Source organism: Apteryx mantelli, chromosome 7 (assembly GCF_036417845.1).
Source record: "Apteryx mantelli isolate bAptMan1 chromosome 7, bAptMan1.hap1, whole genome shotgun sequence".
Taxonomy (NCBI): Eukaryota; Metazoa; Chordata; class Aves; order Apterygiformes; family Apterygidae; genus Apteryx; species Apteryx mantelli.
In genome coordinates, this window is record NC_089984.1 from 725,829 (window position 1) to 797,917 (window position 72,089).

Below are 72,089 nucleotides of genomic sequence, written 5' to 3' on the forward strand. Positions count from 1 at the left end.
ACGTTCGAATCTCCCACGTCACGTTCGAATCTCCCACGTCACACCCACGTCACGTTCGAATCTCCCACGTCACGTTCGAATCTCCCACGTCACACCCACGTCACGTTCGAATCACCTACGTCACGACCACTTCAGGTTCGAATCTCCCACGTCACGCCCACGTCACGTTCGAATCACCCACGTCACGTTCGAAACACCCACGTCACACCCACGTCACGTTCGAATCTCCCACGTCACGTTCGAATCTCCCACGTCACACCCACGTCAAATTCGAATTTCCCACGTCACGCCCACGTCACGTTCGAATCTCCCACGTCACGCCCACGTCACGTTCGAAGTTCCCACGGCACACCCACGTCACGTTCGAATCTCCCACGTCACGTTCGAATCTCCCACGTCACGCCCACGTCACGTTCGAATTTCCCACGTCACGTTCGAATCACCCACGACACACCCACGTCACGTTCGAATCACCCACGTCACACCCACTTCACACCCATGTCACGTTCGAATCACCCACGTCACACCCCCGTCACGTTCGAATCTCCCACGCCGCGCCCACGTCACGTTCGAATCACCCACGTCGCGTTCGAAACACCCACGTCACACCCACGTCACGTTCGAATATCCCACGTCACGTTCGAATCACCCACGTCACACCCACCTCGCCTTCGAAGCACATATCGAACAACCATGCTCCTGCCTTGCAACAGCCTCACACTGCTAGTGCCAAGGTGTGAGGACAGCTGGTGTAGGCTTGCGGAGGGGAGGCAAGGGAGCCGGGCACTCGTGGTGGGGGCTGTCCTAAGCATGCGGAGGCAACCTCTGCCTTCCCAGTGCTCTTGCCTCTGAGCCCTGCTTGGTGGGGGAGCCTTGAAGCAGGGCGGCACACCCACGCCAATTTCGAATCACCCAGGTCACGTTCGAATCTCTCACGGCACACCCACGTCACGATCGAATCTCCCACGTCACACCCACCTCACGTTCGAATCACCCACGTCACACCCACGTCACGTTCGAATCTTCCAAGTCTCACCCACGTCACGTTCGAATCTCCCACGTCCGGTTCGAATCTCCCACGTCACGACCACGTCACGTTCGAATCACACACGTCACACCCACGTCACGTTCGAATCACCCACGACACACCCACGTCACGTTCGAATCTTCCACGTCACACCCACTTCACACCCATGTCACGTTCGAATCACCCACGTCACACCCCCGTCACGTTCGAATCTCCCACGCCACGCCCACGTCACGTTCGAATCTCCCACGTCACGTTCTAATCTCCCACGTCACACCCACGTCACGTTCGAATCTCCCACGTCACGTTCGAATCTCCCACGTCACACCAACGTCACGTCCGAATTTCCCACGTCACGTTCGAATCTCCCACGTCACACCCACGTCACGTTCGAATCACCCACGTCACGTTCGAATTTCCCACGTCACACCCACGTCACGTTCGAATCACCCACGACTCACCCACGTCACGTTCGAATCACCCACGACACACCCACGTCACGTTCGAATCTTCCACGTCACACCCACTTCACACCCATGTCACGTTCGAATCACCCACGTCACACCCCCGTCACGTTCGAATCTCCCACGCCACGCCCACGTCACGTTCGAATCACCCACGTCACGTTCTAATCTCCCACGTCACGCCCACGTCACGTTCGAATCTCCCACGTCACGTTCGAATCTCCCACGTCACACCAACGTCACGTCCGAATTTCCCACGTCACGTTCGAAACACCCACGTCACACCCACGTCACGTTCGAATCTCCCACGTCACGTTCGAATCTCCCACGTCACACCCACGTCACGTTCGAATTTCCAACGTCACACCCACGTCACGTTCGAATCATCCACGTCGCGCCCACGTCACGTTCGAATCTCCCACGTCACACCCACGTCACGTTCGAATCACCCACGTCACGCCCACGTCAGGTTCGAATCACCCACGACACACCCACGTCACGTTCGAATCTCCCACGTCACGCCCACGTCACGTTCGAATCTCCCACGTCACACCCACCTCGCCTTCGAAGCACATATCGAACAACCATGCTCCTGCCTTGCAACAGCCTCACACTGCTAGTGCCAAGGTGTGAGGACAGCTGGTGTAGGCTTGCGGAGGGGAGGCAAGGGAGCCGGGCACTCGTGCTGGGGGCTGTCCTAGGCATGCGGAGGCAACCTCTGCCTTCCCAGTGCTCTTGCCTCTGAGCCCTGCTTGGTGGGGGAGCCTTGAAGCAGGGCGGCACACCCACGCCAATTTCGAACCACCCACGTCACGTTCGAATCTCCTACGTCACGCCCACGTCACGATCGAATCTCCCACGTCACACCCACGTCACGTTCGAATCACCCACGTCACACCCACGTCACGTTCGAATCTTCCACGTCACGCCCACGTCACGTTCGAATCTCCCACGTCACGCCCACGTCACGTTCGAATCTCCCACGTCACGTCCACGTCACACCCACGTCACGTTCGAATCACCAACCTCACGCCCACGTCAGGTTCTATTCACCCACGTCACACCCACGTCACGTTCGAATCACCCACGTCACGTTCGAATCTCCCACGTCACACCCACGTCACGTTCGAATTTCCGACGTCACACCCACGTCACGTTCGAATCACACACGTCACACCCACGTCACGTTCGAATCACCCACGTCACGTTCGAAACACCCACGTCACGTTCGAAACACCCACGTCACACCCACGTCACGTTCGAATCACCCACGTCACGCCCACGTCACGTTCGAATCACCCACGTCACGTTCGAAACACCCACGTCACACCCACGTCACGTTCGAATCTCCCACGTCACGTTCGAATCTCCCACGTCACACCCACGTCACGTTCGAATCACCCACGTCACGCCCACGTCACGTTCGAATCACCCACGTCACGTTCGAAACACCCACGTCACACCCACGTCACGTTCGAATCTCCCACGTCACGTTCGAATCTCCCACGTCACACCCACGTCACGTTCGAATCACCCACGTCACGCCCACGTCAGGTTCGAATCTCCCACGACACACCCACGTCACGTTCGAATCTCCCACGTCACGCCCACCTCGCCTTCGAAGCACATATCGAACAACCATGCTCCTGCCTTGCAACAGCCTCCCAGTGCTAGTGCCAAGGTGTGAGGACAGCTGGTGTAGGCTTGCGGAGGGGAGGCAAGGGAGCCGGGCACTCGTGCTGGGGGCTGTCCTAGGCATGCGGAGGCAACCTCTGCCTTCCCAGTGCTCTTGCCTCTGAGCCCTGCTTGGTGGGGGAGCCTTGAAGCAGGGCGGCACACCCACGCCAGTTTCGAACCACCCACGTCACGTTCGAATATCCCACGTCACACCCACGTCACGTTCGAATCTCCCACGTCACACCCACGTCACGTTCGAATCTCCCACGTCACGTTCGAATCTCCCACGTCACACCCACGTCACGTTCGAATCACCTACGTCACGACCACTTCAGGTTCGAATCTCCCACGTCACGCCCACGTCACGTTCGAATCACCCACGTCGCGTTCGAAACACCCACGTCACACCCACGTCACGTTCGAATCTCCCACGTCACGTTCGAATCTCCCACGTCACACCCACGTCACGTTCGAATCTCCCACGTCACGTTCGAATCTCCCACGTCACACCCACGTCACGTTCGAATCACCTACGTCACGACCACTTCAGGTTCGAATCTCCCACGTCACGCCCACGTCACGTTCGAATCACCCACGTCACGTTCGAAACACCCACGTCACACCCACGTCACGTTCGAATCTCCCACGTCACGTTCGAATCTCCCACGTCACACCCACGTCAAGTTCGAATTTCCCACGTCACGCCCACGTCACGTTCGAATCTCCCACGTCACGCCCACGTCACGTTCGAAGTTCCCACGGCACACCCACGTCACGTTCGAATCTCCCACGTCACGTTCGAATCTCCCACGTCACGCCCACGTCACGTTCGAATTTCCCACGTCACGTTCGAATCACCCACGACACACCCACGTCACGTTCGAATCACCCACGTCACACCCACTTCACACCCATGTCACGTTCGAATCACCCACGTCACACCCCCGTCACGTTCGAATCTCCCACGCCGCGCCCACGTCACGTTCGAATCACCCACGTCGCGTTCGAAACACCCACGTCACACCCACGTCACGTTCGAATATCCCACGTCACGTTCGAATCACCCACGTCACACCCACCTCGCCTTCGAAGCACATATCGAACAACCATGCTCCTGCCTTGCAACAGCCTCACACTGCTAGTGCCAAGGTGTGAGGACAGCTGGTGTAGGCTTGCGGAGGGGAGGCAAGGGAGCCGGGCACTCGTGGTGGGGGCTGTCCTAAGCATGCGGAGGCAACCTCTGCCTTCCCAGTGCTCTTGCCTCTGAGCCCTGCTTGGTGGGGGAGCCTTGAAGCAGGGCGGCACACCCACGCCAATTTCGAATCACCCAGGTCACGTTCGAATCTCTCACGGCACACCCACGTCACGATCGAATCTCCCACGTCACACCCACCTCACGTTCGAATCACCCACGTCACACCCACGTCACGTTCGAATCTTCCAAGTCTCACCCACGTCACGTTCGAATCTCCCACGTCCGGTTCGAATCTCCCACGTCACGACCACGTCACGTTCGAATCACACACGTCACACCCACGTCACGTTCGAATCACCCACGACACACCCACGTCACGTTCGAATCTTCCACGTCACACCCACTTCACACCCATGTCACGTTCGAATCACCCACGTCACACCCCCGTCACGTTCGAATCTCCCACGCCACGCCCACGTCACGTTCGAATCTCCCACGTCACGTTCTAATCTCCCACGTCACACCCACGTCACGTTCGAATCTCCCACGTCACGTTCGAATCTCCCACGTCACACCAACGTCACGTCCGAATATCCCACGTCACGTTCGAATCTCCCACGTCACACCCACGTCACGTTCGAATCACCCACGTCACGTTCGAATTTCCCACGTCACACCCACGTCACGTTCGAATCACCCACGACTAACCCACGTCACGTTCGAATCACCCACGACACACCCACGTCACGTTCGAATCTTCCACGTCACACCCACTTCACACCCATGTCACGTTCGAATCACCCACGTCACACCCCCGTCACGTTCGAATCTCCCACGCCACGCCCACGTCACGTTCGAATCACCCACGTCACGTTCTAATCTCCCACGTCACGCCCACGTCACGTTCGAATCTCCCACGTCACGTTCGAATCTCCCACGTCACACCAACGTCACGTCCGAATTTCCCACGTCACGTTCGAAACACCCACGTCACACCCACGTCACGTTCGAATCTCCCACGTCACGTTCGAATCTCCCACGTCACACCCACGTCACGTTCGAATTTCCCACGTCACACCCACGTCACGTTCGAATCATCCACGTCGCGCCCACGTCACGTTCGAATCTCCCACGTCACACCCACGTCACGTTCGAATCACCCACGTCACGCCCACGTCACGTTCGAATCACCCACGTCACGTTCGAAACACCCACGTCACACCCACGTCACGTTCGAATCTCCCACGTCACGTTCGAATCTCCCACGTCACACCCACGTCACGTTCGAATCACCCACGTCACGCCCACGTCAGGTTCGAATCTCCCACGACACACCCACGTCACGTTCGAATCTCCCACGTCACGCCCACCTCGCCTTCGAAGCACATATCGAACAACCATGCTCCTGCCTTGCAACAGCCTCCCAGTGCTAGTGCCAAGGTGTGAGGACAGCTGGTGTAGGCTTGCGGAGGGGAGGCAAGGGAGCCGGGCACTCGTGCTGGGGGCTGTCCTAGGCATGCGGAGGCAACCTCTGCCTTCCCAGTGCTCTTGCCTCTGAGCCCTGCTTGGTGGGGGAGCCTTGAAGCAGGGCGGCACACCCACGCCAGTTTCGAACCACCCACGTCACGTTCGAATATCCCACGTCACACCCACGTCACGTTCGAATCTCCCACGTCACACCCACGTCACGTTCGAATCTCCCACGTCACGTTCGAATCTCCCACGTCACACCCACGTCACGTTCGAATCACCTACGTCACGACCACTTCAGGTTCGAATCTCCCACGTCACGCCCACGTCACGTTCGAATCACCCACGTCGCGTTCGAAACACCCACGTCACACCCACGTCACGTTCGAATCTCCCACGTCACGTTCGAATCTCCCACGTCACACCCACGTCACGTTCGAATCTCCCACGTCACGTTCGAATCTCCCACGTCACACCCACGTCACGTTCGAATCACCTACGTCACGACCACTTCAGGTTCGAATCTCCCACGTCACGCCCACGTCACGTTCGAATCACCCACGTCACGTTCGAAACACCCACGTCACACCCACGTCACGTTCGAATCTCCCACGTCACGTTCGAATCTCCCACGTCACACCCACGTCAAATTCGAATTTCCCACGTCACGCCCACGTCACGTTCGAATCTCCCACGTCACGCCCACGTCACGTTCGAAGTTCCCACGGCACACCCACGTCACGTTCGAATCTCCCACGTCACGTTCGAATCTCCCACGTCACGCCCACGTCACGTTCGAATTTCCCACGTCACGTTCGAATCACCCACGACACACCCACGTCACGTTCGAATCACCCACGTCACACCCACTTCACACCCATGTCACGTTCGAATCACCCACGTCACACCCCCGTCACGTTCGAATCTCCCACGCCGCGCCCACGTCACGTTCGAATCACCCACGTCGCGTTCGAAACACCCACGTCACACCCACGTCACGTTCGAATATCCCACGTCACGTTCGAATCACCCACGTCACACCCACCTCGCCTTCGAAGCACATATCGAACAACCATGCTCCTGCCTTGCAACAGCCTCACACTGCTAGTGCCAAGGTGTGAGGACAGCTGGTGTAGGCTTGCGGAGGGGAGGCAAGGGAGCCGGGCACTCGTGGTGGGGGCTGTCCTAAGCATGCGGAGGCAACCTCTGCCTTCCCAGTGCTCTTGCCTCTGAGCCCTGCTTGGTGGGGGAGCCTTGAAGCAGGGCGGCACACCCACGCCAATTTCGAATCACCCAGGTCACGTTCGAATCTCTCACGGCACACCCACGTCACGATCGAATCTCCCACGTCACACCCACCTCACGTTCGAATCACCCACGTCACACCCACGTCACGTTCGAATCTTCCAAGTCTCACCCACGTCACGTTCGAATCTCCCACGTCCGGTTCGAATCTCCCACGTCACGACCACGTCACGTTCGAATCACACACGTCACACCCACGTCACGTTCGAATCACCCACGACACACCCACGTCACGTTCGAATCTTCCACGTCACACCCACTTCACACCCATGTCACGTTCGAATCACCCACGTCACACCCCCGTCACGTTCGAATCTCCCACGCCACGCCCACGTCACGTTCGAATCTCCCACGTCACGTTCTAATCTCCCACGTCACACCCACGTCACGTTCGAATCTCCCACGTCACGTTCGAATCTCCCACGTCACACCAACGTCACGTCCGAATTTCCCACGTCACGTTCGAATCTCCCACGTCACACCCACGTCACGTTCGAATCACCCACGTCACGTTCGAATTTCCCACGTCACACCCACGTCACGTTCGAATCACCCACGACTCACCCACGTCACGTTCGAATCACCCACGACACACCCACGTCACGTTCGAATCTTCCACGTCACACCCACTTCACACCCATGTCACGTTCGAATCACCCACGTCACACCCCCGTCACGTTCGAATCTCCCACGCCACGCCCACGTCACGTTCGAATCACCCACGTCACGTTCTAATCTCCCACGTCACGCCCACGTCACGTTCGAATCTCCCACGTCACGTTCGAATCTCCCACGTCACACCAACGTCACGTCCGAATTTCCCACGTCACGTTCGAAACACCCACGTCACACCCACGTCACGTTCGAATCTCCCACGTCACGTTCGAATCTCCCACGTCACACCCACGTCACGTTCGAATTTCCAACGTCACACCCACGTCACGTTCGAATCATCCACGTCGCGCCCACGTCACGTTCGAATCTCCCACGTCACACCCACGTCACGTTCGAATCACCCACGTCACGCCCACGTCAGGTTCGAATCACCCACGACACACCCACGTCACGTTCGAATCTCCCACGTCACGCCCACGTCACGTTCGAATCTCCCACGTCACACCCACCTCGCCTTCGAAGCACATATCGAACAACCATGCTCCTGCCTTGCAACAGCCTCACACTGCTAGTGCCAAGGTGTGAGGACAGCTGGTGTAGGCTTGCGGAGGGGAGGCAAGGGAGCCGGGCACTCGTGCTGGGGGCTGTCCTAGGCATGCGGAGGCAACCTCTGCCTTCCCAGTGCTCTTGCCTCTGAGCCCTGCTTGGTGGGGGAGCCTTGAAGCAGGGCGGCACACCCACGCCAATTTCGAACCACCCACGTCACGTTCGAATCTCCTACGTCACGCCCACGTCACGATCGAATCTCCCACGTCACACCCACGTCACGTTCGAATCACCCACGTCACACCCACGTCACGTTCGAATCTTCCACGTCACGCCCACGTCACGTTCGAATCTCCCACGTCACGCCCACGTCACGTTCGAATCTCCCACGTCACGTCCACGTCACACCCACGTCACGTTCGAATCACCAACCTCACGCCCACGTCAGGTTCTATTCACCCACGTCACACCCACGTCACGTTCGAATCACCCACGTCACGTTCGAATCTCCCACGTCACACCCACGTCACGTTCGAATTTCCGACGTCACACCCACGTCACGTTCGAATCACACACGTCACACCCACGTCACGTTCGAATCACCCACGTCACGTTCGAAACACCCACGTCACGTTCGAAACACCCACGTCACACCCACGTCACGTTCGAATCACCCACGTCACGTTCGAATCGCCCACGTCACACCCACGTCACGTTCGAATCACCCACGTCACGCCCACGTCACGTTCGAATCACCCACGTCACGTTCGAAACACCCACGTCACACCCACGTCACGTTCGAATCTCCCACGTCACGTTCGAATCTCCCACGTCACACCCACGTCACGTTCGAATCACCCACGTCACGCCCACGTCAGGTTCGAATCTCCCACGACACACCCACGTCACGTTCGAATCTCCCACGTCACGCCCACCTCGCCTTCGAAGCACATATCGAACAACCATGCTCCTGCCTTGCAACAGCCTCCCAGTGCTAGTGCCAAGGTGTGAGGACAGCTGGTGTAGGCTTGCGGAGGGGAGGCAAGGGAGCCGGGCACTCGTGCTGGGGGCTGTCCTAGGCATGCGGAGGCAACCTCTGCCTTCCCAGTGCTCTTGCCTCTGAGCCCTGCTTGGTGGGGGAGCCTTGAAGCAGGGCGGCACACCCACGCCAGTTTCGAACCACCCACGTCACGTTCGAATATCCCACGTCACACCCACGTCACGTTCGAATCTCCCACGTCACACCCACGTCACGTTCGAATCTCCCACGTCACGTTCGAATCTCCCACGTCACACCCACGTCACGTTCGAATCACCTACGTCACGACCACTTCAGGTTCGAATCTCCCACGTCACGCCCACGTCACGTTCGAATCACCCACGTCGCGTTCGAAACACCCACGTCACACCCACGTCACGTTCGAATCTCCCACGTCACGTTCGAATCTCCCACGTCACACCCACGTCACGTTCGAATCTCCCACGTCACGTTCGAATCTCCCACGTCACACCCACGTCACGTTCGAATCACCTACGTCACGACCACTTCAGGTTCGAATCTCCCACGTCACGCCCACGTCACGTTCGAATCACCCACGTCACGTTCGAAACACCCACGTCACACCCACGTCACGTTCGAATCTCCCACGTCACGTTCGAATCTCCCACGTCACACCCACGTCAAGTTCGAATTTCCCACGTCACGCCCACGTCACGTTCGAATCTCCCACGTCACGCCCACGTCACGTTCGAAGTTCCCACGGCACACCCACGTCACGTTCGAATCTCCCACGTCACGTTCGAATCTCCCACGTCACGCCCACGTCACGTTCGAATTTCCCACGTCACGTTCGAATCACCCACGACACACCCACGTCACGTTCGAATCACCCACGTCACACCCACTTCACACCCATGTCACGTTCGAATCACCCACGTCACACCCCCGTCACGTTCGAATCTCCCACGCCGCGCCCACGTCACGTTCGAATCACCCACGTCGCGTTCGAAACACCCACGTCACACCCACGTCACGTTCGAATATCCCACGTCACGTTCGAATCACCCACGTCACACCCACCTCGCCTTCGAAGCACATATCGAACAACCATGCTCCTGCCTTGCAACAGCCTCACACTGCTAGTGCCAAGGTGTGAGGACAGCTGGTGTAGGCTTGCGGAGGGGAGGCAAGGGAGCCGGGCACTCGTGGTGGGGGCTGTCCTAAGCATGCGGAGGCAACCTCTGCCTTCCCAGTGCTCTTGCCTCTGAGCCCTGCTTGGTGGGGGAGCCTTGAAGCAGGGCGGCACACCCACGCCAATTTCGAATCACCCAGGTCACGTTCGAATCTCTCACGGCACACCCACGTCACGATCGAATCTCCCACGTCACACCCACCTCACGTTCGAATCACCCACGTCACACCCACGTCACGTTCGAATCTTCCAAGTCTCACCCACGTCACGTTCGAATCTCCCACGTCCGGTTCGAATCTCCCACGTCACGACCACGTCACGTTCGAATCACACACGTCACACCCACGTCACGTTCGAATCACCCACGACACACCCACGTCACGTTCGAATCTTCCACGTCACACCCACTTCACACCCATGTCACGTTCGAATCACCCACGTCACACCCCCGTCACGTTCGAATCTCCCACGCCACGCCCACGTCACGTTCGAATCTCCCACGTCACGTTCTAATCTCCCACGTCACACCCACGTCACGTTCGAATCTCCCACGTCACGTTCGAATCTCCCACGTCACACCAACGTCACGTCCGAATTTCCCACGTCACGTTCGAATCTCCCACGTCACACCCACGTCACGTTCGAATCACCCACGTCACGTTCGAATTTCCCACGTCACACCCACGTCACGTTCGAATCACCCACGACTAACCCACGTCACGTTCGAATCACCCACGACACACCCACGTCACGTTCGAATCTTCCACGTCACACCCACTTCACACCCATGTCACGTTCGAATCACCCACGTCACACCCCCGTCACGTTCGAATCTCCCACGCCACGCCCACGTCACGTTCGAATCACCCACGTCACGTTCTAATCTCCCACGTCACGCCCACGTCACGTTCGAATCTCCCACGTCACGTTCGAATCTCCCACGTCACACCAACGTCACGTCCGAATTTCCCACGTCACGTTCGAAACACCCACGTCACACCCACGTCACGTTCGAATCTCCCACGTCACGTTCGAATCTCCCACGTCACACCCACGTCACGTTCGAATTTCCAACGTCACACCCACGTCACGTTCGAATCTTCCACGTCGCGCCCACGTCACGTTCCAATCTCCCACGTCACACCCACGTCACGTTCGAATCACCCACGTCACGCCCACGTCAGGTTCGAATCACCCACGACACACCCACGTCACGTTCGAATCTCCCACGTCACGCCCACGTCACGTTCGAATCTCCCACGTCACACCCACCTCGCCTTCGAAGCACATATCGAACAACCATGCTCCTGCCTTGCAACAGCCTCACACTGCTAGTGCCAAGGTGTGAGGACAGCTGGTGTAGGCTTGCGGAGGGGAGGCAAGGGAGCCGGGCACTCGTGCTGGGGGCTGTCCTAGGCATGCGGAGGCAACCTCTGCCTTCCCAGTGCTCTTGCCTCTGAGCCCTGCTTGGTGGGGGAGCCTTGAAGCAGGGCGGCACACCCACGCCAATTTCGAACCACCCACGTCACGTTCGAATCTCCTACGTCACGCCCACGTCACGATCGAATCTCCCACGTCACACCCACGTCACGTTCGAATCACCCACGTCACACCCACGTCACGTTCGAATCTTCCACGTCACGCCCACGTCACGTTCGAATCTCCCACGTCACGCCCACGTCACGTTCGAATCTCCCACGTCACGTCCACGTCACACCCACGTCACGTTCGAATCACCAACCTCACGCCCACGTCAGGTTCTATTCACCCACGTCACACCCACGTCACGTTCGAATCACCCACGTCACGTTCGAATCTCCCACGTCACACCCACGTCACGTTCGAATTTCCGACGTCACACCCACGTCACGTTCGAATCACCCACGACACACCCACGTCACGTTCGAATATCCCACGTCACACCCACGTCACGTTCGAATCATCCATGTCGCGCCCACGTCACGTTCGAATCTCCCACGTCACACCCACGTCACGTTCGAATTTCCGACGTCACACCCACGTCACGTTCGAATCACACACGTCACACCCACGTCACGTTCGAATCTCCCACGTCACACCCACTTACACCCATGTCACGCTCGAAACACCCACGTCATACCCACGTCACGTTCGAATCTCCCACGTCACGTTCGAATCTCCCACGTCACACCCACGTCACGTTCGAATCTCCCACGTCACACCCACGTCACGTTCGAATTTTCCACGTCACGTTCGAATCTCCCACGTCACACCCACGTCACGTTCGAATCACCCACGTCACACCCACCTCGCCTTCGAAGCACATATCGAACAACCATGCTCCTGCCTTGCAACAGCCTCCCAGTGCTAATGCCAAGGTGTGAGGACAGCTGGTGTAGGCTTGCGGAGGGGAGGCAAGGGAGCCGGGCACTCGTGGTGGGGGCTGTCCTAAGCATGCGGAGGCAACCTCTGCCTTCCCAGTGCTCTTGCCTCTGAGCCCTGCTTGGTGGGGGAGCCTTGAAGCAGGGCGGCACACCCACGCCAATTTCGAACCACCCAGGTCACGTTCGAATCTCCCACGTCACGCCCACGTCACGTTCGAATCACCACGTCACACCCACATCACGTTCGAATATCCCACGTCACGTTCGAATCTCCCACGTCACATCCACGCAACGTTCGAATCACACACGTCACACCCACATCACGTTCGAATCACCCACGACACACCCACGTCACGTTCGAATCTCTCACGTCACACCCACGTCACGTTCGAATCACCCACGTCACGCCCACGTCACGTTCGAATCACCCACGTCACGTTCGAAACACCCACGTCACACCCACGTCACGTTCGAATTTCCCACGTCCCACCCACGACACACCCACGTCACGTTCGAATCACCCACGTCACGCCTACGTCACGTTTGAATCACACACGTCGCGTTCGAAACACCCACGTCACACCCACGTCACGTTCGAATCTCCCACGTCACGTTCGAATCTCCCACGTCACACCCACGCCACGTTCGAATCACCCACGTCACGCCCACGTCACGTTCGAATCACCCACGACACACCCACCTCAGGTTCGAATCTTCCATGTCACACCCACGTCACGTTCGAATCACCCACGTCACGCCCACGTCACGTTCGAATTTCCCACGTCACGTTCGAATCTCCCACGTCACGTTCGAATCTCCCACGTCACACCCACGTCAAGTTCGAATCTCCCGCGTCACGTTCGAATCTCCCACGTCACACCCACGTCACGTTCCAATCTCCCACGTCACACCCACGTCACGTTCGAATTTCCCACGTCACACCCACGACACACCCATGTCACGTTCGAATTTCCCACGTCACACCCCCGTCACGTTCGAATCACCCACGTCGCGTTCGAAACACCCACGTCACACCCACGTCACGTTCGAATCTCCCACGTCACGTTCGAATCTCCCACGTCACACCCACGTCACGTTCGAATTTCCCACGTCACACCCACGTCACGTTCGAATCATCCACGTCGCGCCCACGTCACGTTCGAATCTCCCACCTCACACCCACGTCACGTTCGAATCACCCACGTCACGCCCACGTCACGTTCGAATCTCCCACGTCACACCCACGTCACGTTCGAATCACCCACGTCACGCCCACGTCACGTTCGAATCTCCCACGTCACACCCACGTCACGTTCGAATTTCCCACGTCACACCCACGTCACGTTCGAATCATCCACGTCGCGCCCACGTCACGTTCGAATCTCCCACCTCACACCCACGTCACGTTCGAAACACCCACGTCACACCCACGTCACGTTCGAATCTCCCACGTCACACCCACGTCACGTTCGAATCACCCACGTCACGCCCACGTCAGGTTCGAATCACCCACGTCACACCCACGTCACGTTCGAATCTCCCACGTCACACCCACGTCACGTTCGAATTTCCCACGTCACACCCACGTCACGTTCGAATCTCCCACGTCACACCCACGTCACGTTCGAATTTCCCACGTCACACCCACGTCATGTTCGAATCATCCACGTCACGCCCACGTCACGTTCGAATCTCCCACGACACACCCACGTCACGTTCGAATCTCCCACGGCACACCCACGTCACGTTCGAATCACCCACGTCACGCCCACGTCACGTTCGAATCTCCCACGTCACACCCACGTCACGTTCGAATCTCCCACGTCACGTTCGAAACACCCACGTCACACCCACGTCACGTTCGAATCTCCCACGTCACGTTCGAATCTCCCACGTCACACCCACTTCACGTTCGAATTTCCCACGTCACACCCACGTCACGTTCGAATCACCCACGTCACGCCCACGTCACTTTCGAATCACCCACGTCAGGTTCGAAACACCCACGTCACGCCCACGTCACGTTCGAATCTCCCACGTCACACCCACGTCACGTTCGAATCACCCACGTCACGCCCACGTCAGGTTCGAATCACCCACGACACACCCACGTCACGTTCGAATCTCCCACGTCACGCCCACGTCACGTTCGAATCTCCCACGTCACACCCACCTCGCCTTCGAAGCACATATCGAACAACCATGCTCCTGCCTTGCAACAGCCTCACACTGCTAGTGCCAAGGTGTGAGGACAGCTGGTGTAGGCTTGCGGAGGGGAGGCAAGGGAGCCGGGCACTCGTGGTGGGGGCTGTCCTAGGCATGCGGAGGCAACCTCTGCCTTCCCAGTGCTCTTGCCTCTGAGCCCTGCTTGGTGGGGGAGCCTTGAAGCAGGGCGGCACACCCACGCCAATTTCGAACCACCCAGGTCACGTTCGAATCTCCTACGTCACGCCCACGTCACGATCGAATCTCCCACGTCACACCCACCTCACGTTCGAATCACCCACGTCACACCCACGTCACGTTCGAATCTTCCAAGTCTCACCCACGTCACGTTCGAATCTCCCACGTCACGTTCGAATCTCCCACGTCACGACCACGTCACGTTCGAATCTCCCACGTCACGTTCGAATCACCCACGTCACACCCACCTCGCCTTCGAAGCACATATCGAACAACCATGCTCCTGCCTTGCAACAGCCTCCCAGTGCTAGTGCCAAGGTGTGAGGACAGCTGGTGTAGGCTTGCGGAGGGGAGGCAAGGGAGCCGGGCACTCGTGGTGGGGGCTGTCCTAGGCATGCGGAGGCAACCTCTGCCTTCCCAGTGCTCTTGCCTCTGAGCCCTGCTTGGTGGGGGAGCCTTGAAGCAGGGCGGCACACCCACGCCAATTTCGAACCACCCAGGTCACGTTCGAATCTCCCACGTCACGCCCACGTCACGTTCGAATCTCCCACGTCACGCCCACGTCACGTTCGAATCTCCCACGTCACGTCCACGTCACACCCACGTCACGTTCGAATCACCAACCTCACGCCCACGTCAGGTTCTATTCACCCACGTCACACCCACGTCACGTTCGAATCACCCACGTCACGTTCGAATCTCCCACGTCACACCCACGTCACGTTCCAATCTCCCACGTCACACCCACGTCACGTTCGAATCACCCACGTCACGCCCACGTCACGTTCGAATCACCCACGTCACGTTCGAAACACCCACGTCACACCCACGTCACGTTCGAATTTCCCACGTCCCACCCACGACACACCCACGTCACGTTCGAATCACCCACGTCACGCCTACGTCACGTTTGAATCACACACGTCGCGTTCGAAACACCCACGTCACACCCACGTCACGTTCGAATCTCCCACGTCACGTTCGAATCTCCCACGTCACACCCACGCCACGTTCGAATCACCCACGTCACGCCCACGTCACGTTCGAATCACCCACGACACACCCACCTCAGGTTCGAATCTTCCATGTCACACCCACGTCACGTTCGAATCACCCACGTCACGCCCACGTCACGTTCGAATTTCCCACGTCACGTTCGAATCTCCCACGTCACGTTCGAATCTCCCACGTCACACCCACGTCAAGTTCGAATCTCCCGCGTCACGTTCGAATCTCCCACGTCACACCCACGTCACGTTCCAATCTCCCACGTCACACCCACGTCACGTTCGAATTTCCCACGTCACACCCACGACACACCCATGTCACGTTCGAATTTCCCACGTCACACCCCCGTCACGTTCGAATCACCCACGTCGCGTTCGAAACACCCACGTCACACCCACGTCACGTTCGAATCTCCCACGTCACGTTCGAATCTCCCACCTCACACCCACGTCACGTTCGAATTTCCCACGTCACACCCACGTCACGTTCGAATCATCCACGTCGCGCCCACGTCACGTTCGAATCTCCCACCTCACACCCACGTCACGTTCGAATCACCCACGTCACGCCCACGTCACGTTCGAATCTCCCACGTCACACCCACGTCACGTTCGAATCACCCACGTCACGCCCACGTCACGTTCGAATCTCCCACGTCACACCCACGTCACGTTCGAATTTCCCACGTCACACCCACGTCACGTTCGAATCATCCACGTCGCGCCCACGTCACGTTCGAATCTCCCACCTCACACCCACGTCACGTTCGAAACACCCACGTCACACCCACGTCACGTTCGAATCTCCCACGTCACACCCACGTCACGTTCGAATCACCCACGTCACGCCCACGTCAGGTTCGAATCACCCACGTCACACCCACGTCACGTTCGAATCTCCCACGTCACACCCACGTCACGTTCGAATTTCCCACGTCACACCCACGTCACGTTCGAATCTCCCACGTCACACCCACGTCACGTTCGAATTTCCCACGTCACACCCACGTCATGTTCGAATCATCCACGTCACGCCCACGTCACGTTCGAATCTCCCACGACACACCCACGTCACGTTCGAATCTCCCACGGCACACCCACGTCACGTTCGAATCACCCACGTCACGCCCACGTCACGTTCGAATCTCCCACGTCACACCCACGTCACGTTCGAATCTCCCACGTCACGTTCGAAACACCCACGTCACACCCACGTCACGTTCGAATCTCCCACGTCACGTTCGAATCTCCCACGTCACACCCACTTCACGTTCGAATTTCCCACGTCACACCCACGTCACGTTCGAATCACCCACGTCACGCCCACGTCACTTTCGAATCACCCACGTCAGGTTCGAAACACCCACGTCACGCCCACGTCACGTTCGAATCTCCCACGTCACACCCACGTCACGTTCGAATCACCCACGTCACGCCCACGTCAGGTTCGAATCACCCACGACACACCCACGTCACGTTCGAATCTCCCACGTCACGCCCACGTCACGTTCGAATCTCCCACGTCACACCCACCTCGCCTTCGAAGCACATATCGAACAACCATGCTCCTGCCTTGCAACAGCCTCACACTGCTAGTGCCAAGGTGTGAGGACAGCTGGTGTAGGCTTGCGGAGGGGAGGCAAGGGAGCCGGGCACTCGTGGTGGGGGCTGTCCTAGGCATGCGGAGGCAACCTCTGCCTTCCCAGTGCTCTTGCCTCTGAGCCCTGCTTGGTGGGGGAGCCTTGAAGCAGGGCGGCACACCCACGCCAATTTCGAACCACCCACGTCACGTTCGAATCTCCTACGTCACGCCCACGTCACGATCGAATCTCCCACGTCACACCCACCTCACGTTCGAATCACCCACGTCACACCCACGTCACGTTCGAATCTTCCAAGTCTCACCCACGTCACGTTCGAATCTCCCACGTCACGTTCGAATCTCCCACGTCACGACCACGTCACGTTCGAATCTCCCACGTCACGTTCGAATCACCCACGTCACACCCACCTCGCCTTCGAAGCACATATCGAACAACCATGCTCCTGCCTTGCAACAGCCTCCCAGTGCTAGTGCCAAGGTGTGAGGACAGCTGGTGTAGGCTTGCGGAGGGGAGGCAAGGGAGCCGGGCACTCGTGGTGGGGGCTGTCCTAGGCATGCGGAGGCAACCTCTGCCTTCCCAGTGCTCTTGCCTCTGAGCCCTGCTTGGTGGGGGAGCCTTGAAGCAGGGCGGCACACCCACGCCAATTTCGAACCACCCAGGTCACGTTCGAATCTCCCACGTCACGCCCACGTCACGTTCGAATCTCCCACGTCACGCCCACGTCACGTTCGAATCTCCCACGTCACGTCCACGTCACACCCACGTCACGTTCGAATCACCAACCTCACGCCCACGTCAGGTTCTATTCACCCACGTCACACCCACGTCACGTTCGAATCACCCACGTCACGTTCGAATCTCCCACGTCACACCCACGTCACGTTCGAATTTCCGACGTCACACCCACGTCACGTTCGAATCACACACGTCACACCCACGTCACGTTCGAATCACCCACGTCACACCCACGTCACGTTCGAATCTCCCACGCCACGCCCACGTCACGTTCGAATCTCCCACGTCACACCCACTTCACACCCATGTCACGTTCGAATCACCCACGTCACACCCCCGTCACGTTCGAATCTCCCACGCCACGCCCACGTCACGTTCGAATCACCCACGTCACGCTCGAAACACCCACGTCACACCCACGTCACGTTCGAATCTCCCACGTCACGTTCGAATCTCCCACGTCACACCAACGTCACGTCCGAATTTCCCACGCCACGTTCGAATCTCCCACGTCACACCCACGTCACGTTCGAATCACCCACGTCACACCCACGTCACGTTCGAATTTCCCACGTCACACCCACGTCACGTTCGAATCTCCTACGTCACGCCCACGTCACGATCGAATCTCCCACGTCACACCCACGTCACGTTCGAATCACCCACGTCACACCCACGTCACGTTCGAATCTTCCACGTCACGCCCACGTCACGTTCGAATCTCCCACGTCACGCCCACGTCACGTTCGAATCTCCCACGTCACGTCCACGTCACACCCACGTCACGTTCGAATCACCAACCTCACGCCCACGTCAGGTTCTATTCACCCACGTCACACCCACGTCACGTTCGAATCACCCACGTCACGTTCGAATCTCCCACGTCACACCCACGTCACGTTCGAATTTCCGACGTCACACCCACCTCACGTTCGAATCACACACGTCACACCCACGTCACGTTCGAATCACCCACGTCACACCCACGTCACGTTCGAATCTCCCACGCCACGCCCACGTCACGTTCGAATCTCCCACGTCACACCCACTTCACACCCATGTCACGTTCGAATCACCCACGTCACACCCCCGTCACGTTCGAATCTCCCACGCCACGCCCACGTCACGTTCGAATCACCCACGTCACGCTCGAAACACCCACGTCACACCCACGTCACGTTCGAATCTCCCACGTCACGTTCGAATCTCCCACGTCACACCAACGTCACGTCCGAATTTCCCACGCCACGTTCGAATCTCCCACGTCACACCCACGTCACGTTCGAATCATCCACGTCACACCCACGTCACGTTCGAATTTCCCACGTCACACCCAGGTCACGTTCGAATCTCTCACGTCACACCCACGTCACGTTCGAATCTCCCACGTCACGCCCACGTCACGTTCGAATCTCCCACGTCACGTCCACGTCACACCCACGTCACGTTCGAATCACCAACCTCACGCCCACGTCAGGTTCTATTCACCCACGTCACACCCACGTCACGTTCGAATCACCCACGTCACGTTCGAATCTCCCACGTCACACCCACGTCACGTTCCAATCTCCCACGTCACACCCACGTCACGTTCGAATCACCCACGTCACGCCCACGTCACGTTCGAATCACCCACGTCACGTTCGAAACACCCACGTCACACCCACGTCACGTTCGAATTTCCCACGTCCCACCCACGACACACCCACGTCACGTTCGAATCACCCACGTCACGCCTACGTCACGTTTGAATCACACACGTCGCGTTCGAAACACCCACGTCACACCCACGTCACGTTCGAATCTCCCACGTCACGTTCGAATCTCCCACGTCACACCCACGCCACGTTCGAATCACCCACGTCACGCCCACGTCACGTTCGAATCACCCACGACACACCCACCTCAGGTTCGAATCTTCCATGTCACACCCACGTCACGTTCGAATCACCCACGTCACGCCCACGTCACGTTCGAATTTCCCACGTCACGTTCGAATCTCCCACGTCACGTTCGAATCTCCCACGTCACACCCACGTCAAGTTCGAATCTCCCGCGTCACGTTCGAATCTCCCACGTCACACCCACGTCACGTTCCAATCTCCCACGTCACACCCACGTCACGTTCGAATTTCCCACGTCACACCCACGACACACCCATGTCACGTTCGAATTTCCCACGTCACACCCCCGTCACGTTCGAATCACCCACGTCGCGTTCGAAACACCCACGTCACACCCACGTCACGTTCGAATCTCCCACGTCACGTTCGAATCTCCCACGTCACACCCACGTCACGTTCGAATTTCCCACGTCACACCCACGTCACGTTCGAATCATCCACGTCGCGCCCACGTCACGTTCGAATCTCCCACCTCACACCCACGTCACGTTCGAATCACCCACGTCACGCCCACGTCACGTTCGAATCTCCCACGTCACACCCACGTCACGTTCGAATCACCCACGTCACGCCCACGTCACGTTCGAATCTCCCACGTCACACCCACGTCACGTTCGAATTTCCCACGTCACACCCACGTCACGTTCGAATCATCCACGTCGCGCCCACGTCACGTTCGAATCTCCCACCTCACACCCACGTCACGTTCGAAACACCCACGTCACACCCACGTCACGTTCGAATCTCCCACGTCACACCCACGTCACGTTCGAATCACCCACGTCACGCCCACGTCAGGTTCGAATCACCCACGTCACACCCACGTCACGTTCGAATCTCCCACGTCACACCCACGTCACGTTCGAATTTCCCACGTCACACCCACGTCACGTTCGAATCTCCCACGTCACACCCACGTCACGTTCGAATTTCCCACGTCACACCCACGTCATGTTCGAATCATCCACGTCACGCCCACGTCACGTTCGAATCTCCCACGACACACCCACGTCACGTTCGAATCTCCCACGGCACACCCACGTCACGTTCGAATCACCCACGTCACGCCCACGTCACGTTCGAATCTCCCACGTCACACCCACGTCACGTTCGAATCTCCCACGTCACGTTCGAAACACCCACGTCACACCCACGTCACGTTCGAATCTCCCACGTCACGTTCGAATCTCCCACGTCACACCCACTTCACGTTCGAATTTCCCACGTCACACCCACGTCACGTTCGAATCACCCACGTCACGCCCACGTCACTTTCGAATCACCCACGTCAGGTTCGAAACACCCACGTCACGCCCACGTCACGTTCGAATCTCCCACGTCACACCCACGTCACGTTCGAATCACCCACGTCACGCCCACGTCAGGTTCGAATCACCCACGACACACCCACGTCACGTTCGAATCTCCCACGTCACGCCCACGTCACGTTCGAATCTCCCACGTCACACCCACCTCGCCTTCGAAGCACATATCGAACAACCATGCTCCTGCCTTGCAACAGCCTCACACTGCTAGTGCCAAGGTGTGAGGACAGCTGGTGTAGGCTTGCGGAGGGGAGGCAAGGGAGCCGGGCACTCGTGGTGGGGGCTGTCCTAGGCATGCGGAGGCAACCTCTGCCTTCCCAGTGCTCTTGCCTCTGAGCCCTGCTTGGTGGGGGAGCCTTGAAGCAGGGCGGCACACCCACGCCAATTTCGAACCACCCACGTCACGTTCGAATCTCCTACGTCACGCCCACGTCACGATCGAATCTCCCACGTCACACCCACCTCACGTTCGAATCACCCACGTCACACCCACGTCACGTTCGAATCTTCCAAGTCTCACCCACGTCACGTTCGAATCTCCCACGTCACGTTCGAATCTCCCACGTCACGACCACGTCACGTTCGAATCTCCCACGTCACGTTCGAATCACCCACGTCACACCCACCTCGCCTTCGAAGCACATATCGAACAACCATGCTCCTGCCTTGCAACAGCCTCCCAGTGCTAGTGCCAAGGTGTGAGGACAGCTGGTGTAGGCTTGCGGAGGGGAGGCAAGGGAGCCGGGCACTCGTGGTGGGGGCTGTCCTAGGCATGCGGAGGCAACCTCTGCCTTCCCAGTGCTCTTGCCTCTGAGCCCTGCTTGGTGGGGGAGCCTTGAAGCAGGGCGGCACACCCACGCCAATTTCGAACCACCCAGGTCACGTTCGAATCTCCCACGTCACGCCCACGTCACGTTCGAATCTCCCACGTCACGCCCACGTCACGTTCGAATTTCCCACGTCACACCCAGGTCACGTTCGAATCTCTCACGTCACACCCACGTCACGTTCGAATCTCCCACGTCACGCCCACGTCACGTTCGAATCTCCCACGTCACGTCCACGTCACACCCACGTCACGTTCGAATCACCAACCTCACGCCCACGTCAGGTTCTATTCACCCACGTCACACCCACGTCACGTTCGAATCACCCACGTCACGTTCGAATCTCCCACGTCACACCCACGTCACGTTCCAATCTCCCACGTCACACCCACGTCACGTTCGAATCACCCACGTCACGCCCACGTCACGTTCGAATCACCCACGTCACGTTCGAAACACCCACGTCACACCCACGTCACGTTCGAATTTCCCACGTCCCACCCACGACACACCCACGTCACGTTCGAATCACCCACGTCACGCCTACGTCACGTTTGAATCACACACGTCGCGTTCGAAACACCCACGTCACACCCACGTCACGTTCGAATCTCCCACGTCACGTTCGAATCTCCCACGTCACACCCACGCCACGTTCGAATCACCCACGTCACGCCCACGTCACGTTCGAATCACCCACGACACACCCACCTCAGGTTCGAATCTTCCATGTCACACCCACGTCACGTTCGAATCACCCACGTCACGCCCACGTCACGTTCGAATTTCCCACGTCACGTTCGAATCTCCCACGTCACGTTCGAATCTCCCACGTCACACCCACGTCAAGTTCGAATCTCCCGCGTCACGTTCGAATCTCCCACGTCACACCCACGTCACGTTCCAATCTCCCACGTCACACCCACGTCACGTTCGAATTTCCCACGTCACACCCACGACACACCCATGTCACGTTCGAATTTCCCACGTCACACCCCCGTCACGTTCGAATCACCCACGTCGCGTTCGAAACACCCACGTCACACCCACGTCACGTTCGAATCTCCCACGTCACGTTCGAATCTCCCACGTCACACCCACGTCACGTTCGAATTTCCCACGTCACACCCACGTCACGTTCGAATCATCCACGTCGCGCCCACGTCACGTTCGAATCTCCCACCTCACACCCACGTCACGTTCGAATCACCCACGTCACGCCCACGTCACGTTCGAATCTCCCACGTCACACCCACGTCACGTTCGAATCACCCACGTCACGCCCACGTCACGTTCGAATCTCCCACGTCACACCCACGTCACGTTCGAATTTCCCACGTCACACCCACGTCACGTTCGAATCATCCACGTCGCGCCCACGTCACGTTCGAATCTCCCACCTCACACCCACGTCACGTTCGAAACACCCACGTCACACCCACGTCACGTTCGAATCTCCCACGTCACACCCACGTCACGTTCGAATCACCCACGTCACGCCCACGTCAGGTTCGAATCACCCACGTCACACCCACGTCACGTTCGAATCTCCCACGTCACACCCACGTCACGTTCGAATTTCCCACGTCACACCCACGTCACGTTCGAATCTCCCACGTCACACCCACGTCACGTTCGAATTTCCCACGTCACACCCACGTCATGTTCGAATCATCCACGTCACGCCCACGTCACGTTCGAATCTCCCACGACACACCCACGTCACGTTCGAATCTCCCACGGCACACCCACGTCACGTTCGAATCACCCACGTCACGCCCACGTCACGTTCGAATCTCCCACGTCACACCCACGTCACGTTCGAATCTCCCACGTCACGTTCGAAACACCCACGTCACACCCACGTCACGTTCGAATCTCCCACGTCACGTTCGAATCTCCCACGTCACACCCACTTCACGTTCGAATTTCCCACGTCACACCCACGTCACGTTCGAATCACCCACGTCACGCCCACGTCACTTTCGAATCACCCACGTCAGGTTCGAAACACCCACGTCACGCCCACGTCACGTTCGAATCTCCCACGTCACACCCACGTCACGTTCGAATCACCCACGTCACGCCCACGTCAGGTTCGAATCACCCACGACACACCCACGTCACGTTCGAATCTCCCACGTCACGCCCACGTCACGTTCGAATCTCCCACGTCACACCCACCTCGCCTTCGAAGCACATATCGAACAACCATGCTCCTGCCTTGCAACAGCCTCACACTGCTAGTGCCAAGGTGTGAGGACAGCTGGTGTAGGCTTGCGGAGGGGAGGCAAGGGAGCCGGGCACTCGTGGTGGGGGCTGTCCTAGGCATGCGGAGGCAACCTCTGCCTTCCCAGTGCTCTTGCCTCTGAGCCCTGCTTGGTGGGGGAGCCTTGAAGCAGGGCGGCACACCCACGCCAATTTCGAACCACCCACGTCACGTTCGAATCTCCTACGTCACGCCCACGTCACGATCGAATCTCCCACGTCACACCCACCTCACGTTCGAATCACCCACGTCACACCCACGTCACGTTCGAATCTTCCAAGTCTCACCCACGTCACGTTCGAATCTCCCACGTCACGTTCGAATCTCCCACGTCACGACCACGTCACGTTCGAATCTCCCACGTCACGTTCGAATCACCCACGTCACACCCACCTCGCCTTCGAAGCACATATCGAACAACCATGCTCCTGCCTTGCAACAGCCTCCCAGTGCTAGTGCCAAGGTGTGAGGACAGCTGGTGTAGGCTTGCGGAGGGGAGGCAAGGGAGCCGGGCACTCGTGGTGGGGGCTGTCCTAGGCATGCGGAGGCAACCTCTGCCTTCCCAGTGCTCTTGCCTCTGAGCCCTGCTTGGTGGGGGAGCCTTGAAGCAGGGCGGCACACCCACGCCAATTTCGAACCACCCAGGTCACGTTCGAATCTCCCACGTCACGCCCACGTCACGTTCGAATCTCCCACGTCACGCCCACGTCACGTTCGAATCTCCCACGTCACGTCCACGTCACACCCACGTCACGTTCGAATCACCAACCTCACGCCCACGTCAGGTTCTATTCACCCACGTCACACCCACGTCACGTTCGAATCACCCACGTCACGTTCGAATCTCCCACGTCACACCCACGTCACGTTCGAATTTCCGACGTCACACCCACGTCACGTTCGAATCACACACGTCACACCCACGTCACGTTCGAATCACCCACGTCACACCCACGTCACGTTCGAATCTCCCACGCCACGCCCACGTCACGTTCGAATCTCCCACGTCACACCCACTTCACACCCATGTCACGTTCGAATCACCCACGTCACACCCCCGTCACGTTCGAATCTCCCACGCCACGCCCACGTCACGTTCGAATCACCCACGTCACGCTCGAAACACCCACGTCACACCCACGTCACGTTCGAATCTCCCACGTCACGTTCGAATCTCCCACGTCACACCAACGTCACGTCCGAATTTCCCACGCCACGTTCGAATCTCCCACGTCACACCCACGTCACGTTCGAATCACCCACGTCACACCCACGTCACGTTCGAATTTCCCACGTCACACCCACGTCACGTTCGAATCTCCTACGTCACGCCCACGTCACGATCGAATCTCCCACGTCACACCCACGTCACGTTCGAATCACCCACGTCACACCCACGTCACGTTCGAATCTTCCACGTCACGCCCACGTCACGTTCGAATCTCCCACGTCACGCCCACGTCACGTTCGAATCTCCCACGTCACGTCCACGTCACACCCACGTCACGTTCGAATCACCAACCTCACGCCCACGTCAGGTTCTATTCACCCACGTCACACCCACGTCACGTTCGAATCACCCACGTCACGTTCGAATCTCCCACGTCACACCCACGTCACGTTCGAATTTCCGACGTCACACCCACCTCACGTTCGAATCACACACGTCACACCCACGTCACGTTCGAATCACCCACGTCACACCCACGTCACGTTCGAATCTCCCACGCCACGCCCACGTCACGTTCGAATCTCCCACGTCACACCCACTTCACACCCATGTCACGTTCGAATCACCCACGTCACACCCCCGTCACGTTCGAATCTCCCACGCCACGCCCACGTCACGTTCGAATCACCCACGTCACGCTCGAAACACCCACGTCACACCCACGTCACGTTCGAATCTCCCACGTCACGTTCGAATCTCCCACGTCACACCAACGTCACGTCCGAATTTCCCACGCCACGTTCGAATCTCCCACGTCACACCCACGTCACGTTCGAATCATCCACGTCACACCCACGTCACGTTCGAATTTCCCACGTCACACCCACGTCACGTTCGAATCATCCACGTCGCGCCCACGTCACAGTCGAATCTCCCACGTCACACCCACGTCACGTTCGAATCTCCCACGTCACACCCACGTCACGTTCGAATCTCCCACGTCACGCCCACGTCAGGTTCGAATCACCCACGACACACCCACGTCACGTTCGAATCTCCCACGTCACGCCCACGTCACGTTCGAATCTCCCACGTCACACCCACCTCGCCTTCGAAGCACATATCGAACAACCATGCTCCTGCCTTGCAACAGCCTCACACTGCTAGTGCCAAGGTGTGAGGACAGCTGGTGTAGGCTTGCGGAGGGGAGGCAAGGGAGCCGGGCACTCGTGCTGGGGGCTGTCCTAGGCATGCGGAGGCAACCTCTGCCTTCCCAGTGCTCTTGCCTCTGAGCCCTGCTTGGTGGGGGAGCCTTGAAGCAGGGCGGCACACCCACGCCAATTTCGAACCACCCAGGTCACGTTCGAATCTCCCACGTCACACCCACGTCACGTTCGAATCACCCACGACACACCCACGTCACGTTCGAATATCCCACGTCACACCCACGTCACGTTCGAATCATCCATGTCGCGCCCACGTCACGTTCGAATCTCCCACGTCACACCCACGTCACGTTCGAATTTCCGACGTCACACCCACGTCACGTTCGAATCACACACGTCACACCCACGTCACGTTCGAATCTCCCACGTCACACCCACTTCACACCCATGTCACGTTCGAAACACCCACGTCACACCCACGTCACGCCCACGTCACGTTCGAATCATCCACGTCGCGCCCACGTCACGTTCGAATCTCCCACGTCACACCCACGTCACGTTCGAATCACCCACGTCACGCCCACGTCAGGTTCGAATCACCCACGACACACCCACGTCACGTTCGAATCTCCCACGTCACGCCCACCTCGCCTTCGAAGCACATATCGAACAACCATGCTCCTGCCTTGCAACAGCCTCCCAGTGCTAGTGCCAAGGTGTGAGGACAGCTGGTGTAGGCTTGCGGAGGGGAGGCAAGGGAGCCGGGCACTCGTGCTGGGGGCTGTCCTAGGCATGCGGAGGCAACCTCTGCCTTCCCAGTGCTCTTGCCTCTGAGCCCTGCTTGGTGGGGGAGCCTTGAAGCAGGGCGGCACACCCACGCCAATTTCGAACCACCCAGGTCACGTTCGAATCTCCCACGTCACGCCCACGTCACGTTCGAATCACCACGTCACACCCACATCACGTTCGAATATCCCACGTCACGTTCGAATCTCCCACGTCACATCCACGCAACGTTCGAATCACACACGTCACACCCACATCACGTTCGAATCACCCACGACACACCCACGTCACGTTCGAATCTCTCACGTCACACCCACGTCACGTTCGAATCACCCACGTCACGCCCACGTCACGTTCGAATCACCCACGTCACGTTCGAAACACCCACGTCACACCCACGTCACGTTCGAATCTCCCACGTCACGTTCGAATCTCCCACGTCACACCCACGTCACGTTCGAATCTCCCACGTCACACCCACTTCACGTTCGAATTTCCCACGTCCCACCCACGACACACCCACGTCACGTTCGAATCACCCACGTCACGCCTACGTCACGTTCGAATCACCCACGTCACGTTCGAATTTCCCACGTCACACCCACGTCACGTTCGAATCTCCCACGTCACGTTCGAATCTCCCACGTCACGTTCGAATCACCCACGTCACGTTCGAATCTTCCAAGTCTCACCCACGTCACGTTCGAATCTCCCACGTCACGTTCGAATCTCCCACGTCACGACCACGTCACGTTCGAATCTCCCACGTCACGTTCGAATCACCCACGTCACACCCACCTCGCCTTCGAAGCACATATCGAACAACCATGCTCCTGCCTTGCAACAGCCTCCCAGTGCTAGTGCCAAGGTGTGAGGACAGCTGGTGTAGGCTTGCGGAGGGGAGGCAAGGGAGCCGGGCACTCGTGCTGGGGGCTGTCCTAGGCATGCGGAGGCAACCTCTGCCTTCCCAGTGCTCTTGCCTCTGAGCCCTGCTTGGTGGGGGAGCCTTGAAGCAGGGCGGCACACCCACGCCAATTTCGAACCACCCAGGTCACGTTCGAAACACCCACGTCACACCAACGTCACGTTCGAATCTCCCACGTCACGTTCGAATCTCCCACGTCACACCCACGCCACGTTCGAATCACCCACGTCACGCCCACGTCACGTTCGAATCACCCACGACACACCCACCTCAGGTTCGAATCTTCCATGTCACACCCACGTCACGTTCGAATCACCCACGTCACGCCCACGTCACGTTCGAATTTCCCACGTCACGTTCGAATCTCCCACGTCACGTTCGAATCTCCCACGTCACACCCACGTCAAGTTCGAATCTCCCGCGTCACGTTCGAATCTCCCACGTCACACCCACGTCACGTTCCAATCTCCCACGTCACACCCACGTCACGTTCGAATTTCCCACGTCACACCCACGTCACACCCACGTCACGTTCGAATTTCCGACGTCACACCCACGTCACGTTCGAATCACACACGTCACACCCACGTCACGTTCGAATCTCCCACGTCACACCCACTTCACACCCATGTCACGTTCGAAACACCCACGTCACACCCACGTCACGCCCACGTCACGTTCGAATCATCCACGTCGCGCCCACGTCACGTTCGAATCTCCCACGTCACACCCACGTCACGTTCGAATCACCCACGTCACGCCCACGTCAGGTTCGAATCACCCACGACACACCCACGTCACGTTCGAATCTCCCACGTCACGCCCACCTCGCCTTCGAAGCACATATCGAACAACCATGCTCCTGCCTTGCAACAGCCTCCCAGTGCTAGTGCCAAGGTGTGAGGACAGCTGGTGTAGGCTTGCGGAGGGGAGGCAAGGGAGCCGGGCACTCGTGCTGGGGGCTGTCCTAGGCATGCGGAGGCAACCTCTGCCTTCCCAGTGCTCTTGCCTCTGAGCCCTGCTTGGTGGGGGAGCCTTGAAGCAGGGCGGCACACCCACGCCAATTTCGAACCACCCAGGTCACGTTCGAATCTCCCACGTCACGCCCACGTCACGTTCGAATCACCACGTCACACCCACATCACGTTCGAATATCCCACGTCACGTTCGAATCTCCCACGTCACATCCACGCAACGTTCGAATCACACACGTCACACCCACATCACGTTCGAATCACCCACGACACACCCACGTCACGTTCGAATCTCTCACGTCACACCCACGTCACGTTCGAATCACCCACGTCACGCCCACGTCACGTTCGAATCACCCACGTCACGTTCGAAACACCCACGTCACACCCACGTCACGTTCGAATCTCCCACGTCACGTTCGAATCTCCCACGTCACACCCACGTCACGTTCGAATCTCCCACGTCACACCCACTTCACGTTCGAATTTCCCACGTCCCACCCACGACACACCCACGTCACGTTCGAATCACCCACGTCACGCCTACGTCACGTTCGAATCACCCACGTCACGTTCGAATTTCCCACGTCACACCCACGTCACGTTCGAATCTCCCACGTCACGTTCGAATCTCCCACGTCACGTTCGAATCACCCACGTCACGTTCGAATCTTCCAAGTCTCACCCACGTCACGTTCGAATCTCCCACGTCACGTTCGAATCTCCCACGTCACGACCACGTCACGTTCGAATCTCCCACGTCACGTTCGAATCACCCACGTCACACCCACCTCGCCTTCGAAGCACATATCGAACAACCATGCTCCTGCCTTGCAACAGCCTCCCAGTGCTAGTGCCAAGGTGTGAGGACAGCTGGTGTAGGCTTGCGGAGGGGAGGCAAGGGAGCCGGGCACTCGTGCTGGGGGCTGTCCTAGGCATGCGGAGGCAACCTCTGCCTTCCCAGTGCTCTTGCCTCTGAGCCCTGCTTGGTGGGGGAGCCTTGAAGCAGGGCGGCACACCCACGCCAATTTCGAACCACCCAGGTCACGTTCGAAACACCCACGTCACACCAACGTCACGTTCGAATCTCCCACGTCACGTTCGAATCTCCCACGTCACACCCACGCCACGTTCGAATCACCCACGTCACGCCCACGTCACGTTCGAATCACCCACGACACACCCACCTCAGGTTCGAATCTTCCATGTCACACCCACGTCACGTTCGAATCACCCACGTCACGCCCACGTCACGTTCGAATTTCCCACGTCACGTTCGAATCTCCCACGTCACGTTCGAATCTCCCACGTCACACCCACGTCAAGTTCGAATCTCCCGCGTCACGTTCGAATCTCCCACGTCACACCCACGTCACGTTCCAATCTCCCACGTCACACCCACGTCACGTTCGAATTTCCCACGTCACACCCACGACACACCCATGTCACGTTCGAATTTCCCACGTCACACCCCCGTCACGTTCGAATCACCCACGTCGCGTTCGAAACACCCACGTCACACCCACGTCACGTTCGAATCTCCCACGTCACGTTCGAATCTCCCACGTCACACCCACGTCACGTTCGAATTTCCCACGTCACACCCACGTCACGTTCGAATCATCCACGTCGCGCCCACGTCACGTTCGAATCTCCCACCTTACACCCACGTCACGTTCGAATCACCCACGTCACGCCCACGTCAGGTTCGAATCACCCACGTCACGTTCGAATCTCCCACGTCACACCCACGTCACGTTCGAATTTCCCACGTCACACCCACGTCACGTTCGAATCTCCCACGTCACACCCACGTCACGTTCGAATTTCCCACGTCACACCCACGTCATGTTCGAATCATCCACGTCACGCCCACGTCACGTTCGAATCTCCCACGACACACCCACGTCACGTTCGAATCTCCCACGGCACACCCACGTCACGTTCGAATCACCCACGTCACGCCCACGTCACGTTCGAATCTCCCACGTCACACCCACGTCACGTTCGAATCTCCCACGTCACGTTCGAAACACCCACGTCACACCCACGTCACGTTCGAATCTCCCACGTCACGTTCGAATCTCCCACGTCACACCCACTTCACGTTCGAATTTCCCACGTCACACCCACGTCACGTTCGAATCACCCACGTCACGCCCACGTCACTTTCGAATCACCCACGTCAGGTTCGAAACACCCACGTCACGCCCACGTCACGTTCGAATCTCCCACGTCACACCCACGTCACGTTCGAATCACCCACGTCACGCCCACGTCAGGTTCGAATCACCCACGACACACCCACGTCACGTTCGAATCTCCCACGTCACGCCCACGTCACGTTCGAATCTCCCACGTCACACCCACCTCGCCTTCGAAGCACATATCGAACAACCATGCTCCTGCCTTGCAACAGCCTCACACTGCTAGTGCCAAGGTGTGAGGACAGCTGGTGTAGGCTTGCGGAGGGGAGGCAAGGTAGCCGGGCACTCGTGGTGGGGGCTGTCCTAGGCATGCGGAGGCAACCTCTGCCTTCCCAGTGCTCTTGCCTCTGAGCCCTGCTTGGTGGGGGAGCCTTGAAGCAGGGCGGCACACCCACGCCAATTTCGAACCACCCACGTCACGTTCGAATCTCCTACGTCACGCCCACGTCACGATCGAATCTCCCACGTCACACCCACCTCACGTTCGAATCACCCACGTCACACCCACGTCACGTTCGAATCTTCCAAGTCTCACCCACGTCACGTTCGAATCTCCCACGTCACGTTCGAATCTCCCACGTCACGACCACGTCACGTTCGAATCTCCCACGTCACGTTCGAATCACCCACGTCACACCCACCTCGCCTTCGAAGCACATATCGAACAACCATGCTCCTGCCTTGCAACAGCCTCCCAGTGCTAGTGCCAAGGTGTGAGGACAGCTGGTGTAGGCTTGCGGAGGGGAGGCAAGGGAGCCGGGCACTCGTGGTGGGGGCTGTCCTAGGCATGCGGAGGCAACCTCTGCCTTCCCAGTGCTCTTGCCTCTGAGCCCTGCTTGGTGGGGGAGCCTTGAAGCAGGGCGGCACACCCACGCCAATTTCGAACCACCCAGGTCACGTTCGAATCTCCCACGTCACGCCCACGTCACGTTCGAATCTCCCACGTCACGCCCACGTCACGTTCGAATCTCCCACGTCACGTCCACGTCACACCCACGTCCCGTTCGAATCACCAACCTCACGCCCACGTCAGGTTCTATTCACCCACGTCACACCCACGTCACGTTCGAATATCCCACGTCACGTTCGAATCTCCCACGTCACACCCACGTCACGTTCGAATTTCCCACGTCACACCCACGTCACGTTCGAATCACACACGTCACACCCACGTCACGTTCGAATCACCCACGACACACCCACGTCACGTTCGAATCTTCCACGTCACACCCACGTCACGTTCGAATCACACACGTCACACCCCCGTCACGTTCGAATCTCCCACGCCACGCCCACGTCACGTTCGAATCACCCACGTCACGTTCGAAACACCCACGTCACACCCACGTCACGTTCGAATCTCCCACGTCACGTTCGAATCTCCCACGTCACACCAACGTCACGTTCGAATTTCCCACGTCACGTTCGAATCTCCCACGTCACACCCACGTCACGTTCGAATCACCCACGTCACAGTCGAATCTCCCACGTCACACCCACGTCACGTTCGAATCACCTACGTCACGACCACTTCAGGTTCGAATCTCCCACGTCACACCCACCTCGCCTTCGAAGCACATATCGAACAACCATGCTCCTGCCTTGCAACAGCCTCACACTGCTAGTGCCAAGGTGTGAGGACAGCTGGTGTAGGCTTGCGGAGGGGAGGCAAGGGAGCCGGGCACTCGTGCTGGGGGCTGTCCTAGGCATGCGGAGGCAACCTCTGCCTTCCCAGTGCTCTTGCCTCTGAGCCCTGCTTGGTGCGGGAGCCTTGAAGCAGGGCGGCACACCCACGCCAATTTCGAACCACCCAGGTCACGTTCGAATCTCCCACGTCACGCCCACGTCACGTTCGAATCACCACGTCACACCCACATCACGTTCGAATATCCCACGTCACGTTCGAATCTCCCACGTCACATCCACGCAACGTTCGAATCACACACGTCACACCCACATCACGTTCGAATCACCCACGACACACCCACGTCACGTTCGAATCTCTCACGTCACACCCACGTCACGTTCGAATCACCCACGTCACACCCACGTCACGTTCGAATCAACCACCTCACGCCCACGTCACGTTCGAATCTCCCACGTCACACCCACCTCGCCTTCGAAGCACATATCGAACAACCATGCTCCTGCCTTGCAACAGCCTCCCAGTGCTAGTGCCAAGGTGTGAGGACAGCTGGTGTAGGCTTGCGGAGGGGAGGCAAGGGAGCCGGGCACTCGTGCTGGGGGCTGTCCTAGGCATGCGGAGGCAACCTCTGCCTTCCCAGTGCTCTTGCCTCTGAGCCCTGCTTGGTGGGGGAGCCTTGAAGCAGGGCGGCACACCCACGCCAATTTCGAACCACCCAGGTCACGTTCGAATCTCTCACGTCACACTCAGGTCACGTTCGAATCACACACGTCACACCCACGTCACGTTCGAATCTCCCACGCCACGCCCACGTCACGTTCGAATCTCCCACGTCACACCCACGTCACGTTCGAATCATCCACGTCGCGCCCACGTCACGTTCGAATCTCCCACGTCACACCCACGTCACGTTCGAATCACCCACGTCACGCCCACGTCACGTTCGAATCACCCACGTCACGTTCGAAACACCCACGTCACACCCACGTCACGTTCGAATCTCCCACGTCACGTTCGAATCTCCCACGTCACACCCACGTCACGTTCGAATCACCCACGTCACGCCCACGTCACGTTCGAATCACCCACGTCACGTTCGAAACGCCCACGTCACACCCACGTCACGTTCGAATCTCCCACGTCACGTTCGAATCTCCCACGTCACACCCACGTCACGTTCGAATTTCCCACGACACACCCACGTCACGTTCGAATCTTCCAAGTCTCACCCACGTCACGTTCGAATCTCCCACGTCACGTTCGAATCTCCCACGTCACGACCACGTCACGTTCGAATCTCCCACGTCACGTTCGAATCACCCACGTCACACCCACCTCGCCTTCGAAGCACATATCGAACAACCATGCTCCTGCCTTGCAACAGCCTCACACTGCTAGTGCCAAGGTGTGAGGACAGCTGGTGTAGGCTTGCGGAGGGGAGGCAAGGGAGCCGGGCACTCGTGCTGGGGGCTGTCCTAGGCATGCGGAGGCAACCTCTGCCTTCCCAGTGCTCTTGCCTCTGAGCCCTGCTTGGTGCGGGAGCCTTGAAGCAGGGCGGCACACCCACGCCAATTTCGAACCACCCAGGTCACGTTCGAATCTCCCACGTCACGCCCACGTCACGTTCGAATCTCCCACGTCACGCCCACGTCACGTTCGAATCTCCCACGTCACACCCACGTCACGTTCGAATATCCCACGTCACGTTCGAATCTCCCACGTCACACCCACGTCACGTTCGAATTTCCCACGTCACACCCACGTCACGTTCGAATCACACACGTCACACCCACGTCACGTTCGAATCACCCACGACACACCCACGTCACGTTCGAATCTTCCACGTCACACCCACGTCACGTTCGAATCTCCCACGCCACGCCCACGTCACGTTCGAATCTCCAACGTCACACCCACTTCACACCCATGTCACGTTCGAATCACCCACGTCACACCCCCGTCACGTTCGAATCTCCCACGCCACGCCCACGTCACGTTCGAATCACCCACGTCACGCTCGACACACCCACGTCACACCCACGTCACGTTCGAATCTCCCACGTCACGTTCGAATCTCCCACGTCACACCAACGTCACGTTCGAATTTCCCACGCCACGTTCGAATCTCCCACGTCACACCCACGTCACGTTCGAATCACCCACGTCACACCCACGTCACGTTCGAATTTCCCACGTCACACCCACGTCACGTTCGAATCATCCACGTCGCGCCCACGTCACAGTCGAATCTCCCACGTCACACCCACGTCACGTTCGAATCTCCCACGTCACACCCACGTCACGTTCGAATCTCCCACGTCACACCCACGTCACGTTCGAATCACCCACGACACACCCACGTCACGTTCGAATCTCCCACGTCACGCCCACGTCACGTTCGAATCTCCCACGTCACACCCACCTCGCCTTCGAAGCACATATCGAACAACCATGCTCCTGCCTTGCAACAGCCTCACACTGCTAGTGCCAAGGTGTGAGGACAGCTGGTGTAGGCTTGCGGAGGGGAGGCAAGGGAGCCGGGCACTCGTGCTGGGGGCTGTCCTAGGCATGCGGAGGCAACCTCTGCCTTCCCAGTGCTCTTGCCTCTGAGCCCTGCTTGGTGGGGGAGCCTTGAAGCAGGGCGGCACACCCACGCCAATTTCGAACCACCCAGGTCACGTTCGAATCTCCCACGTCACACCCACGTCACGTTCGAATCACCCACGACACACCCACGTCACGTTCGAATATCCCACGTCACACCCACGTCACGTTCGAATCATCCATGTCGCGCCCACGTCACGTTCGAATCTCCCACGTCACACCCACGTCACGTTCGAATTTCCGACGTCACACCCACGTCACGTTCGAATCACACACGTCACACCCACGTCACGTTCGAATCTCCCACGTCACACCCACTTACACCCATGTCACGCTCGAAACACCCACGTCATACCCACGTCACGTTCGAATCTCCCACGTCACGTTCGAATCTCCCACGTCACACCCACGTCACGTTCGAATCTCCCACGTCACACCCACGTCACGTTCGAATTTTCCACGTCACGTTCGAATCTCCCACGTCACACCCACGTCACGTTCGAATCACCCACGTCACACCCACCTCGCCTTCGAAGCACATATCGAACAACCATGCTCCTGCCTTGCAACAGCCTCCCAGTGCTAATGCCAAGGTGTGAGGACAGCTGGTGTAGGCTTGCGGAGGGGAGGCAAGGGAGCCGGGCACTCGTGGTGGGGGCTGTCCTAAGCATGCGGAGGCAACCTCTGCCTTCCCAGTGCTCTTGCCTCTGAGCCCTGCTTGGTGGGGGAGCCTTGAAGCAGGGCGGCACACCCACGCCAATTTCGAACCACCCAGGTCACGTTCGAATCTCCCACGTCACGCCCACGTCACGTTCGAATCACCACGTCACACCCACATCACGTTCGAATATCCCACGTCACGTTCGAATCTCCCACGTCACATCCACGCAACGTTCGAATCACACACGTCACACCCACATCACGTTCGAATCACCCACGACACACCCACGTCACGTTCGAATCTCTCACGTCACACCCACGTCACGTTCGAATCACCCACGTCACGCCCACGTCACGTTCGAATCACCCACGTCACGTTCGAAACACCCACGTCACACCCACGTCACGTTCGAATTTCCCACGTCCCACCCACGACACACCCACGTCACGTTCGAATCACCCACGTCACGCCTACGTCACGTTTGAATCACACACGTCGCGTTCGAAACACCCACGTCACACCCACGTCACGTTCGAATCTCCCACGTCACGTTCGAATCTCCCACGTCACACCCACGCCACGTTCGAATCACCCACGTCACGCCCACGTCACGTTCGAATCACCCACGACACACCCACCTCAGGTTCGAATCTTCCATGTCACACCCACGTCACGTTCGAATCACCCACGTCACGCCCACGTCACGTTCGAATTTCCCACGTCACGTTCGAATCTCCCACGTCACGTTCGAATCTCCCACGTCACACCCACGTCAAGTTCGAATCTCCCGCGTCACGTTCGAATCTCCCACGTCACACCCACGTCACGTTCCAATCTCCCACGTCACACCCACGTCACGTTCGAATTTCCCACGTCACACCCACGACACACCCATGTCACGTTCGAATTTCCCACGTCACACCCCCGTCACGTTCGAATCACCCACGTCGCGTTCGAAACACCCACGTCACACCCACGTCACGTTCGAATCTCCCACGTCACGTTCGAATCTCCCACGTCACACCCACGTCACGTTCGAATTTCCCACGTCACACCCACGTCACGTTCGAATCATCCACGTCGCGCCCACGTCACGTTCGAATCTCCCACCTCACACCCACGTCACGTTCGAATCACCCACGTCACGCCCACGTCACGTTCGAATCTCCCACGTCACACCCACGTCACGTTCGAATCACCCACGTCACGCCCACGTCACGTTCGAATCTCCCACGTCACACCCACGTCACGTTCGAATTTCCCACGTCACACCCACGTCACGTTCGAATCATCCACGTCGCGCCCACGTCACGTTCGAATCTCCCACCTCACACCCACGTCACGTTCGAAACACCCACGTCACACCCACGTCACGTTCGAATCTCCCACGTCACACCCACGTCACGTTCGAATCACCCACGTCACGCCCACGTCAGGTTCGAATCACCCACGTCACACCCACGTCACGTTCGAATCTCCCACGTCACACCCACGTCACGTTCGAATTTCCCACGTCACACCCACGTCACGTTCGAATCTCCCACGTCACACCCACGTCACGTTCGAATTTCCCACGTCACACCCACGTCATGTTCGAATCATCCACGTCACGCCCACGTCACGTTCGAATCTCCCACGACACACCCACGTCACGTTCGAATCTCCCACGGCACACCCACGTCACGTTCGAATCACCCACGTCACGCCCACGTCACGTTCGAATCTCCCACGTCACACCCACGTCACGTTCGAATCTCCCACGTCACGTTCGAAACACCCACGTCACACCCACGTCACGTTCGAATCTCCCACGTCACGTTCGAATCTCCCACGTCACACCCACTTCACGTTCGAATTTCCCACGTCACACCCACGTCACGTTCGAATCACCCACGTCACGCCCACGTCACTTTCGAATCACCCACGTCAGGTTCGAAACACCCACGTCACGCCCACGTCACGTTCGAATCTCCCACGTCACACCCACGTCACGTTCGAATCACCCACGTCACGCCCACGTCAGGTTCGAATCACCCACGACACACCCACGTCACGTTCGAATCTCCCACGTCACGCCCACGTCACGTTCGAATCTCCCACGTCACACCCACCTCGCCTTCGAAGCACATATCGAACAACCATGCTCCTGCCTTGCAACAGCCTCCCAGTGCTAGTGCCAAGGTGTGAGGACAGCTGGTGTAGGCTTGCGGAGGGGAGGCAAGGGAGCCGGGCACTCGTGCTGGGGGCTGTCCTAGGCATGCGGAGGCAACCTCTGCCTTCCCAGTGCTCTTGCCTCTGAGCCCTGCTTGGTGGGGGAGCCTTGAAGCAGGGCGGCACACCCACGCCAATTTCGAACCACCCACGTCACGTTCGAATCTCCTACGTCACGCCCACGTCACGATCGAATCTCCCACGTCACACCCACCTCACGTTCGAATCACCCACGTCACACCCACGTCACGTTCGAATCTTCCAAGTCTCACCCACGTCACGTTCGAATCTCCCACGTCACGTTCGAATCTCCCACGTCACGACCACGTCACGTTCGAATCTCCCACGTCACGTTCGAATCACCCACGTCACACCCACCTCGCCTTCGAAGCACATATCGAACAACCATGCTCCTGCCTTGCAACAGCCTCCCAGTGCTAGTGCCAAGGTGTGAGGACAGCTGGTGTAGGCTTGCGGAGGGGAGGCAAGGGAGCCGGGCACTCGTGGTGGGGGCTGTCCTAGGCATGCGGAGGCAACCTCTGCCTTCCCAGTGCTCTTGCCTCTGAGCCCTGCTTGGTGGGGGAGCCTTGAAGCAGGGCGGCACACCCACGCCAATTTCGAACCACCCAGGTCACGTTCGAATCTCCCACGTCACGCCCACGTCACGTTCGAATCTCCCACGTCACGCCCACGTCACGTTCGAATCTCCCACGTCACGTCCACGTCACACCCACGTCACGTTCGAATCACCAACCTCACGCCCACGTCAGGTTCTATTCACCCACGTCACACCCACGTCACGTTCGAATCACCCACGTCACGTTCGAATCTCCCACGTCACACCCACGTCACGTTCCAATCTCCCACGTCACACCCACGTCACGTTCGAATCACCCACGTCACGCCCACGTCACGTTCGAATCACCCACGTCACGTTCGAAACACCCACGTCACACCCACGTCACGTTCGAATTTCCCACGTCCCACCCACGACACACCCACGTCACGTTCGAATCACCCACGTCACGCCTACGTCACGTTTGAATCACACACGTCGCGTTCGAAACACCCACGTCACACCCACGTCACGTTCGAATCTCCCACGTCACGTTCGAATCTCCCACGTCACACCCACGCCACGTTCGAATCACCCACGTCACGCCCACGTCACGTTCGAATCACCCACGACACACCCACCTCAGGTTCGAATCTTCCATGTCACACCCACGTCACGTTCGAATCACCCACGTCACGCCCACGTCACGTTCGAATTTCCCACGTCACGTTCGAATCTCCCACGTCACGTTCGAATCTCCCACGTCACACCCACGTCAAGTTCGAATCTCCCGCGTCACGTTCGAATCTCCCACGTCACACCCACGTCACGTTCCAATCTCCCACGTCACACCCACGTCACGTTCGAATTTCCCACGTCACACCCACGACACACCCATGTCACGTTCGAATTTCCCACGTCACACCCCCGTCACGTTCGAATCACCCACGTCGCGTTCGAAACACCCACGTCACACCCACGTCACGTTCGAATCTCCCACGTCACGTTCGAATCTCCCACGTCACACCCACGTCACGTTCGAATTTCCCACGTCACACCCACGTCACGTTCGAATCATCCACGTCGCGCCCACGTCACGTTCGAATCTCCCACCTCACACCCACGTCACGTTCGAATCACCCACGTCACGCCCACGTCACGTTCGAATCTCCCACGTCACACCCACGTCACGTTCGAATCACCCACGTCACGCCCACGTCACGTTCGAATCTCCCACGTCACACCCACGTCACGTTCGAATTTCCCACGTCACACCCACGTCACGTTCGAATCATCCACGTCGCGCCCACGTCACGTTCGAATCTCCCACCTCACACCCACGTCACGTTCGAAACACCCACGTCACACCCACGTCACGTTCGAATCTCCCACGTCACACCCACGTCACGTTCGAATCACCCACGTCACGCCCACGTCAGGTTCGAATCACCCACGTCACACCCACGTCACGTTCGAATCTCCCACGTCACACCCACGTCACGTTCGAATTTCCCACGTCACACCCACGTCACGTTCGAATCTCCCACGTCACACCCACGTCACGTTCGAATTTCCCACGTCACACCCACGTCATGTTCGAATCATCCACGTCACGCCCACGTCACGTTCGAATCTCCCACGACACACCCACGTCACGTTCGAATCTCCCACGGCACACCCACGTCACGTTCGAATCACCCACGTCACGCCCACGTCACGTTCGAATCTCCCACGTCACACCCACGTCACGTTCGAATCTCCCACGTCACGTTCGAAACACCCACGTCACACCCACGTCACGTTCGAATCTCCCACGTCACGTTCGAATCTCCCACGTCACACCCACTTCACGTTCGAATTTCCCACGTCACACCCACGTCACGTTCGAATCACCCACGTCACGCCCACGTCACTTTCGAATCACCCACGTCAGGTTCGAAACACCCACGTCACGCCCACGTCACGTTCGAATCTCCCACGTCACACCCACGTCACGTTCGAATCACCCACGTCACGCCCACGTCAGGTTCGAATCACCCACGACACACCCACGTCACGTTCGAATCTCCCACGTCACGCCCACGTCACGTTCGAATCTCCCACGTCACACCCACCTCGCCTTCGAAGCACATATCGAACAACCATGCTCCTGCCTTGCAACAGCCTCACACTGCTAGTGCCAAGGTGTGAGGACAGCTGGTGTAGGCTTGCGGAGGGGAGGCAAGGGAGCCGGGCACTCGTGGTGGGGGCTGTCCTAGGCATGCGGAGGCAACCTCTGCCTTCCCAGTGCTCTTGCCTCTGAGCCCTGCTTGGTGGGGGAGCCTTGAAGCAGGGCGGCACACCCACGCCAATTTCGAACCACCCACGTCACGTTCGAATCTCCTACGTCACGCCCACGTCACGATCGAATCTCCCACGTCACACCCACCTCACGTTCGAATCACCCACGTCACACCCACGTCACGTTCGAATCTTCCAAGTCTCACCCACGTCACGTTCGAATCTCCCACGTCACGTTCGAATCTCCCACGTCACGACCACGTCACGTTCGAATCTCCCACGTCACGTTCGAATCACCCACGTCACACCCACCTCGCCTTCGAAGCACATATCGAACAACCATGCTCCTGCCTTGCAACAGCCTCCCAGTGCTAGTGCCAAGGTGTGAGGACAGCTGGTGTAGGCTTGCGGAGGGGAGGCAAGGGAGCCGGGCACTCGTGGTGGGGGCTGTCCTAGGCATGCGGAGGCAACCTCTGCCTTCCCAGTGCTCTTGCCTCTGAGCCCTGCTTGGTGGGGGAGCCTTGAAGCAGGGCGGCACACCCACGCCAATTTCGAACCACCCAGGTCACGTTCGAATCTCCCACGTCACGCCCACGTCACGTTCGAATCTCCCACGTCACGCCCACGTCACGTTCGAATCTCCCACGTCACGTCCACGTCACACCCACGTCACGTTCGAATCACCAACCTCACGCCCACGTCAGGTTCTATTCACCCACGTCACACCCACGTCACGTTCGAATCACCCACGTCACGTTCGAATCTCCCACGTCACACCCACGTCACGTTCGAATTTCCGACGTCACACCCACGTCACGTTCGAATCACACACGTCACACCCACGTCACGTTCGAATCACCCACGTCACACCCACGTCACGTTCGAATCTCCCACGCCACGCCCACGTCACGTTCGAATCTCCCACGTCACACCCACTTCACACCCATGTCACGTTCGAATCACCCACGTCACACCCCCGTCACGTTCGAATCTCCCACGCCACGCCCACGTCACGTTCGAATCACCCACGTCACGCTCGAAACACCCACGTCACACCCACGTCACGTTCGAATCTCCCACGTCACGTTCGAATCTCCCACGTCACACCAACGTCACGTCCGAATTTCCCACGCCACGTTCGAATCTCCCACGTCACACCCACGTCACGTTCGAATCACCCACGTCACACCCACGTCACGTTCGAATTTCCCACGTCACACCCACGTCACGTTCGAATCTCCTACGTCACGCCCACGTCACGATCGAATCTCCCACGTCACACCCACGTCACGTTCGAATCACCCACGTCACACCCACGTCACGTTCGAATCTTCCACGTCACGCCCACGTCACGTTCGAATCTCCCACGTCACGTCCACGTCACACCCACGTCACGTTCGAATCACCAACCTCACGCCCACGTCAGGTTCTATTCACCCACGTCACACCCACGTCACGTTCGAATCACCCACGTCACGTTCGAATCTCCCACGTCACACCCACGTCACGTTCGAATTTCCGACGTCACACCCACCTCACGTTCGAATCACACACGTCACACCCACGTCACGTTCGAATCACCCACGTCACACCCACGTCACGTTCGAATCTCCCACGCCACGCCCACGTCACGTTCGAATCTCCCACGTCACACCCACTTCACACCCATGTCACGTTCGAATCACCCACGTCACACCCCCGTCACGTTCGAATCTCCCACGCCACGCCCACGTCACGTTCGAATCTCCCACGTCACGCCCACGTCACGTTCGAATCTCCCACGTCACGTCCACGTCACACCCACGTCACGTTCGAATCACCAACCTCACGCCCACGTCAGGTTCTATTCACCCACGTCACACCCACGTCACGTTCGAATCACCCACGTCACGTTCGAATCTCCCACGTCACACCCACGTCACGTTCGAATTTCCGACGTCACACCCACCTCACGTTCGAATCACACACGTCACACCCACGTCACGTTCGAATCACCCACGTCACACCCACGTCACGTTCGAATCTCCCACGCCACGCCCACGTCACGTTCGAATCTCCCACGTCACACCCACTTCACACCCATGTCACGTTCGAATCACCCACGTCACACCCCCGTCACGTTCGAATCTCCCACGCCACGCCCACGTCACGTTCGAATCACCCACGTCACGCTCGAAACACCCACGTCACACCCACGTCACGTTCGAATCTCCCACGTCACGTTCGAATCTCCCACGTCACACCAACGTCACGTCCGAATTTCCCACGCCACGTTCGAATCTCCCACGTCACACCCACGTCACGTTCGAATCACCCACGTCACACCCACGTCACGTTCGAATTTCCCACGTCACACCCACGTCACGTTCGAATCATCCACGTCGCGCCCACGTCACAGTCGAATCTCCCACGTCACACCCACGTCACGTTCGAATCTCCCACGTCACACCCACGTCACGTTCGAATCTCCCACGTCACGCCCACGTCAGGTTCGAATCACCCACGACACACCCACGTCACGTTCGAATCTCCCACGTCACGCCCACGTCACGTTCGAATCTCCCACGTCACACCCACCTCGCCTTCGAAGCACATATCGAACAACCATGCTCCTGCCTTGCAACAGCCTCACACTGCTAGTGCCAAGGTGTGAGGACAGCTGGTGTAGGCTTGCGGAGGGGAGGCAAGGGAGCCGGGCACTCGTGCTGGGGGCTGTCCTAGGCATGCGGAGGCAACCTCTGCCTTCCCAGTGCTCTTGCCTCTGAGCCCTGCTTGGTGGGGGAGCCTTGAAGCAGGGCGGCACACCCACGCCAATTTCGAACCACCCACGTCACGTTCGAATCTCCTACGTCACGCCCACGTCACGATCGAATCTCCCACGTCACACCCACCTCACGTTCGAATCACCCACGTCACACCCACGTCACGTTCGAATCTTCCAAGTCTCACCCACGTCACGTTCGAATCTCCCACGTCACGTTCGAATCTCCCACGTCACGACCACGTCACGTTCGAATCTCCCACGTCACGTTCGAATCACCCACGTCACACCCACCTCGCCTTCGAAGCACATATCGAACAACCATGCTCCTGCCTTGCAACAGCCTCCCAGTGCTAGTGCCAAGGTGTGAGGACAGCTGGTGTAGGCTTGCGGAGGGGAGGCAAGGGAGCCGGGCACTCGTGGTGGGGGCTGTCCTAGGCATGCGGAGGCAACCTCTGCCTTCCCAGTGCTCTTGCCTCTGAGCCCTGCTTGGTGGGGGAGCCTTGAAGCAGGGCGGCACACCCACGCCAATTTCGAACCACCCAGGTCACGTTCGAATCTCCCACGTCACGCCCACGTCACGTTCGAATCTCCCACGTCACGCCCACGTCACGTTCGAATCTCCCACGTCACGTCCACGTCACACCCACGTCCCGTTCGAATCACCAACCTCACGCCCACGTCAGGTTCTATTCACCCACGTCACACCCACGTCACGTTCGAATCTCCCACGTCACGTTCGAATCTCCCACGTCACACCAACGTCACGTTCGAATTTCCCACGTCACGTTCGAATCTCCCACGTCACACCCACGTCACGTTCGAATCACCCACGTCACAGTCGAATCTCCCACGTCACACCCACGTCACGTTCGAATCACCTACGTCACGACCACTTCAGGTTCGAATCTCCCACGTCACACCCACCTCGCCTTCGAAGCACATATCGAACAACCATGCTCCTGCCTTGCAACAGCCTCACACTGCTAGTGCCAAGGTGTGAGGACAGCTGGTGTAGGCTTGCGGAGGGGAGGCAAGGGAGCCGGGCACTCGTGCTGGGGGCTGTCCTAGGCATGCGGAGGCAACCTCTGCCTTCCCAGTGCTCTTGCCTCTGAGCCCTGCTTGGTGCGGGAGCCTTGAAGCAGGGCGGCACACCCACGCCAATTTCGAACCACCCAGGTCACGTTCGAATCTCCCACGTCACGCCCACGTCACGTTCGAATCACCACGTCACACCCACATCACGTTCGAATATCCCACGTCACGTTCGAATCTCCCACGTCACATCCACGCAACGTTCGAATCACACACGTCACACCCACATCACGTTCGAATCACCCACGACACACCCACGTCACGTTCGAATCTCTCACGTCACACCCACGTCACGTTCGAATCACCCACGTCACACCCACGTCACGTTCGAATCAACCACCTCACGCCCACGTCACGTTCGAATCTCCCACGTCACACCCACCTCGCCTTCGAAGCACATATCGAACAACCATGCTCCTGCCTTGCAACAGCCTCCCAGTGCTAGTGCCAAGGTGTGAGGACAGCTGGTGTAGGCTTGCGGAGGGGAGGCAAGGGAGCCGGGCACTCGTGCTGGGGGCTGTCCTAGGCATGCGGAGGCAACCTCTGCCTTCCCAGTGCTCTTGCCTCTGAGCCCTGCTTGGTGGGGGAGCCTTGAAGCAGGGCGGCACACCCACGCCAATTTCGAACCACCCAGGTCACGTTCGAATCTCTCACGTCACACTCAGGTCACGTTCGAATCACACACGTCACACCCACGTCACGTTCGAATCTCCCACGCCACGCCCACGTCACGTTCGAATCTCCCACGTCACACCCACGTCACGTTCGAATCATCCACGTCGCGCCCACGTCACGTTCGAATCTCCCACGTCACACCCACGTCACGTTCGAATCACCCACGTCACGCCCACGTCACGTTCGAATCACCCACGTCACGTTCGAAACACCCACGTCACACCCACGTCACGTTCGAATCTCCCACGTCACGTTCGAATCTCCCACGTCACACCCACGTCACGTTCGAATCACCCACGTCACGCCCACGTCACGTTCGAATCACCCACGTCACGTTCGAAACACCCACGTCACACCCACGTCACGTTCGAATCTCCCACGTCACGTTCGAATCTCCCACGTCACACCCACGTCACGTTCGAATTTCCCACGACACACCCACGTCACGTTCGAATCTTCCAAGTCTCACCCACGTCACGTTCGAATCTCCCACGTCACGTTCGAATCTCCCACGTCACGACCACGTCACGTTCGAATCTCCCACGTCACGTTCGAATCACCCACGTCACACCCACCTCGCCTTCGAAGCACATATCGAACAACCATGCTCCTGCCTTGCAACAGCCTCACACTGCTAGTGCCAAGGTGTGAGGACAGCTGGTGTAGGCTTGCGGAGGGGAGGCAAGGGAGCCGGGCACTCGTGCTGGGGGCTGTCCTAGGCATGCGGAGGCAACCTCTGCCTTCCCAGTGCTCTTGCCTCTGAGCCCTGCTTGGTGGGGGAGCCTTGAAGCAGGGCGGCACACCCACGCCAATTTCGAACCACCCAGGTCACGTTCGAATCTCCCACGTCACACCCACGTCACGTTCGAATCTCCCACGTCACGTTCGAATCACCCACGTCACACCCACCTCGCCTTCGAAGCACATATCGAACAACCATGCTCCTGCCTTGCAACAGCCTCCCAGTGCTAGTGCCAAGGTGTGAGGACAGCTGGTGTAGGCTTGCGGAGGGGAGGCAAGGGAGCCGGGCACTCGTGGTGGGGGCTGTCCTAGGCATGCGGAGGCAACCTCTGCCTTCCCAGTGCTCTTGCCTCTGAGCCCTGCTTGGTGGGGGAGCCTTGAAGCAGGGCGGCACACCCACGCCAATTTCGAACCACCCAGGTCACGTTCGAATCTCCCACGTCACGCCCACGTCACGTTCGAATCTCCCACGTCACGCCCACGTCACGTTCGAATCTCCCACGTCACGTCCACGTCACACCCACGTCCCGTTCGAATCACCAACCTCACGCCCACGTCAGGTTCTATTCACCCACGTCACACCCACGTCACGTTCGAATCTCCCACGTCACGTTCGAATCTCCCACGTCACACCAACGTCACGTTCGAATTTCCCACGTCACGTTCGAATCTCCCACGTCACACCCACGTCACGTTCGAATCACCCACGTCACAGTCGAATCTCCCACGTCACACCCACGTCACGTTCGAATCACCTACGTCACGACCACTTCAGGTTCGAATCTCCCACGTCACACCCACCTCGCCTTCGAAGCACATATCGAACAACCATGCTCCTGCCTTGCAACAGCCTCACACTGCTAGTGCCAAGGTGTGAGGACAGCTGGTGTAGGCTTGCGGAGGGGAGGCAAGGGAGCCGGGCACTCGTGCTGGGGGCTGTCCTAGGCATGCGGAGGCAACCTCTGCCTTCCCAGTGCTCTTGCCTCTGAGCCCTGCTTGGTGCGGGAGCCTTGAAGCAGGGCGGCACACCCACGCCAATTTCGAACCACCCAGGTCACGTTCGAATCTCCCACGTCACGCCCACGTCACGTTCGAATCACCACGTCACACCCACATCACGTTCGAATATCCCACGTCACGTTCGAATCTCCCACGTCACATCCACGCAACGTTCGAATCACACACGTCACACCCACATCACGTTCGAATCACCCACGACACACCCACGTCACGTTCGAATCTCTCACGTCACACCCACGTCACGTTCGAATCACCCACGTCACACCCACGTCACGTTCGAATCAACCACCTCACGCCCACGTCACGTTCGAATCTCCCACGTCACACCCACCTCGCCTTCGAAGCACATATCGAACAACCATGCTCCTGCCTTGCAACAGCCTCCCAGTGCTAGTGCCAAGGTGTGAGGACAGCTGGTGTAGGCTTGCGGAGGGGAGGCAAGGGAGCCGGGCACTCGTGCTGGGGGCTGTCCTAGGCATGCGGAGGCAACCTCTGCCTTCCCAGTGCTCTTGCCTCTGAGCCCTGCTTGGTGGGGGAGCCTTGAAGCAGGGCGGCACACCCACGCCAATTTCGAACCACCCAGGTCACGTTCGAATCTCTCACGTCACACTCAGGTCACGTTCGAATCACACACGTCACACCCACGTCACGTTCGAATCTCCCACGCCACGCCCACGTCACGTTCGAATCTCCCACGTCACACCCACGTCACGTTCGAATCATCCACGTCGCGCCCACGTCACGTTCGAATCTCCCACGTCACACCCACGTCACGTTCGAATCACCCACGTCACGCCCACGTCACGTTCGAATCACCCACGTCACGTTCGAAACACCCACGTCACACCCACGTCACGTTCGAATCTCCCACGTCACGTTCGAATCTCCCACGTCACACCCACGTCACGTTCGAATCACCCACGTCACGCCCACGTCACGTTCGAATCACCCACGTCACGTTCGAAACACCCACGTCACACCCACGTCACGTTCGAATCTCCCACGTCACGTTCGAATCTCCCACGTCACACCCACGTCACGTTCGAATTTCCCACGACACACCCACGTCACGTTCGAATCTTCCAAGTCTCACCCACGTCACGTTCGAATCTCCCACGTCACGTTCGAATCTCCCACGTCACGACCACGTCACGTTCGAATCTCCCACGTCACGTTCGAATCACCCACGTCACACCCACCTCGCCTTCGAAGCACATATCGAACAACCATGCTCCTGCCTTGCAACAGCCTCACACTGCTAGTGCCAAGGTGTGAGGACAGCTGGTGTAGGCTTGCGGAGGGGAGGCAAGGGAGCCGGGCACTCGTGCTGGGGGCTGTCCTAGGCATGCGGAGGCAACCTCTGCCTTCCCAGTGCTCTTGCCTCTGAGCCCTGCTTGGTGCGGGTGCCTTGAAGCAGGGCGGCACACCCACGCCAATTTCGAACCACCCAGGTCACGTTCGAATCTCCCACGTCACGCCCACGTCACGTTCGAATCTCCCACGTCACGCCCACGTCACGTTCGAATCTCCCACGTCACACCCACGTCACGTTCGAATATCCCACGTCACGTTCGAATCTCCCACGTCACACCCACGTCACGTTCGAATTTCCCACGTCACACCCACGTCACGTTCGAATCACACACGTCACACCCACGTCACGTTCGAATCACCCACGACACACCCACGTCACGTTCGAATCTTCCACGTCACACCCACGTCACGTTCGAATCACGCACGTCACACCCACGTCACTTTCGAATCTCCCACGCCACGCCCACGTCACGTTCGAATCTCCCACGTCACACCCACTTCACACCGATGTCACGTTCGAATCACCCACGTCACACCCCCGTCACGTTCGAATCTCCCACGCCACGCCCACGTCACGTTCGAATCACCCACGTCACGTTCGAAACACCCACGTCACACCCACGTCACGTTCGAATCTCCCACGTCACGTTCGAATCTCCCACGTCACACCAACGTCACGTTCGAATTTCCCACGTCACGTTCGAATCTCCCACGTCACACCCACGTCACGTTCGAATCACCCACGTCACAGTCGAATCTCCCACGTCACACCCACGTCACGTTCGAATCACCTACGTCACGACCACTTCAGGTTCGAATCTCCCACGTCACACCCACGTCACGTTCGAATCACCCACGTCACGCCCACGTCACGTTCGAATCTCCCACGTCACGACCACGTCACGTTCGAATCTCCCACGTCACACCCACCTCGCCTTCGAAGCACATATCGAACAACCATGCTCCTGCCTTGCAACAGCCTCACACTGCTAGTGCCAAGGTGTGAGGACAGCTGGTGTAGGCTTGCGGAGGGGAGGCAAGGGAGCCGGGCACTCGTGGTGGGGGCTGTCCTAGGCATGCGGAGGCAACCTCTGCCTTCCCAGTGCTCTTGCCTCTGAGCCCTGCTTGGTGGGGGAGCCTTGAAGCAGGGCGGCACACCCACGCCAATTTCGAACCACCCAGGTCACGTTCGAATCTCCCACGTCACGCCCACGTCACGTTCGAATCACCACGTCACACCCACATCACGTTCGAATATCCCACGTCACGTTCGAATCTCCCACGTCACATCCACGCAACGTTCGAATCACACACGTCACACCCACATCACGTTCGAATCACCCACGACACACCCACGTCACGTTCGAATCTCTCACGTCACACCCACGTCACGTTCGAATCACCCACGTCACGCCCACGTCACGTTCGAATCTCCCACGTCACACCCCCGTCACGTTCGAATCTCCCACGTCACGTTCGAAACACCCACGTCACACCCACGTCACGTTCGAATCTCCCACGTCACGTTCGAATCTCCCACGTCACACCCACTTCACGTTCGAATTTCCCACGTCACACCCACGTCACGTTCGAATCATCCACGTCGCGCCCACGTCACGTTCGAATCTCCCACGTCACACCCACGTCACGTTCGAATCACCCACGTCACGCCCACGTCACGTTCGAATCACCCACGTCACGTTCGAAACACCCACGTCACACCCACGTCACGTTCGAATCTCCCACGTCACGTTCGAATCTCCCACGTCACACCCACGTCACGTTCGAATCTCCCACGTCACACCCACGACACACCCATGTCACGTTCGAATCTCCCACGTCACACCCACGTCACGTTCGAATCACCCACGTCACGCCTACGTCACGTTTGAATCACACACGTCACGTTCGAAACACCCACGTCACACCAACGTCACGTTCGAATCTCCCACGTCACGTTCGAATCTCCCACGTCACACCCACGCCACGTTCGAATCACCCACGTCACGCCCACGTCACGTTCGAATCACCCACGACACACCCACCTCAGGTTCGAATCTTCCATGTCACACCCACGTCACGTTCGAATCACCCACGTCACGCCCACGTCACGTTCGAATTTCCCACGTCACGTTCGAATCTCCCACGTCACGTTCGAATCTCCCACGTCACACCCACGTCAAGTTCGAATCTCCCGCGTCACGTTCGAATCTCCCACGTCACACCCACGTCACGTTCCAATCTCCCACGTCACACCCACGTCACGTTCGAATTTCCCACGTCACACCCACGACACACCCATGTCACGTTCGAATCTCCCACGTCACACCCCCGTCACGTTCGAATCACCCACGTCGCGTTCGAAACACCCACGTCACACCCACGTCACGTTCGAATCTCCCACGTCACGTTCGAATCTCCCACCTCACACACACGTCACGTTCGAATTTCCCACGTCACACCCACGTCACGTTCGAATCATCCACGTCGCGCCCACGTCACGTTCGAATCTCCCACCTCACACCCACGTCACGTTCGAATCACCCACGTCACGCCCACGTCACGTTCGAATCACCCACGTCACGTTCGAAACACCCACGTCACACCCACGTCACGTTCGAATCTCCCACGTCACACCCACGTCACGTTCGAATCACCCACGTCACGCCCACGTCAGGTTCGAATCACCCACGACACACCCACGTCACGTTCGAATCTCCCACGTCACACCCACGTCACGTTCGAATTTCCCACGTCACACCCACGTCACGTTCGAATCTCCCACGTCACACCCACGTCACGTTCGAATCTCCCACGTCACGTTCTATTCACCCACGTCACACACACGTCACGTTCGAATCTCCCACGTCAGGTTCGAATCTCCCACGTCACACCCACGCCACGTTCGAATTTCCCACGTCAGGTTCGAATCTCCCACGTCACACCCACGCCACGTTCGAATCATCCACGTCACGCCCACGTCACGTTCGAATCTCCCACGTCACACCCACGTCACGTTCGAATCTCCCACGGCACACCCACGTCACGTTCGAATTTCCCACGTCACGTTCGAATCTCCCACGTCACACCCACGTCACGTTCGAATCACCCACCTCACACCCACCTCGCCTTCGAAGCACATATCGAACAACCATGCTCCTGCCTTGCAACAGCCTCACACTGCTAGTGCCAAGGTGTGAGGACAGCTGGTGTAGGCTTGCGGAGGGGAGGCAAGGGAGCCGGGCACTCGTGGTGGGGGCTGTCCTAGGCATGCGGAGGCAACCTCTGCCTTCCCAGTGCTCTTGCCTCTGAGCCCTGCTTGGTGGGGGAGCCTTGAAGCAGGGTGGCACACCCACGCCAATTTCGAACCACCCAGGTCACGTTCGAATCTCCCACGTCACACCCACGTCACGTTCGAATCTCCCACGTCACGCCCACGTCACGTTCGAATCTTCCACGTCACACCAACGTCACGTTCGAATTTCCCACGTCACGTTCGAATCTCCCACGTCACACCCACGTCACGTTCGAATCACCCACGTCACAGTCGAATCTCCCACGTCACACCCACGTCACGTTCGAATCACCTACGTCACGACCACTTCAGGTTCGAATCTCCCACGTCACACCCACGTCACGTTCGAATCACCCACGTCACGCCCACGTCACGTTCGAATCTCCCACGTCACGCCCACGTCACGTTCGAATCTCCCACGTCACACCCACCTCGCCTTCGAAGCACATATCGAACAACCATGCTCCTGCCTTGCAACAGCCTCCCAGTGCTAGTGCCAAGGTGTGAGGACAGCTGGTGTAGGCTTGCGGAGGGGAGGCAAGGGAGCCGGGCACTCGTGGTGGGGGCTGTCCTAGGCATGCGGAGGCAACCTCTGCCTTCCCAGTGCTCTTGCCTCTGAGCCCTGCTTGGTGGGGGAGCCTTGAAGCAGGGCGGCACACCCACGCCAATTTCGAACCACCCAGGTCACGTTCGAATCTCCCACGTCACGCCCACGTCACGTTCGAATCACCACGTCACACCCACATCACGTTCGAATATCCCACGTCACGTTCGAATCTCCCACGTCACATCCACGCAACGTTCGAATCACACACGTCACACCCACATCACGTTCGAATCACCCACGACACACCCACGTCACGTTCGAATCTCTCACGTCACACCCACGTCACGTTCGAATCACCCACGTCACACCCACGTCACGTTCGAATCAACCACCTCACGCCCACGTCACGTTCGAATCTCCCACGTCACACCCACCTCGCCTTCGAAGCACATATCGAACAACCATGCTCCTGCCTTGCAACAGCCTCCCAGTGCTAGTGCCAAGGTGTGAGGACAGCTGGTGTAGGCTTGCGGAGGGGAGGCAAGGGAGCCGGGCACTCGTGCTGGGGGCTGTCCTAGGCATGCGGAGGCAACCTCTGCCTTCCCAGTGCTCTTGCCTCTGAGCCCTGCTTGGTGGGGGAGCCTTGAAGCAGGGCGGCACACCCACGCCAATTTCGAACCACCCAGGTCACGTTCGAATCTCTCACGTCACACTCAGGTCACGTTCGAATCACACACGTCACACCCACGTCACGTTCGAATCTCCCACGCCACGCCCACGTCACGTTCGAATCTCCCACGTCACACCCACGTCACGTTCGAATCATCCACGTCGCGCCCACGTCACGTTCGAATCTCCCACGTCACACCCACGTCACGTTCGAATCACCCACGTCACGCCAACGTCACGTTCGAATCACCCACGTCACGTTCGAATCTCCCACGTCACGTTCGAATCTCCCACGTCACGTTCGAATCTCCCACGTCACGCCCACGTCACGTTCGAATCTCCCACGTCACGTTCGAATCACCCACGTCACACCCACCTCGCCTTCGAAGCACATATCGAACAACCATGCTCCTGCCTTGCAACAGCCTCCCAGTGCTAGTGCCAAGGTGTGAGGACAGCTGGTGTAGGCTTGCGGAGGGGAGGCAAGGGAGCCGGGCACTCGTGGTGGGGGCTGTCCTAGGCATGCGGAGGCAACCTCTGCCTTCCCAGTGCTCTTGCCTCTGAGCCCTGCTTGGTGGGGGAGCCTTGAAGCAGGGCGGCACACCCACGCCAATTTCGAACCACCCAGGTCACGTTCGAATCTCTCACGGCACACCCACGTCACGATCGAATCTCCCACGTCACACCCACCTCACGTTCGAATCACCCACGTCACACCCACGTCACGTTCGAATCTTCCAAGTCTCACCCACGTCACGTTCGAATCTCCCACGTCCGGTTCGAATCTCCCACGTCACGACCACGTCACGTTCGAATCACACACGTCACACCCACGTCACGTTCGAATCACCCACGACACACCCACGTCACGTTCGAATCTTCCACGTCACACCCACTTCACACCCATGTCACGTTCGAATCACCCACGTCACACCCCCGTCACGTTCGAATCTCCCACGCCACGCCCACGTCACGTTCGAATCTCCCACGTCACGTTCTAATCTCCCACGTCACACCCACGTCACGTTCGAATCTCCCACGTCACGTTCGAATCTCCCACGTCACACCAACGTCACGTCCGAATTTCCCACGTCACGTTCGAATCTCCCACGTCACACCCACGTCACGTTCGAATCACCCACGTCACGTTCGAATTTCCCACGTCACACCCACGTCACGTTCGAATCACCCACGACTCACCCACGTCACGTTCGAATCACCCACGACACACCCACGTCACGTTCGAATCTTCCACGTCACACCCACTTCACACCCATGTCACGTTCGAATCACCCACGTCACACCCCCGTCACGTTCGAATCTCCCACGCCACGCCCACGTCACGTTCGAATCACCCACGTCACGTTCTAATCTCCCACGTCACGCCCACGTCACGTTCGAATCTCCCACGTCACGTTCGAATCTCCCACGTCACACCAACGTCACGTCCGAATTTCCCACGTCACGTTCGAAACACCCACGTCACACCCACGTCACGTTCGAATCTCCCACGTCACGTTCGAATCTCCCACGTCACACCCACGTCACGTTCGAATTTCCAACGTCACACCCACGTCACGTTCGAATCATCCACGTCGCGCCCACGTCACGTTCGAATCTCCCACGTCACACCCACGTCACGTTCGAATCACCCACGTCACGCCCACGTCAGGTTCGAATCACCCACGACACACCCACGTCACGTTCGAATCTCCCACGTCACGCCCACGTCACGTTCGAATCTCCCACGTCACACCCACCTCGCCTTCGAAGCACATATCGAACAACCATGCTCCTGCCTTGCAACAGCCTCACACTGCTAGTGCCAAGGTGTGAGGACAGCTGGTGTAGGCTTGCGGAGGGGAGGCAAGGGAGCCGGGCACTCGTGCTGGGGGCTGTCCTAGGCATGCGGAGGCAACCTCTGCCTTCCCAGTGCTCTTGCCTCTGAGCCCTGCTTGGTGGGGGAGCCTTGAAGCAGGGCGGCACACCCACGCCAATTTCGAACCACCCACGTCACGTTCGAATCTCCTACGTCACGCCCACGTCACGATCGAATCTCCCACGTCACACCCACGTCACGTTCGAATCACCCACGTCACACCCACGTCACGTTCGAATCTTCCACGTCACGCCCACGTCACGTTCGAATCTCCCACGTCACGCCCACGTCACGTTCGAATCTCCCACGTCACGTCCACGTCACACCCACGTCACGTTCGAATCACCAACCTCACGCCCACGTCAGGTTCTATTCACCCACGTCACACCCACGTCACGTTCGAATCACCCACGTCACGTTCGAATCTCCCACGTCACACCCACGTCACGTTCGAATTTCCGACGTCACACCCACGTCACGTTCGAATCACACACGTCACACCCACGTCACGTTCGAATCACCCACGTCACACCCACGTCACGTTCGAATCTCCCACGCCACGCCCACGTCACGTTCGAATCTCCCACGTCACACCCACTTCACACCCATGTCACGTTCGAATCACCCACGTCACACCCCCGTCACGTTCGAATCTCCCACGCCACGCCCACGTCACGTTCGAATCACCCACGTCACGCTCGACACACCCACGTCACACCCACGTCACGTTCGAATCTCCCACGTCACGTTCGAATCTCCCACGTCACACCAACGTCACGTTCGAATTTCCCACGCCACGTTCGAATCTCCCACGTCACACCCACGTCACGTTCGAATCACCCACGTCACACCCACGTCACGTTCGAATTTCCCACGTCACACCCACGTCACGTTCGAATCATCCACGTCGCGCCCACGTCACAGTCGAATCTCCCACGTCACACCCACGTCACGTTCGAATCTCCCACGTCACACCCACGTCACGTTCGAATCTCCCACGTCACGCCCACGTCAGGTTCGAATCACCCACGACACACCCACGTCACGTTCGAATCTCCCACGTCACGCCCACGTCACGTTCGAATCTCCCACGTCACACCCACCTCGCCTTCGAAGCACATATCGAACAACCATGCTCCTGCCTTGCAACAGCCTCACACTGCTAGTGCCAAGGTGTGAGGACAGCTGGTGTAGGCTTGCGGAGGGGAGGCAAGGGAGCCGGGCACTCGTGCTGGGGGCTGTCCTAGGCATGCGGAGGCAACCTCTGCCTTCCCAGTGCTCTTGCCTCTGAGCCCTGCTTGGTGGGGGAGCCTTGAAGCAGGGCGGCACACCCACGCCAATTTCGAACCACCCAGGTCACGTTCGAATCTCCCACGTCACACCCACGTCACGTTCGAATCACCCACGACACACCCACGTCACGTTCGAATATCCCACGTCACACCCACGTCACGTTCGAATCATCCATGTCGCGCCCACGTCACGTTCGAATCTCCCACGTCATACCCACGTCACGTTCGAATTTCCGACGTCACACCCACGTCACGTTCGAATCACACACGTCACACCCACGTCACGTTCGAATCTCCCACGTCACACCCACGTCACGTTCGAATTTTCCACGTCACGTTCGAATCTCCCACGTCACACCCACGTCACGTTCGAATCACCCACGTCACACCCACCTCGCCTTCGAAGCACATATCGAACAACCATGCTCCTGCCTTGCAACAGCCTCCCAGTGCTAATGCCAAGGTGTGAGGACAGCTGGTGTAGGCTTGCGGAGGGGAGGCAAGGGAGCCGGGCACTCGTGGTGGGGGCTGTCCTAAGCATGCGGAGGCAACCTCTGCCTTCCCAGTGCTCTTGCCTCTGAGCCCTGCTTGGTGGGGGAGCCTTGAAGCAGGGCGGCACACCCACGCCAATTTCGAACCACCCAGGTCACGTTCGAATCTCCCACGTCACGCCCACGTCACGTTCGAATCACCACGTCACACCCACATCACGTTCGAATATCCCACGTCACGTTCGAATCTCCCACGTCACATCCACGCAACGTTCGAATCACACACGTCACACCCACATCACGTTCGAATCACCCACGACACACCCACGTCACGTTCGAATCTCTCACGTCACACCCACGTCACGTTCGAATCACCCACGTCACGCCCACGTCACGTTCGAATCACCCACGTCACGTTCGAAACACCCACGTCACACCCACGTCACGTTCGAATCTCCCACGTCACGTTCGAATCTCCCACGTCACACCCACGTCACGTTCGAATCTCCCACGTCACACCCACTTCACGTTCGAATTTCCCACGTCCCACCCACGACACACCCACGTCACGTTCGAATCACCCACGTCACGCCTACGTCACGTTTGAATCACACACGTCGCGTTCGAAACACCCGCGTCACACCCACGTCACGTTCGAATCTCCCACGTCACGTTCGAATCTCCCACGTCACACCCACGCCACGTTCGAATCACCCACGTCACGCCCACGTCACGTTCGAATCACCCACGACACACCCACCTCAGGTTCGAATCTTCCATGTCACACCCACGTCACGTTCGAATCACCCACGTCACGCCCACGTCACGTTCGAATTTCCCACGTCACGTTCGAATCTCCCACGTCACGTTCGAATCTCCCACGTCACACCCACGTCAAGTTCGAATCTCCCGCGTCACGTTCGAATCTCCCACGTCACACCCACGTCACGTTCCAATCTCCCACGTCACACCCACGTCACGTTCGAATTTCCCACGTCACACCCACGTCACGTTCGAATCATCCACGTCGCGCCCACGTCACGTTCGAATCTCCCACCTCACACCCACGTCACGTTCGAATCACCCACGTCACGCCCAAGTCACGTTCGAATCACCCACGTCACGTTCGAAACACCCACGTCACACCCACGTCACGTTCGAATCTCCCACGTCACACCCACGTCACGTTCGAATCACCCACGTCACGCCCACGTCAGGTTCGAATCACCCACGTCACACCCACGTCACGTTCGAATCTCCCACGTCACACCCACGTCACGTTCGAATTTCCCACGTCACACCCACGTCACGTTCGAATCTCCCACGTCACACCCACGTCACGTTCGAATTTCCCACGTCACACCCACGTCATGTTCGAATCATCCACGTCACGCCCACGTCACGTTCGAATCTCCCACGACACACCCACGTCACGTTCGAATCTCCCACGGCACACCCACGTCACGTTCGAATCACCCACGTCACACCCACTTCACGTTCGAATTTCCCACGTCCCACCCACGTCACGCCCACGTCACGTTCGAATCTCCCACGTCACACCCACGTCACGTTCGAATCTCCCACGTCACGTTCGAATCTCCCACGTCACACCCACGTCACGTTCGAATCTCCCACGTCACGTTCGAATCTCCCACGTCACACCCACTTCACGTTCGAATTTCCCACGTCACACCCACGTCACGTTCGAATCACCCACGTCACGCCCACGTCACTTTCGAATCACCCACGTCAGGTTCGAAACACCCACGTCACGCCCACGTCACGTTCGAATCTCCCACGTCACACCCACGTCACGTTCGAATCACCCACGTCACGCCCACGTCAGGTTCGAATCACCCACGACACACCCACGTCACGTTCGAATCTCCCACGTCACGCCCACGTCACGTTCGAATCTCCCACGTCACACCCACCTCGCCTTCGAAGCACATATCGAACAACCATGCTCCTGCCTTGCAACAGCCTCCCAGTGCTAGTGCCAAGGTGTGAGGACAGCTGGTGTAGGCTTGCGGAGGGGAGGCAAGGGAGCCGGGCACTCGTGGTGGGGGCTGTCCTAGGCATGCGGAGGCAACCTCTGCCTTCCCAGTGCTCTTGCCTCTGAGCCCTGCTTGGTGGGGGAGCCTTGAAGCAGGGCGGCACACCCACGCCAATTTCGAGCCACCCAGGTCACGTTCGAATCTCTCACGGCACACCCACATCACGATCGAATCTCCCACGTCACACCCACGTCACGTTCGAATCTCCCACGTCACGTTCGAATCTCCCACGTCACGCCCACGTCACGTTCGAATCACCCACGTCACACCCACGTCACGTTCGAATCTTCCAAGTCTCACCCACGTCACGCCCACGTCACGTTCGAATCACCCACGTCACGCCCACGTCACGTTCGAATCTCCCACGTCACGCCCACGTCACGTTCGAAGTTCCCACGGCACACCCACGTCACGTTCGAATCTCCCACGCCACGCCCACGTCACGTTCGAATCTCCCACGTCACACCCACTTCACACCCATGTCACGTTCGAATCACCCACGTCACACCCCCGTCACGTTCGAATCTCCCACGCCACGCCCACGTCACGTTCGAATCACCCACGTCACGCTCGAAACACCCACGTCACACCCACGTCACGTTCGAATCTCCCACGTCACGTTCGAATCTCCCACGTCACACCAACGTCACGTCCGAATTTCCCACGCCACGTTCGAATCTCCCACGTCACACCCACGTCACGTTCGAATCACCCACGTCACACCCACGTCACGTTCGAATTTCCCACGTCACACCCACGTCACGTTCGAATCATCCACGTCGCGCCCACGTCACAGTCGAATCTCCCACGTCACACCCACGTCACGTTCGAATCTCCCACGTCACACCCACGTCACGTTCGAATCTCCCACGTCACGCCCACCTCGCCTTCGAAGCACATATCGAACAACCATGCTCCTGCCTTGCAACAGCCTCACACTGCTAGTGCCAAGGTGTGAGGACAGCTGGTGTAGGCTTGCGGAGGGGAGGCAAGGGAGCCGGGCACTCGTGCTGGGGGCTGTCCTAGGCATGCGGAGGCAACCTCTGCCTTCCCAGTGCTCTTGCCTCTGAGCCCTGCTTGGTGGGGGAGCCTTGAAGCAGGGCGGCACACCCACGCCAATTTCGAACCACCCAGGTCACGTTCGAATCTCCCACGTCACACCCACGTCACGTTCGAATCACCCACGACACACCCACGTCACGTTCGAATCTCCCACGTCACACCCACGTCACGTTCGAATCATCCATGTCGCGCCCACGTCACGTTCGAATCTCCCACGTCACACCCACGTCACGTTCGAATTTCCGACGTCACACCCACGTCACGTTCGAATCACACACGTCACACCCACGTCACGTTCGAATCTCCCACGTCACACCCACTTCACACCCATGTCACGTTCGAAACACCCACGTCACACCCACGTCACGCCCACGTCACGTTCGAATCATCCACGTCGCGCCCACGTCACGTTCGAATCTCCCACGTCACACCCACGTCACGTTCGAATCACCCACGTCACGCCCACGTCAGGTTCGAATCACCCACGACACACCCACGTCACGTTCGAATCTCCCACGTCACGCCCACCTCGCCTTCGAAGCACATATCGAACAACCATGCTCCTGCCTTGCAACAGCCTCACACTGCTAGTGCCAAGGTGTGAGGACAGCTGGTGTAGGCTTGCGGAGGGGAGGCAAGGGAGCCGGGCACTCGTGCTGGGGGCTGTCCTAGGCATGCGGAGGCAACCTCTGCCTTCCCAGTGCTCTTGCCTCTGAGCCCTGCTTGGTGGGGGAGCCTTGAAGCAGGGCGGCACACCCACGCCAATTTCGAACCACCCAGGTCACGTTCGAATCTCCCACGTCACGCCCACGTCACGTTCGAATCACCACGTCACACCCACATCACGTTCGAATATCCCACGTCACGTTCGAATCTCCCACGTCACATCCACGCAACGTTCGAATCACACACGTCACACCCACATCACGTTCGAATCACCCACGACACACCCACGTCACGTTCGAATCTCTCACGTCACACCCACGTCACGTTCGAATCACCCACGTCACGCCCACGTCACGTTCGAATCACCCACGTCACGCCCACGTCACGTTCGAATCACCCACGTCACGTTCGAAACACCCACGTCACACCCACGTCAAGTTCGAATCTCCCACGTCACGTTCGAATCTCCCACGTCACACCCACGTCACGTTCGAATCTCCCACGTCACACCCACTTCACGTTCGAATTTCCCACGTCCCACCCACGACACACCCACGTCACGTTCGAATCACCCACGTCACGCCTACGTCACGTTTGAATCACACACGTCGCGTTCGAAACACCCACGTCACACCCACGTCACGTTCGAATCTCCCACGTCACGTTCGAATCTCCCACGTCACACCCACGCCACGTTCGAATCACCCACGTCACGCCCACGTCACGTTCGAATCACCCACGACACACCCACCTCAGGTTCGAATCTTCCATGTCACACCCACGTCACGTTCGAATCACCCACGTCACGCCCACGTCACGTTCGAATTTCCCACGTCACGTTCGAATCTCCCACGTCACGTTCGAATCTCCCACGTCACACCCACGTCAAGTTCGAATCTCCCGCGTCACGTTCGAATCTCCCACGTCACACCCACGTCACGTTCCAATCTCCCACGTCACACCCACGTCACGTTCGAATTTCCCACGTCACACCCACGACACACCCACGTCACGTTCGAATCTCCCACGCCACGCCCACGTCACGTTCGAATCACCCACGTCGCGTTCGAAACACCCACGTCACACCCACGTCACGTTCGAATCTCCCACGTCACGTTCGAATCTCCCACGTCACACCCACGTCACGTTCGAATTTCCCACGTCACACCCACGTCACGTTCGAATCATCCACGTCGCGCCCACGTCACGTTCGAATCTCCCACCTCACACCCACGTCACGTTCGAATCACCCACGTCACGCCCACGTCAGGTTCGAATCACCCACGTCACGTTCGAATCTCCCACGTCACACCCACGTCACGTTCGAATTTCCCACGTCACACCCACGTCACGTTCGAATCTCCCACGTCACACCCACGTCACGTTCGAATTTCCCACGTCACACCCACGTCATGTTCGAATCATCCACGTCACGCCCACGTCACGTTCGAATCTCCCACGACACACCCACGTCACGTTCGAATCTCCCACGGCACACCCACGTCACGTTCGAATCACCCACGTCACGCCCACGTCACGTTCGAATCTCCCACGTCACACCCACGTCACGTTCGAATCTCCCACGTCACGTTCGAAACACCCACGTCACACCCACGTCACGTTCGAATCTCCCACGTCACGTTCGAATCTCCCACGTCACACCCACTTCACGTTCGAATTTCCCACGTCACACCCACGTCACGTTCGAATCACCCACGTCACGCCCACGTCACTTTCGAATCACCCACGTCAGGTTCGAAACACCCACGTCACGCCCACGTCACGTTCGAATCTCCCACGTCACACCCACGTCACGTTCGAATCACCCACGTCACGCCCACGTCAGGTTCGAATCACCCACGACACACCCACGTCACGTTCGAATCTCCCACGTCACGCCCACGTCACGTTCGAATCTCCCACGTCACACCCACCTCGCCTTCGAAGCACATATCGAACAACCATGCTCCTGCCTTGCAACAGCCTCACACTGCTAGTGCCAAGGTGTGAGGACAGCTGGTGTAGGCTTGCGGAGGGGAGGCAAGGGAGCCGGGCACTCGTGGTGGGGGCTGTCCTAGGCATGCGGAGGCAACCTCTGCCTTCCCAGTGCTCTTGCCTCTGAGCCCTGCTTGGTGGGGGAGCCTTGAAGCAGGGCGGCACACCCACGCCAATTTCGAACCACCCACGTCACGTTCGAATCTCCTACGTCACGCCCACGTCACGATCGAATCTCCCACGTCACACCCACCTCACGTTCGAATCACCCACGTCACACCCACGTCACGTTCGAATCTTCCAAGTCTCACCCACGTCACGTTCGAATCTCCCACGTCACGTTCGAATCTCCCACGTCACGACCACGTCACGTTCGAATCTCCCACGTCACGTTCGAATCACCCACGTCACACCCACCTCGCCTTCGAAGCACATATCGAACAACCATGCTCCTGCCTTGCAACAGCCTCCCAGTGCTAGTGCCAAGGTGTGAGGACAGCTGGTGTAGGCTTGCGGAGGGGAGGCAAGGGAGCCGGGCACTCGTGCTGGGGGCTGTCCTAGGCATGCGGAGGCAACCTCTGCCTTCCCAGTGCTCTTGCCTCTGAGCCCTGCTTGGTGGGGGAGCCTTGAAGCAGGGCGGCACACCCACGCCAATTTCGAACCACCCAGGTCACGTTCGAATCTCCCACGTCACGCCCACGTCACGTTCGAATCTCCCACGTCACGCCCACGTCACGTTCGAATCTCCCACGTCACGTCCACGTCACACCCACGTCCCGTTCGAATCACCAACCTCACGCCCACGTCAGGTTCTATTCACCCACGTCACACCCACGTCACGTTCGAATATCCCACGTCACGTTCGAATCTCCCACGTCACACCCACGTCACGTTCGAATTTCCCACGTCACACCCACGTCACGTTCGAATCACACACGTCACACCCACGTCACGTTCGAATCACCCACGACACACCCACGTCACGTTCGAATCTTCCACGTCACACCCACGTCACGTTCGAATCACACACGTCACACCCCCGTCACGTTCGAATCTCCCACGCCACGCCCACGTCACGTTCGAATCACCCACGTCACGTTCGAAACACCCACGTCACACCCACGTCACGTTCGAATCTCCCACGTCACGTTCGCAACACCCACGTCACACACACGTCACGTTCGAATTTCCCACGTCACGTTCGAATCTCCCACGTCACACCCACGTCACGTTCGAATCACCCACGTCACAGTCGAATCTCCCACGTCACACCCACGTCACGTTCGAATCACCTACGTCACGACCACTTCAGGTTCGAATCTCCCACGTCACACCCACCTCGCCTTCGAAGCACATATCGAACAACCATGCTCCTGCCTTGCAACAGCCTCACACTGCTAGTGCCAAGGTGTGAGGACAGCTGGTGTAGGCTTGCGGAGGGGAGGCAAGGGAGCCGGGCACTCGTGCTGGGGGCTGTCCTAGGCATGCGGAGGCAACCTCTGCCTTCCCAGTGCTCTTGCCTCTGAGCCCTGCTTGGTGCGGGAGCCTTGAAGCAGGGCGGCACACCCACGCCAATTTCGAACCACCCAGGTCACGTTCGAATCTCCCACGTCACGCCCACGTCACGTTCGAATCTCCCACGTCACGCCCACGTCACGTTCGAATCTCCCACGTCACGTCCACGTCACACCCACGTCCCGTTCGAATCCCCAACCTCACGCCCACGTCAGGTTCTATTCACCCACGTCACACCCACGTCACGTTCGAATATCCCACGTCACGTTCGAATCTCCCACGTCACACCCACGTCACGTTCGAATTTCCCACGTCACACCCACGTCACGTTCGAATCACACACGTCACGCCCACGTCACGTTCGAATCACCCACGACACACCCACGTCACGTTCGAATCTTCCACGTCACACCCACGTCACGTTCGAATCACACACGTCACACCCACGTCACTTTCGAATATCCCACGCCACGCCCACGTCACGTTCGAATCTCCCACGTCACACCCACTTCACACCGATGTCACGTTCGAATCACCCACGTCACACCCCCGTCACGTTCGAATCTCCCACGCCACGGCCACGTCACGTTCGAATCACCCACGTCACGTTCGAAACACCCACGTCACACCCACGTCACGTTCGAATCTCCCACGTCACGTTTGAATCTCCCACGTCACACCAACGTCACGTTCGAATTTCCCACGTCACGTTCGAATCTCCCACGTCACACCCACGTCACGTTCGAATCACCCACGTCACAGTCGAATCTCCCACGTCACACCCACGTCACGTTCGAATCACCTACGTCACGACCACTTCAGGTTCGAATCTCCCACGTCACACCCACGTCACGTTCGAATCACCCACGTCACGCCCACGTCACGTTCGAATCTCCCACGTCACGACCACGTCACGTTCGAATCTCCCACGTCACACCCACCTCGCCTTCGAAGCACATATCGAACAACCATGCTCCTGCCTTGCAACAGCCTCACACTGCTAGTGCCAAGGTGTGAGGACAGCTGGTGTAGGCTTGCGGAGGGGAGGCAAGGGAGCCGGGCACTCGTGGTGGGGGCTGTCCTAGGCATGCGGAGGCAACCTCTGCCTTCCCAGTGCTCTTGCCTCTGAGCCCTGCTTGGTGGGGGAGCCTTGAAGCAGGGCGGCACACCCACGCCAATTTCGAACCACCCAGGTCACGTTCGAATCTCCCACGTCACGCCCACGTCACGTTCGAATCACCACGTCACACCCACATCACGTTCGAATATCCCACGTCACGTTCGAATCTCCCACGTCACATCCACGCAACGTTCGAATCACACACGTCACACCCACATCACGTTCGAATCACCCACGACACACCCACGTCACGTTCGAATCTCTCACGTCACACCCACGTCACGTTCGAATCACCCACGTCACACCCACGTCACGTTCGAATCAACCACCTCACGCCCACGTCACGTTCGAATCTCCCACGTCACACCCACCTCGCCTTCGAAGCACATATCGAACAACCATGCTCCTGCCTTGCAACAGCCTCCCAGTGCTAGTGCCAAGGTGTGAGGACAGCTGGTGTAGGCTTGCGGAGGGGAGGCAAGGGAGCCGGGCACTCGTGCTGGGGGCTGTCCTAGGCATGCGGAGGCAACCTCTGCCTTCCCAGTGCTCTTGCCTCTGAGCCCTGCTTGGTGGGGGAGCCTTGAAGCAGGGCGGCACACCCACGCCAATTTCGAACCACCCAGGTCACGTTCGAATCTCTCACGTCACACTCAGGTCACGTTCGAATCACACACGTCACACCCACGTCACGTTCGAATCATCCACGTCGCGCCCACGTCACGTTCGAATCTCCCACGTCACACCCACGTCACGTTCGAATCACCCACGTCACGCCCACGTCACGTTCGAATCACCCACGTCACACCCACGTCACGTTCGAAACACCCACGTCACACCCACGTCACGTTCGAATCTCCCACGTCACGTTCGAATCTCCCACGTCACACCCACGTCACGTTCGAATCACCCACGTCACGCCCACGTCACGTTCGAATCACCCACGTCACGTTCGAAACACCCACGTCACACCCACGTCACGTTCGAATCTCCCACGTCACGTTCGAATCTCCCACGTCACACCCACGTCACGTTCGAATTTCCCACGACACACCCACGTCACGTTCGAATCTTCCAAGTCTCACCCACGTCACGTTCGAATCTCCCACGTCACGTTCGAATCTCCCACGTCACGACCACGTCACGTTCGAATCTCCCACGTCACGTTCGAATTTCCCACGTCACACCCACGTCACGTTCGAATCTCGCACGTCACGTTCGAATCTCCCACGTCACACCCACGTCACGTTCGAATCACACACGTCACACCCCCGTCACGTTCGAATCTCCCACGCCACGCCCACGTCACGTTCGAATCTCCCACGTCACGTTCGAATCTCCCACGACACACCCACGTCACGTTCGAATCTCCCACGGCACACCCACGTCACGTTCGAATCACCCACGTCACGCCCACGTCACGTTCGAAACACCCACGTCACACCCACGTCACGTTCGAATCTCCCACGTCACGTTCGAATCTCCCACGTCACACCCACTTCACGTTCGAATTTCCCACGTCACACCCACGTCACGTTCGAATCACCCACGTCACGCCCACGTCACTTTCGAATCACCCACGTCAGGTTCGAAACACCCACGTCACGCCCACGTCACGTTCGAATCTCCCACGTCACACCCACGTCACGTTCGAATCACCCACGTCACGCCCACGTCAGGTTCGAATCACCCACGACACACCCACGTCACGTTCGAATCTCCCACGTCACGCCCACGTCACGTTCGAATCTCCCACGTCACACCCACCTCGCCTTCGAAGCACATATCGAACAACCATGCTCCTGCCTTGCAACAGCCTCACACTGCTAGTGCCAAGGTGTGAGGACAGCTGGTGTAGGCTTGCGGAGGGGAGGCAAGGGAGCCGGGCACTCGTGGTGGGGGCTGTCCTAGGCATGCGGAGGCAACCTCTGCCTTCCCAGTGCTCTTGCCTCTGAGCCCTGCTTGGTGGGGGAGCCTTGAAGCAGGGCGGCACACCCACGCCAATTTCGAACCACCCACGTCACGTTCGAATCTCCTACGTCACGCCCACGTCACGATCGAATCTCCCACGTCACACCCACCTCACGTTCGAATCACCCACGTCACACCCACGTCACGTTCGAATCTCCCACGTCACGTTCGAATCTCCCACGTCACGACCACGTCACGTTCGAATCTCCCACGTCACGTTCGAATCACCCACGTCACACCCACCTCGCCTTCGAAGCACATATCGAACAACCATGCTCCTGCCTTGCAACAGCCTCCCAGTGCTAGTGCCAAGGTGTGAGGACAGCTGGTGTAGGCTTGCGGAGGGGAGGCAAGGGAGCCGGGCACTCGTGCTGGGGGCTGTCCTAGGCATGCGGAGGCAACCTCTGCCTTCCCAGTGCTCTTGCCTCTGAGCCCTGCTTGGTGGGGGAGCCTTGAAGCAGGGCGGCACACCCACGCCAATTTCGAACCACCCAGGTCACGTTCGAATCTCCCACGTCACGCCCACGTCACGTTCGAATCTCCCACGTCACGCCCACGTCACGTTCGAATCTCCCACGTCACGTCCACGTCACACCCACGTCCCGTTCGAATCACCAACCTCACGCCCACGTCAGGTTCTATTCACCCACGTCACACCCACGTCACGTTCGAATATCCCACGTCACGTTCGAATCTCCCACGTCACACCCACGTCACGTTCGAATTTCCCACGTCACACCCACGTCACGTTCGAATCACACACGTCACACCCACGTCACGTTCGAATCACCCACGACACACCCACGTCACGTTCGAATCTTCCACGTCACACCCACGTCACGTTCGAATCACACACGTCACACCCCCGTCACGTTCGAATCTCCCACGCCACGCCCACGTCACGTTCGAATCACCCACGTCACGTTCGAAACACCCACGTCACACCCACGTCACGTTCGAATCTCCCACGTCACGTTCGAATCTCCCACGTCACACCAACGTCACGTTCGAATTTCCCACGTCACGTTCGAATCTCCCACGTCACACCCACGTCACGTTCGAATCACCCACGTCACAGTCGAATCTCCCACGTCACACCCACGTCACGTTCGAATCACCTACGTCACGACCACTTCAGGTTCGAATCTCCCACGTCACACCCACCTCGCCTTCGAAGCACATATCGAACAACCATGCTCCTGCCTTGCAACAGCCTCACACTGCTAGTGCCAAGGTGTGAGGACAGCTGGTGTAGGCTTGCGGAGGGGAGGCAAGGGAGCCGGGCACTCGTGCTGGGGGCTGTCCTAGGCATGCGGAGGCAACCTCTGCCTTCCCAGTGCTCTTGCCTCTGAGCCCTGCTTGGTGCGGGAGCCTTGAAGCAGGGCGGCACACCCACGCCAATTTCGAACCACCCAGGTCACGTTCGAATCTCCCACGTCACGCCCACGTCACGTTCGAATCTCCCACGTCACGCCCACGTCACGTTCGAATCTCCCACGTCACGTCCACGTCACACCCACGTCCCGTTCGAATCCCCAACCTCACGCCCACGTCAGGTTCTATTCACCCACGTCACACCCACGTCACGTTCGAATATCCCACGTCACGTTCGAATCTCCCACGTCACACCCACGTCACGTTCGAATTTCCCACGTCACACCCACGTCACGTTCGAATCACACACGTCACGCCCACGTCACGTTCGAATCACCCACGACACACCCACGTCACGTTCGAATCTTCCACGTCACACCCACGTCACGTTCGAATCACACACGTCACACCCACGTCACTTTCGAATATCCCACGCCACGCCCACGTCACGTTCGAATCTCCCACGTCACACCCACTTCACACCGATGTCACGTTCGAATCACCCACGTCACACCCCCGTCACGTTCGAATCTCCCACGCCACGGCCACGTCACGTTCGAATCACCCACGTCACGTTCGAAACACCCACGTCACACCCACGTCACGTTCGAATCTCCCACGTCACGTTTGAATCTCCCACGTCACACCAACGTCACGTTCGAATTTCCCACGTCACGTTCGAATCTCCCACGTCACACCCACGTCACGTTCGAATCACCCACGTCACAGTCGAATCTCCCACGTCACACCCACGTCACGTTCGAATCACCTACGTCACGACCACTTCAGGTTCGAATCTCCCACGTCACACCCACGTCACGTTCGAATCACCCACGTCACGCCCACGTCACGTTCGAATCTCCCACGTCACGACCACGTCACGTTCGAATCTCCCACGTCACACCCACCTCGCCTTCGAAGCACATATCGAACAACCATGCTCCTGCCTTGCAACAGCCTCACACTGCTAGTGCCAAGGTGTGAGGACAGCTGGTGTAGGCTTGCGGAGGGGAGGCAAGGGAGCCGGGCACTCGTGGTGGGGGCTGTCCTAGGCATGCGGAGGCAACCTCTGCCTTCCCAGTGCTCTTGCCTCTGAGCCCTGCTTGGTGGGGGAGCCTTGAAGCAGGGCGGCACACCCACGCCAATTTCGAACCACCCAGGTCACGTTCGAATCTCCCACGTCACGCCCACGTCACGTTCGAATCACCACGTCACACCCACATCACGTTCGAATATCCCACGTCACGTTCGAATCTCCCACGTCACATCCACGCAACGTTCGAATCACACACGTCACACCCACATCACGTTCGAATCACCCACGACACACCCACGTCACGTTCGAATCTCTCACGTCACACCCACGTCACGTTCGAATCACCCACGTCACACCCACGTCACGTTCGAATCAACCACCTCACGCCCACGTCACGTTCGAATCTCCCACGTCACACCCACCTCGCCTTCGAAGCACATATCGAACAACCATGCTCCTGCCTTGCAACAGCCTCCCAGTGCTAGTGCCAAGGTGTGAGGACAGCTGGTGTAGGCTTGCGGAGGGGAGGCAAGGGAGCCGGGCACTCGTGCTGGGGGCTGTCCTAGGCATGCGGAGGCAACCTCTGCCTTCCCAGTGCTCTTGCCTCTGAGCCCTGCTTGGTGGGGGAGCCTTGAAGCAGGGCGGCACACCCACGCCAATTTCGAACCACCCAGGTCACGTTCGAATCTCTCACGTCACACTCAGGTCACGTTCGAATCACACACGTCACACCCACGTCACGTTCGAATCATCCACGTCGCGCCCACGTCACGTTCGAATCTCCCACGTCACACCCACGTCACGTTCGAATCACCCACGTCACGCCCACGTCACGTTCGAATCACCCACGTCACACCCACGTCACGTTCGAAACACCCACGTCACACCCACGTCACGTTCGAATCTCCCACGTCACGTTCGAATCTCCCACGTCACACCCACGTCACGTTCGAATCACCCACGTCACGCCCACGTCACGTTCGAATCACCCACGTCACGTTCGAAACACCCACGTCACACCCACGTCACGTTCGAATCTCCCACGTCACGTTCGAATCTCCCACGTCACACCCACGTCACGTTCGAATTTCCCACGACACACCCACGTCACGTTCGAATCTTCCAAGTCTCACCCACGTCACGTTCGAATCTCCCACGTCACGTTCGAATCTCCCACGTCACGACCACGTCACGTTCGAATCTCCCACGTCACGTTCGAATCACCCACGTCACGTTCGAAACACCCACGTCACACCCACGTCACGTTCGAATCTCCCACGTCACGTTCGAATCTCCCACGTCACACCCACGTCACGTTCGAATCACCCACGTCACGCCCACGTCACGTTCGAATCACCCACGTCACGTTCGAAACACCCACGTCACACCCACGTCACGTTCGA